This window comes from Xenopus laevis, chromosome 6L, assembly GCF_017654675.1.
Source record: "Xenopus laevis strain J_2021 chromosome 6L, Xenopus_laevis_v10.1, whole genome shotgun sequence".
In the NCBI taxonomy this organism is placed as follows: domain Eukaryota; kingdom Metazoa; phylum Chordata; class Amphibia; order Anura; family Pipidae; genus Xenopus; species Xenopus laevis.
This window is the reverse complement of record NC_054381.1, coordinates 21,534,523-21,606,611: the sequence shown is the minus strand read 5'-3', so window position 1 is coordinate 21,606,611 and position 72,089 is coordinate 21,534,523.

The window sequence follows — 72,089 nt, the reverse complement described above, 5'->3', positions numbered from 1 at the left end:
TCCTCTGAACACCAGTGTATGTGTTTTTTTGTTTTTTTTTAATCCCCTGGCCACCAATATATTATTCTAATACCCTGCCACCAATTTTTTAAAAAAAATATTCTTTGGGGCCCCGATTTTTATAAACTTGTAAGGGGGGCCCTGGCACCAATGTTTTTTTAAAAAAATATTCTTTGGGGCCCCAATTTTTTTTTGTTAACTTGTAAGTGGGGCCCTGGCGCCAATGTTTTTTTTTTAAAAAAAGTCTTTATTTCTGGGGATCAATCTGAAAACAACTGAACTTAAAAAAGTGTTTGGAAGATGAACAACCCCTTTAATCTCAATCAGAAGAAAATGAATAAATCTGCCTCTGAGTGTGTTTCCAAATCTGAATCTTTGCTGGATTTGGCCAATTTCTGGATTCTGTGCATCGTTGACCCTTTAAAAGGGTTCCCATACTAATAACACATAGTACATCTTACTGTATGTTGCACCTGACTTTCATGGATCAGAGATTTCAACCTCAAAACAATACAGGCAGATCTGCTAGAAAATTAGCTGAAGGCATATTCTGACTTTCTTTGTGTGTAGTTAGGATTATATGTCCTACTTCTGTATTTTAATCACATTTCAGTTTTATAATTAGTGGATGACTGCCTGTTAAAAACACGGAGCATGATATCACAATGGGTGGTCCTGCACTAAGAAGAGGTGAAAACTTCTTATAGGAAAAAAATGGGAACAGCACATTTAATCTTACAAAAGGCAACCTTTTGTACCATTGAATATATTTATCTGGAGTAATTATGTACTTGTGGATCCTGAGCAGAGAAGGTAAGAAGACCTCTCAGTTCTGCTTCAGGTAACACAGTCTTTTTAAAATAATATGAAATAAAATGTTTTATTTTTTTTTTCTTTAGATCATTTTCATTTGATGCCTAGGAAGCACTTGAACAGTGGTTTCCGAACTATAGGGCTGGATCCCTAGGGTGGCCCAGAGCAGGGGCTAAAGGCGCTATGAAGGCCAATAAGGTGACATTTTTTGGTGAATCCATATTTGCTCTCCTAGATTTTTATTAATGCCGTGTCTGAGGGTCATTGAAGGTGAGATTTGGGGTGAACTAATACACATTATACTCTATGTTATTGGAAGTACAGGTATGGGACCTGTTATCCAGAATGCTCATTACCCAGGGTTTTCTGGATAATGGATCTTTCTGTAATTTGGATCTTCATACCTTAAGTCTACTAGAAAATCATGTAAACATTAAATAAACCCAATAGGCTGTTATTGCTTTCTATATGGATTAATTATATCTTAGTTTGGATCAAGTATAAGCTACTGTTGTAGTATTACGGAAATCATTTTTAAAAATTTGGATTATTTGGAAAAAATCGAGTCTATGGGAGACAGCCATTCCGTAATTAGGAGCTTTCTGGATAATGGGTTTCCATACTTGTATGGCTAAATTGCTTATTAATTACTACTCATTATTTTCATTTTGAAGCATTGTTCACTGCTACTTTCTCCCTTTTCATGGGATCTGATGTGATGCATAAATATAAGAGCAGAGACACACTTGGAGATTCGGGGAGATTCAGTCGCACAGCGACAAATTGCAGCTTCTTCGGGCGAATAATCTTCCTGAACTACCTTCCCATTGGCTAGAATGGAAATTACCGGCGGGATGGCACTCGGAGCTCTTCGTTTTCCAAAGTTGCCTGACGAGGAAAATTCTATGACTTCGTAAAACAAAGCGATCCGAGTGCCATCCCGCCGGCGATTTAGATTCTAGCTGGCGGGAGGCATTGTGGGGAGATTAGTCGCCCGAAGAAGAGGCGATTTGTCATTGGGCGACAAATCTCCCCCAAATAGCAGTGTGTGCCTCTACCCTAATAGTAGTTTCTGGCTAAATGGGATAAACATGATCGTCATGTGTATTGGCCATCCTGGAACTGGAACGACAAAAGGACTAGATTGCTTCTTATTATACACAATTTCCACTGTGTAATCCTCATTTGCAGCCATGTTGTTATGTAACAAATATTAGAAACGCTCCTACCTCAGCAGGTTTTCATTAATTTAATTAGATAGAATTTGTACACAAATTAGATGTATTACTGTGAAAATAATGAACCTCTCTAATTAGAGTCCCACTATGTTGTGATCCATTACAAAGACTCTATATGCAATTATTTTTATAACGTGTTTTGAATTGTCAAAGCAATATAAGTTTTCCTTTGGAGGGGGTTGGTTAGAATAGTCTCCCCTGCATCTGGTCTTATTTTCACATTTCTCATAGAATGAGGCATATCTCTAGTGCCCACAGGGCTTAGGATCAAGATAAAGTATTGCTTTAATTAAACAAATGTGTTTTCTGTACAAGGACTTGGAAAAAATTTGCAATAACACTGAAATAAGTATCACCGGAGTCAAGTACAAATAACACCATGACTGCATTTAGATTCTGCAATGAAAGAGCCCATTTTAACATTTTTGTCAGGTATTTTAGAGTTCTATTTACTACGAAATTACAGCAGTTGTCAAGGTCCATGTCATTGTTATTTGTAAAAAAAAAAAAACGGTTTTGCAAAGCATTACCAAGGGATTTGTAGACCAGAGTTTCTTGCAGTGAAACATGAACCATTACCCCCTCGGTGTTGGGTGGGAGCTCATTGGGGATGGGTTGCTCTTTCTTGCAGTTACGCATGAACCACCACCCCTCTGTATCAGGAGAAGAAGTAGCTCATGGGAAAGGGGTTGTCCTTCCTTGCAGTTACACGTGAACCACCATCCCTCTGCATCCAGAGAAGAAGTAGCTCATGGGAAAGAGGTTGTCCTTCCTTTGAGTTACACATGAACCACCATCCCTCAGCATCAGGAAAAGAAGTAGCTCATGGGAAAGGGGTTGTCCTTCCTTTGAGTTACACATGAACCACCATCCCTCAGCATCAGGAGAAGAAGTAGCTCATGGGAACGGGGTTGTCCTTCCTTGCAGTTACACATGAACCAACACCCCTCTGCATCAGGAGAAGAAGTAGCTCATGGGAAATAGGTTGTCCTTCCTTGGAGTTACACATGAACCACCATCCCTCAGCATCAGGAGAAGAAGTAGCTCATGGGAAAGGGGTTGTCCTTCTTGCAGTTATACATGAACCACCATCCCTCAGCATTGGTAGAAGAATTAGCTCATGGGGAAAAGTGTTTTCTTCCTTGCAGTTATACATGAACGGCCCACCATCTGCCATAGGTGAAAAAGTAGCTTATGGGGGAAGGGGGTTGTTCTTCCTTGTTGTCACACATGGAGCACCACCACGTGTGTGACGTTGGTTAGAAGGTTGTAGCTTGTGGGAAGGCCCTTACACGTTCGTAGTTCCTGATAAAACTCTGTACCTCAAATAAAAATTGTTTATAAAACAGAAGCTTCACAGATATATCTTAGCTTGACAATCTACGTTGATCGTGGATAAAGCAGTTTTTGCCATTAAAACACAAAAATAATAATTTTCACATTTATTGCAAGCCTTTGATAATGCTACCCTGTTCAGCTCCCATAATGCCCCCTATATATTTTGGTCTGTCCTCATGCTGGTTTCCAGGCAGAGTATTATCCCTGCTATCCACATCATGTAACCAACCAGGATATAATATCCACATCATGTAACCAACCAGGATATAATATCCACATCATATAATCAACAGATGACATTTTCCTGAATTTTCTCTTGCTGTTGATTTCAAATGTGATTAACACTATTATAGATTTCATGCCTAAGTTACCCTTTAGAAAATCCAGGGCAAACACTGAACAGTATAGATCTGAATAAAGATGAAGCAAAAATATCTGATGGAGGGTAACCTCATTTGTTCTGAAATCTAATGTTAAGACAGAGGGCATGTAGGAACAATAGACACAATAATTAGGCTGGAATGTAATTAAATAGCCATATTTTACAGCATGTAGAAATTAGGAAAGGTGTGCTTGGGTTGCACTGCAAAAACCCCATGCGTTATTAGAAAAGATAAGAGAAGTGAAAATTTAAGATGATACAAAATGCTAAAGCCTCTGAACTCTTGCTTTTTGGAGGTGTAGAATAAAGGGTTTTTTTCACTTTAAAAGTGGCCATACACACACAGATCCGCTCGTTTGCAGATTTCGCCAAACAAGTGGATCTCATTGAGGTGGGCGATATCGGGCTGATACGATCAAGAGCCCTAGGGCCCAACAATCAGATCATATTGTAGGCAACAGGGGCAGTCGGGTTGCGGGACAACATCAACAAACAGACAGGATTTTTAACCCTGCCTGACATCTAACTGACTTTCGGCCAGATATCGTTCAGGTAACCTCGCCGGAGGGCCCCGCGCATGGGCCGATAAGCTGACGACTCTGTCTGTCTGCAGCATTTATAGGCCCGTGTTTGGCCACTTTAAGATTCAATAATCATGAAAACAAATGTTTGAAGAATGTAGACTTTTCACACCCTCCCTATTGACATAAACACAAGCGATGTTCTAAATGCTGAGATTATCCACGCAATGGCAAGACACATTCCTTTCAAAACTTTTTAGAAATAAAATCCACCCCTCTCATATAATCCAAAGTCACCCTCTTATACTTTCCCCTGGCAAACTGAGCCACTCCCCAGTCTCACAGTTGGTATAGGAATGGGATCTGTTATCCACAAGGCTTAGAACCTGGGGTTTTCCAGATAATCGAACTTTCTGTAATTTGGATCAACATACTTTAAGGTGGTTATTTATCAAAGTCCGAATTTATCTTAACATGTTCTCCACAAAAACTTCGATTACATCCGCACAGGTTTTTTCCCCGCTTATTTATTATTAGATTTTACCGAAAATGTGGTTTGCGGTAAAAAATCTGATTTTTTCTGATTTTCCACTCTTTTTTCTCGAAAACTCCTTTGTGGTATTGCACAAAACACATTGCACATCAGAAAATCATTGGGACTTCTCCCATTGACTCTGAGCTCTGAGATGCCAGATTTTCTGATTCAGACTTTTCCATCCTTGCGGTATAATCACTCCCCAAAAGTTTGTGATTTTTTAAAAGTCTGATTTTATACAAAAAAAAAAATCTAAATTTTTAGTAAATAACCCCCTAAGTCTAAGTATAGAGAAAAGAGTACCCATAGAGCACAACACGTCTTATGGTCTCATCATGTGATTTATTTCAGGAATGTCCATCGCTACATGTTTCGGCTCAATAGCCTTCGTCAGGTGTATGAGACCATAAGAAGTGTTGTGTCCAACAGGTACTCTTTTCTCTATATTTTCTCTATCCCTGAATAATTTACAGCCCTGATCATATTATTTACATCAGACCATGAGCCTCTGCTACACACCAATATGGGTCTTTGTTAGGTAATTATAATACAATTTATAATACCCTCGAAGGTGATAAGGAAGTTAATGATCGGCTAGCCAGCCTGGCAGACTATGGTAGACTTAGGTAAAGCTAAAAATACATATTAAGCCAGCAACAGCTTCATAAAAGCTAAGGGGTGGGGGTTACCAATTCCATATACAATATACAAAGGGATTATATAAAAATGAATCTTCTGTACCTTCATAAAAGCAAAGTAGGCTCTATTTGTTCAGGTGCTAATGCATTCATCTTTGGTTCTTCAATGTGCAATCAGGGTTCAAATCCACAGAATCACTATGTTTGTGAATAATCCTTTCCCAGTATAATTACTGTAAAGAGCCCTTGCAGCCTTGTGCACACAGTTCAAATTGTATTTATTATAATTGCGTGATGTTTGCTTCTCAAAATGAGCAGAATGTTACTCTTATTTAATGCCACAATCCACCTTAATGCTTATTAAATAAACGCCTTTTTCCGACGCTGTGATGGATGGCGGTTGGAGGTTACGCTTTCTTTGAAAACATCTAAATATTCAGAATTAAATCTACTTCTCTGAATCACATGTCGGCACACACACACACAATACACGCCATGGGCTGTGTTTTCCAAAGACATCCCATAATAATCTCAGCACAATAGGCCCTCCATTTTACTGCAGCAGCAGAGATCCATTCTCCCCAAGGAAACAAAAAAAAACCCAAAACTTCTCTACATTTAAAAACCTGCAGGTAGAAACCACAGCGTCTCCTTATGGGAATTTTGCTTAAATAGCATTTTATTACTTGCAGGTGTTGTTACCATGCTGAATAGCCTAAATGCTGTCTTCTTGGGTATTGTAAACAATTCATAAAAGCAAAACCGACAATAAAATTCTATTTTTTTTTTCCATTTTCTAAATCTGTGCAACGGTGCAGTGTTTCAAGGCAAATCATTGATTTTTTTGTTGACCAGACGTCTAACAGGATTTCTGATGAACAGCACAATAAAATATTACACTAAGGTAAAGTATTTTGCCTTAGATTTGCAGAAGAATTTGTTCTCCCACAGCTCCTCTTCTGTATTGCTGGGATGTCCAAAAGAGGGTTTGCAACCCCTATGGCAGAGACACACGCTGAGATTCGGGGGGAGATTAGTCGCCCAAGACAAATCTCCTCTTCTTCGGCGATTAATCTCCACCAAACTGCTTTCCCGCCGGCTAGAATGTAAATCCCCAGCAGGATGGCACTGGGAATGCTTTGTTTTCCGATGTCACCCAAAATTGCCTTATGAGGAAACTTTGGGTGACTTTGTGAGGCAACTTTGGAAAACGAAGTGCTCCGAGTGCCATCCTGCCGGCAATTTATATTCTAGCCAACGATAAGGCAGTTTGGGGAGATTAGCCACCTGCAGAAGAGGTGATTAGTCTCCAGGCGAATAAATCTCCCCAAATCTGAGGCTGTATCTCTGCCCTTATAGTCATTCACCCTGTCCTTGATAGAGATGTCGCGAACTGTTCGCCGGCGAACTTGTTCGCGCGAACATCGGGTGTTCGCGCTCGCCGGAAGTTCGCGAACGTCGCGCGACGTTCGCCATTTTGGGTTCGCCATTGTTGGCGCTTTTTTTTGCCCTCTCACCCCAGACCAGCAGGTACATGGCAGCCAATCAGGAAGCTCTCCCCTGGACCACTCCCCTTCCCTATAAAAACCGAAGCCCTGCAGCGTTTTTTCACTCTGCCTATGTGTGCTGAAGAGATAGTGTAGGGAGAGAGCTGCTGCCTGTTAGTGATTTCAGGGACAGTTGAAAGTTTGCTGGCTAGTAATCGTTTTGATACTGCTCTGTTATTGGAGGGACAGAAGTCTGCAGGGGTTTGAGGGACATTTAAGCTTAGGTAGCTTTGCTGGCTAGTAATCTACCTTCTACTGCAGTGCTCTGTATGTAGCTGCAGTGGGCAGCTGTCCTGCTTCTGATCTCATCTGCTGACTGCTGCAATAACAGTAGTCCTTGTAAGGACTGCTTTTATTTATTTTTTTGTTGTTTTACTACTACTACTACTACTACTACTACTATAAGAGCCCAGTGCTATTAGTCTAGCAGTGTTGGGGAGTGGGACTGGTGTGCTAATCTGCTGCTCCTAGTAGTTCAGCAGCACCAACTTTAATTTTTTTTTTTTAATATTCATTTTTTTTTTATTTTACTTTTTTTTATTTTACTACCGCTGTAGTAGTGTATAAGTTGACCTTTTAGGCATTATTTGCCCTGTAGGCATTATTTGCACACTGTTTTCTTCAACCCGCCATCGAGCTGTGTGACCTTGTTCACATTCTGTCTAAATATCCATAATATTACCGTCTCCAGAAAAAACACCGGAGTCACTTTTTTCAAGCAGCCATAATATATTTTACGTAATCCGTATCCACCGCTGTAGTAGTGTATACGTTGGCCTTGTAGGCATTATTTGCACACTGTTTTCTTCAACCCGCCATCGAGCTGTGTGACCTTGTTCACATTCTGTCTAAATATCCATAATATTACCGTCTCCAGAAAAAACACCGGAGTCACTTTTTTCAAGCAGCCATAATATATTTTACGTAATCCGTATCCACCGCTGTAGTAGTGTATACGTTGGCCTTGTAGGCATTATTTGCACACTGTTTTCTTCAACCCGCCATCGAGCTGTGTGACCTTGTTCCCATTCTGTCTAAATATCCATAATATTACCGTCTCCAGAAAAAACACCGGAGTCACTTTTTTCAAGCAGCATTCATATATTTTACGTAATCCGTATCCACCGCTGTAGTAGTGTATACGTTGGCCTTGTAGGCATTATTTGCACACTGTTTTCTTCAACCCGCCATCGAGCTGTGTGACCTTGTTCACATTCTGTCTAAATATCCATAATATTACCGTCTCCAGAAAAAACACCGGAGTCACTTTTTTCAAGCAGCCATAATATATTTTACGTAATCCGTATCCACCGCTGTAGTAGTGTATACGTTGGCCTTGTAGGCATTATTTGCACACTGTTTTCTTCAACCCGCCATCGAGCTGTGTGACCTTGTTCCCATTCTGTCTAAATATCCATAATATTACCGTCTCCAGAAAAAACACCGGAGTCACTTTTTTCAAGCAGCATTCATATATTTTACGTAATCCGTATCCACCGCTGTAGTAGTGTATACGTTGACCTTGTAGGCATTATTTGCACACTGTTTTCTTCAACCCGCCATCGAGCTGTGTGAGCTTGTTCACATTTTGTCTAAATATTGATAATATTATCGTCTCTAGAAAAACCACTTGAGTTACTTTTTTTCAAGCAGCATTCATATATTTTACGTAATCCGTATCCACCGATGTAGTAGTGTATACGTTGACTTTGTAGGCATTATTTGCACAGTGTTTTCTTCAACCCGCCATCTAGCTGTGTGTATTATCGTTTCCAGAAAAACCAACTGAGTTTTTGTTGTTGTTGTTGTTTTTTTAAAAATAATGCCAGGCAAAGGCAGGCCGCCACGCAGAGGCCGTGCTAGGGGCCGTGCTGCTATGCAATCCTGTGGCCCTAGCAAATTGCCCAGTTTTAAAAAGCCAATGACCCTGAACTCCCAAAATGCTGAAGAGGTAGTTGACTGGCTTACACAGCACACCCCATCCTCTACCGTTTCTAACTTTACCACAACATCCTCCTCATCCTCCACTGCTATGGCCACCCCACGTAACACTTCCTCCACCACCGGTGCCCCTTCTTCACTGGGGTCAGAGGAGTTATTTTCCCATGAGTTTCTTGAACTGAGTAATGCGCAACCATTATTGCCAGAAGAAGATGAAGGAGATGAGGACCTTACACCAGATTTAATTCTGGCAGAGAACACGATAGAGATGGACATAATGAGTGATGAGGAGGAGGTCCCCGCTGCTGCTTCCTTCTGTGATGTGTCAGAAGAAATTGATGCATCTGAGGAGAATGATGATGAGGAGATTGATGTTTTGTGGGTGCCTAGTAGAAGAGAGCAAGAGGAGGGTAGTTCAGATGGAGAGACGGAGAGTCAGAGAGGCAGTAGGAGAATAAGACTTAGAAGAAGCAGGGAGGACAGCCCGCAGGGATCAGTAGGGCAACAACATGTATCGGCACCTGTGTTCAGCCGGCCAACGCACCCGCCATTGCCGCCAATACCGCCAACTCCGCCAACTTCTACTGTTACCGCCAGATCGCACACTTCCAAAAAGTCAGCAGTGTGGGATTTTTTTAATGTGTGTGCCTCTGACAAAAGCATTGTAATTTGCAATGAGTGCAGTCAGAAACTGAGCCTTGGTAAGCCCAACAGCCACATAGGTACAACTTCTATGCGAAGGCACATGAGCGGCAAGCACAAAGCACTTTGGGAGCAACACCTCAAAGGCAACAGGCAAACTAAAAGCCACACTCCTTCTGGTCCAGCATCTTACTGCTCTACCTCTGCTCTCCTTGACCCGTCTGAACCACCCTCCACTCCGCCTTCCACCTTGACCACCTGTTCCCATTCCCAGTCATCTGCCACCAGCCAAGTTTCTGTGAAGGCCATGTTTGAGCGTAAGAAGCCAATGTCTGACTGTCACCCCCTTGCCCGGCGTCTGACAGCTGGCTTGTCTGCACTCTTAGCCCGCCAGCTTTTACCATACCAGCTGGTGGACTCTGAGGCCTTCCGCAAATTTGTAGCAATTGGGACACCGCAGTGGAAGGTACCCAGCCGCAATTTTTTTTCTAAAAAGGGAATACCACACCTGTACCAACATGTGCAGAGCCAAGTTACCGCATCTCTGTCACTTAGTGTTGGGCCAAAGGTCCATATGACTACTGACGCATGGTCCTCCAAGCATGGTCAGGGCAGGTATGTCACCTACACTGCCCACTGGGTGAACTTGGTAATGGCTGGGAAGCAGGGAATGGGTAGCTCAACAACAACAGTGGAGTTGGTGTCACCGCCACGGATTGCACGCGGTTCTGCCACCACCTCTACTCCTCCATCGCTCTCTACCTCGTCTTCTTCTTCTTCTTACTCTGCTGCTGGGTCCTCCTTCTCCTCCTCCACACCTGTGCACCCCCAGCTCCCCCTAGGCTATTCGACGTGCCAGGTACGCCGTTGTCACGCTGTCTTGGGGATGACGTGCCTGGAAAGCAAAAACCATACCGGATCTGTACTCCTGTCATCTCTGCAGTCACAGGCCGATCGGTGGCTGACCCCACACCAACTGCAGATCGGAAAAGTGGTGTGTGACAATGGAAGCAATCTGTTGGCAGCGTTGAGACTAGGCAATTTAACACATGTGCCCTGCATGGCACATGTGTTAAATTTAATAGTCCAACGTTTTGTCTCCAAGTACCCAGGATTCCAGGACGTTCTCACCCAGTCCAGAAAGGTGTCGGCCCATTTCAGACGTTCCTACACAGCCATGGCACGCCTTGCTGACATTCAGCAGCGCTACAACATGCCAGTCAGGCGTTTGATTTCTGACAGCCAGACTCGCTGGAATTCAACGCTCCTTATGTTGGAACGTCTGCTGCAACAACAAAGGGCCGTCAACGAGTACCTTTTTGAACTGGGTGGTAGGACTGGATCTGCACAGCTGGGGATTTTTTTCCCCCGTTACTGGGTGCTTATGCGCGATGCCTGCAGGCTCATGCGACCTTTTGAAGAGGTGACAAATATGGTCAGTCGCACCGAAGGCACCATCAGCGACCTAATACCCTTCGCTTTATTCCTGGAGCGTGCCGTGCGACGAGTGACAGATGAGGCTGTAGACCAGCGTGACGAGGAGCTGGAAGCGCACGATTTCTGGTCGGAATCACCAGAACGAACCCAGGCACATGCTGCAACGCAGGGAGAGGTGCCAGAAGTGGAGTCAGAGGAGGAAGGTGGCTTTGTGGAGGAGGAGGAGGAGGACCAACAGGAGCAGGCTTCCCAGGGGGCTAGTGGTGACCTTTTGGGGACCCCTGGTCTTGTACGTGGCTGGGGGGAGGAGACCGTGGATGATGCAGTCCTTGATAATGAGGAAGCGGAGATGGATAGCTCTGCATCCAACCTTGTGAGAATGGGGTCTTTCATGCTGTCATGCCTGTTGAAGGACCCCCGTATCAAGAGGCTTAAGGAGAAGGACCTGTACTGGGTCGCAACGCTACTAGACCCTCGGTACAAGCATAAAGTGTCAGAAATGTTACCAACATACCACAAGTCCGAAAAGATGCGGCATTTACAAACCAGCCTGCAAAACATGTTGTACAATGCTTTTAAGGGTGATGTCACTTCAGGAACTCATCAACATTCCAGGGGCAGAGGTGCCAGTAATCCTGCCACGAGCACACCTGCAAGGACAAAGCCCTTTGGCCAGTCTGTAACGTCAGACATGCAAATGTTTTTCTGTCCAAGGCAGCGCCACAACCCTTCTGGATCCACCCTCAAAGAACGCCTCGACCGGCAGGTAGCGGACTACCTGGCATTAACTGCAGATATCGACACTCTGAGGAGCGATGAACCCCTGGACTACTGGGTGCGCAGGCTTGATCTGTGGCCAGAGCTGTCACAATTTGCCATGAACCTCTTGTCTTGCCCAGCCTCAAGTGTGCTCTCAGAAAGGACCTTCAGTGCAGCAGGAGGGATTGTAACTGAGAAGAGAACTCGCCTAGGTCACAAAAGTGTCGATTACCTGACCTTTATTAAAATGAATGAGGGGTGGATCTCGGAGGGTTACTGCACGCCGGAAGACTTGTTCTGACTTCTATGCAGCTGTCCTTCTCTTCAAGCCTCATGACTCCACACACAGCTGTCCTTTAGCGTCCTCCTCCTCCCTCCGCCACCGTTACAAACTAGGGTGCAAACCCTACTGGTTTAATTTTTTCTGGCCTCTGTGCTTCAGTGGCTGCGACCAAAAAAATGCCTATTTTCTGCATTTATATGACATAATTTTTCTGGCCTCTGTGCTTCAGTGGCTGCAACCAAAAAAATTTATATTTTCAGCATTTATATGGCATAATTTTTCTGTCAACTGTGCTTCAGTGGCTGCGACCAAAAAAATGCATATTTTCTGCATTTATATGGCATAATTTTTCTGGCCTCTGTGCTTCAGTGGCTGCAACCAAAAAAATTACTATTTTCAGCATTTATATGGCATAATTTTTCTGGCAACTGTGCTTCAGTGGCTGCGACCAAAAAAAATGCATATTTTCTGCATTTATATGGCATAATTTTTCTGGCCTCTGTGCTTCAGTGGCTGCAACCAAAAAAATTTATATTTTCAGCATTTATATGGCATAATTTTTCTGTCAACTGTGCTTCAGTGGCTGCGACCAAAAAAATGCATATTTTCTGCATTTATATGGCATAATTTTTCTGGCCTCTGTGCTTCAGTGGCTGCAACCAAAAAAATTTATATTTTCAGCATTTATATGGCATAATTTTTCTGGCAACTGTGCTTCAGTGGCTGCGACCAAAAAAATGACTATTTTCAGCATTTATATGGCATATTTTTTCTGGCCTCTGTGCTTCAGTGGCTGTGGCCAAAAAAACTGGGCAAACAATGCCTACAAGGTCAACGACGTTGACCTTGTAGGCATTGTTTGCCCAGTTTTTTTGGCCACAGCCACTGAAGCACAGAGGCCAGAAAAAATATGCCATATAAATGCTGAAAATAGTCATTTTTTGCCATACGTTGACTCAACGTATATGGCAAAAAATGACTATTTTCAGCATTTATGTGGCATATTTTTTCTGGCAACTGTGCTTCAGTGGCTGCAACCAAAAAAACTGGGCAAACAATGTCTACAAGGTCAACGTATGGCGAAAAATTACTATTTTCAGCATTTATATGGCATATTTTTTCTGGCAACTGTGCTTCAGTGGCTGCGTCCAAAAAAACTGGGCAAACAATGTCTACAAGGTCAACGTATGGCGAAAAATGACTATTTTCAGCATTTATATGGCATATTTTTTCTGGCAACTGTGCTTCAGTGGCTGCGTCCAAAAAAACTGGGCAAACAATGCCTACAAGGTCAACGTATGGCAGTTGTTTAAAGAGAACAGTAGATTACTAGCCAGCAAAGCTACCTAAGCTAAAATGTCCCTCAAATCCCTGCAGACTTCTGTCCCTCCAATACAGAGCAGTATCAAGCAGATTACTAGCCAGCAAACTTACTATCATCTGTCCCTGAAATCACTAACAGCTCTCCCCCTACACTATCTCTTCCAAGCACACACAGGCAGATTTTTCAGATACATTTTTGCCCTTGATCCCCCTCTGGCATGCCACTGTCCAGGTCGTTGCACCCTTTAAACAACTTTAAAATCATTTTTCTGGCCAGAAATGTCTTTTCTAGATGTTAAAGTTCGCCTTCCCATTGAAGTCTATGGGGTTCGCGAACCGTTCGCGAACCGCTCGCATTTTTGCGCAAGTTCGCGAATATGTTCGCAAACTTTTTTTCCGACGTTCGCTACATCCCTAGTCCTTGATGCCCCTAATCTTCTTTGTACGTGAAAGAAATTAGTTTCCAGGAAGGAGATTGGATCTATTTGACAGAATATGTGTTTATTGGGATAGAAGAGTGGGAATAACTATTATTAACACATAAGCTTCATTAAGCTTCTTCCCTGAAGGACTCCTATTATAGGACAGCCCTACTGGTTGAATAAGTCTATTTCTCTTGACCCTAGAAGTAGAGGAGGGAGTGTAGACCAGAGCTAGGGGTAGAAGGCCCTAATGAAGAGCCGATTGGGCAAAGGAGATGCTGTAATTGAATAATATCTGTAGTAGGCTTTTTGTTATACAGAATGCTGGGGACCTGGGGTTTTCCAGATAATAGCTCTTTCCATAATTTGGATCTTTATACCTTAAGTCTACAAGAAAATTATTTAAACATTAAATAAACCCAATAGGCTTGTTTTGCTTCCAATAAGGATTAATTATATCTTAGTTGGGATCAAGTACAAGGTACTGTTTTATAATTATAGAGAAAAAGGAAATCACTTATATGGGAGACAGCTTTCTGGATAACGGGTTTCTGGATAACAGATTCCGTACCTTTATATAAATGTATCAGAATCCCTAATTTTGAATCATTAAGTATTTGCAACCTTGCCAATGTGCAGACCTTTAGGTGTACAGCCAAGTTGAGGTCAGCGGCACATGGGGTGTTTTGATCACAATAGATGCGTTTTCTGGCAAGAGCTGCTTCCTTTAACTTGAATCGGAATCACTCTGTCTACATAACATTTTGAGTTATACGGGTATAGGATCTGTTATCCAGAAACCTGTATTCCAGAAAACTTTGAATTATGGGATGGTCATCTCCCATAGACTCCATTTTAATCAAATAATTCAGTTTTTTTAAAAAAAATGATTTCCCTTTTCTCTGTCATATTAAAACAGTAGCTTGTACTTGATCCCAATTAAGAAATAATCAATCCTTTTCAGAAGCAAAACCAGCCTATTGGGTTTAGTTAATGTTTATATGATTTTTTAGAAGACTTAAGGTACGGAGATCCGAATTACGGAAAGACCCTTTATCCGGAAGACCTCAGGTCTCGAGCATTCTGGATAACAGCTCCCCTACCTGTATAGGACAACAAGGGTTTGTTTTGAATGCCATGCTCCCTTTAGAACAGTTATAAATACCTCTAGTTCCTGTGCTTTCCCATTTGATGTCAAGAAAAGGACTTACAGGTATACTGTTATTTTCCCTCAAAATGTGACTGCATCTTTGCAAAGCCATATTTCTTGTTATAAAAGCCGTGTGTTTGCATTAACAGCTCCACTTACATTAGTAATGCCCTTTAATCATATGACTTCACCCTTGTGATAGAATTAATGCACTAAGATAATTTTTTATCTAGTTCTCTACTAATAGAAACCCACTGACAGTCACTGGGAGCCAGCCACTCTCTGAATCACCCAGGCACTCGCTTTCCAATGCACTAACAAATGGCCTTAATAGATTTAATTAGCAGGATGCGAGAGATAGGGGAAAGCAATTTATTACCATTTATTTGCAGAAGGACAACAAATTCAAAATTCGAGTGGTGCAACAGGATTATATATGTGTACTGTATGTACAGTATATGCTATATAGATGGAAAATAGCATAGAGAACATCAAAAAGGACCTGGAGTTTTTTGCTATATTTTTACCACAATGCACTTTTGGAAAAACAATGCATTTTTGGGATGGCATTATTTTCGGAGGTTGGCATAAAAATGATGAGTGTGATTGATTCTTTAGGTGCAAGTCTACTGCCAATATAGGGCACGGATCATTTGGATCCAAGAACCTTTAACCTTTTACTTTTAACAAATGGTGTCAATGCTCAGAACCACTGCAACTATTAAGTTGACTGCAACTTCACTTGTCGTTGGAAATTTATTAAAGATTCTTCTATACAAACAAGCGCCTTGTTTTTATACATATCTGCTCCAAATACCATTTGCCCACCCCCGGTCTGTCTGATAAATTGTGGGCAAGTGCTCCTATTGATGCACAGGAACGTTTGTCTTGTTTGATATCAGAACAAGATATTGGAACATTCCTTCTAAAGGTTAGAGTTGGAGAGGGCCATCAGGTTGAGCTACATAATCACATACTAGCAAGATTCATTGGCAGTCAGCTGCTTTTACACTGTATGAACTGGAGAGGTTTTAGCTCAAAACCAAGAAGGAAGGGCCATTTCAGTGGTAGGCAGTTGGATCCATTCAGAGGATTCATTAAAAATCATATCCCCCAACACTCTCTTGTGTGTCTTACTTAGTTCAATACCTATCATCATGTTTTGATGGCCTCTCTTGGCATTGTAACACAGTCTACCAACAAAGTTATACAGGCTAGTGCAGTCATTCCCAACCAACATGTTGCTCTTCACTCCCATTGCTGTTGCTCCCAGTGACTTCATAGTAAGGGGCCATTTTTAAATTCTTGGCTTAAATTCAACTTTTGGAGACATATTTGCTCCAATAGAGCCTCCTGTAAGCTACCAGTCCACACGAGGCTACCAATAATCCTATCCCAGCCCTTGTTTGGCATCTGCAAGGAAATTTTTCTTGTTTGTGCGGCTCCCCAATAGTTTTTACCTTTGAGTGTGGCTCAAGGGTATAAAATGATTGGTGACCACGGGCTAGTGTAACAAGCTAGGCCCCCTATACCTTATTATATGTTTCATGTCATACCCTTCTATTGTACAGAACTGCATATACATTTTTTAAATACTTATCGACAGTAATGTTCTCTGCTGTTAATTTGGATTTTTTTCTTATTTTTCTGTAAACAGTGACATGCAATTAAGCAAATAAACTTTTAAACTTTTTTAAACCTCTTTAAAAGAAAACATTTACAAGCTGAATATGGACTTTGGGAATTAAAAGGGGGTTTTACAACTTGTCTCCTAGTATAAGAGACCTTTGACTTTCTATACTTTGCAATGGCATTTAAACACCGGGGAAAAACCTGGTGGGCCTTGCCGACCAGACCTGCTGACATGATAATCGCGCTCCCTTACCTCCCCCTGATCACAGCCACAAGAGAAACAAATAAAATACATGCAGGGGGAAGAGGGGCAGCGCCAGCGAGTGGAGGAATCAAAGACTGAGGCAGAGGGTCCCGGGGTTATGTGGGTGCCCCTGAGATAGCAGCCCCAGTCCTACGCTGGGTTTAAAAAAAACTGATGATTAGGGTGCTTATTTTTGAATTCCTCATTTGGTTGCATAAACATCATGTGTACTGCCAAACAGAGCCACTCATAGCCGGCTAGTCCACATAGTGGCTAACAAATAGCCAATCATGGACCTTATCTGGTACCATCCAGAAATGTTTTTCATGTGCTGCTCCCCAATTCCTTTTACATTTGAATGTGGCTCATGGGAACCCTGCCTTTCAGTTTGGACGCATTGCTGCCTACAGATATCAAAATTCCCTTACTATCTGTAAGGAACACCCGATGGCGCTCCTTTCCTCTTTGACGCCACAGGCAAGATGGCGCGCCCAGGGGCCGGGTGAATCACGTTGTGACGTTTTGAGCATTAAAATGTTTGCGTCGTCATGGCGGACACATGTCAAACCGTGCGGCGTCAACGCCCAACGTCAGTACGTGACGCGTGATGTCACCACACCCGTTTCGCTGCGAAAATCTCGAAAATAGATGCCAAAGACTCCTGAACATTGCCGATTATAAGTTCTACTTTGTGTGTTCCTGGGTGCACTATTTAATAATTATTACTGATTCCTGATCCTGACCTCGGCCTGTTTCACTGACTATTGAATTCTTGCTGCCTGAGCTGACCCTTGCCTGGACTTGACTATGCTGAACTTCTTCACCCATGGATACCACGAACTGTGTTTTGTGCCTGCTACTTCCTCCTTGGTCCGTATATCCAAACCAGAGCCTTCGGGCCCAGACATTATCAGATTATTTTGGGGGAAGCTACTGGTTTGTGTCTGGCCAACAGCAAACAAATATACCACACCATAGACTGTTTGCAGTTACCTCTGAAAAATCCCGAAACTATAGGCTGGAGATCCATCTGCTGAAAGATATTGGCTTAATGGGAGTTCATTATATGAAATATATCGCTTTATTGCCTCTCTGTGTCTCTGGAAATATCATTGTAATTGTGTTTCTAGGAACAAGGCCAATAATATTCTCCTCAAACATTCTGCTTTAAAAGGGTGGAGATGCAATAAAAAAAAAACAAGAATTTATTCACAGTGTCTCATGGAACATGATAAAATGAAAAAAGTAACCTTGGAAGGTTGTTTACAATAAGTGACTAATGCCAGTATAAATGTCATTCATGATTTCTACAGAGGTCTTTTAATGTAACTCTGTTACTAGTAATTCATGGAAAAGAGTAAAATTATCATGATAGCTTTCATGAGAGAGCACTGGGAAAGTGAATGAATGGAGTAGGGAGAATCACATCCATAAGGCATGAGGGGAAGAACACAGCCAAGGTCAGTGAGGGTCACCATCTCCAGCCTCTCTCTCTTTTTCTCTGATTGTGAAAAATAACCTTCATTTGCTGGCTGAATGATTATAGTGGGAGAGATAAAGAAAACGTTATCTGTAGCTTTCTTAACACTTTGTTCTACCACCGACAGTATAGCGATATTGCTTGTTGCTTGGAAGCCCTATATGGTGGACAAACAACTCCAGACCCAACGCTCTGAACACTTTCATGGCAACTTCTACTTTTCCTACTGTAAAGTCTAGATCTATTTCTTCTCGGTGCTTGCAAATGTATTGCAAGTAGAAGTTGACAAGTAACAAGTAAAGTTTAGGGCAAGGGCACACACAGCGGATCTCTCTTTCCTCCGGCATGGGCCTGTTTGGAGTCATACTGAGCAGATATCGATGTGACAATGTGAAAGTATGCAATATCCATTTAGTGTAGTTCCTGACGATGGAGCTACAGAGCATCTCCTTTCTTTTGCCTGTCTCCAATGCAGGCTGGGGGAAAGCAGAGGAACCGCTGTGGGTCCCCTTGGCCTTAGTGCACCAGACTGACAGTATGAAGGTCTAGGGTTGCCACTTTTTCTATTTCAATTAATCTTCCTATTAATAGCATTGGCATCAAGAACTATTTTTAGGATAAGGGAAGACTAAAACAGGTGCCAAAATGTTAGGCAACCCCCCGTGTAACATTTGTTTTGCTCCTGGTCTGGAGAGTACCAGTATACAACCCCACCCATCACATTTTGTTGTTGCACTTGTACACAGCTAATCTAATTAACTGCCTCGCAAGGAACAAACATGGAGTAGCTTCAGTTTCAGCCCAAGCTCAAGAAATAACAAAAAACATAGATTTTTTGTAATAAAAACAATAGGAAAAAAGTAAGATTAGTCCAAGTCCCTATTCACTGAACTCATGTTCAACAAGGGAGTATTCAACCCCTTTAATATAAAACTGCCCAATAACATGTAGTATAATAAAGAATCCACTTCCTCCATGGAAAAAGTTCTGAGTAACAGAAAGCCTATGTCTGTAACGATCGCCGCCCGGAGCAGGCCCAGGAGCTCCGGGCGGCGCGTCCATCTTCGCCGGCGTCGCTCCCAAAATGGCGGCGCCCATGGCCGCCACGTGGGTAGCGGCGCCGGGTGATGACGTCAGCGCGCCGACGTCGGCGCAAGTGCGTCAATGACGTCAGAATGGCGCCAAATTTGAAAATAAAAACTCCAACTAGACGCCAGAATGGCGCCCAAGAATAGGATTACTTTCCTGAAGCATATCCTGGGTTTCCTGTGTGCCTTATTGCCTAATATTATTCCTGCCTTGTATCCTGACCCTTTTGCCTGGACTTTGGACTTTGATTGTATTCTGCCTGCCTGTGAACTCTTGCCTGATCCTGACTATTCTCCGTTTAACCCTTTGGATACCGCGACCTTGTTCCCTCAAGAGGGCTTCCTCCTTGATCCAGACAACCTCCCTGGAGGGAGCTCCCGGCTCCCTGACATTATTCTTGGGCCATGGATCCTTCTGAGGAAGCCACACCTCATGTCGGACGAGCGCTCCGCGGACTGGCATCCCGCATGGAGGACTACGAAAACCAGCAAGTTCGCATTGGGCAAGCACTCGATGTCCTGCTGGCTCAAGTGCCTTCTGCGTCCTCTACTGCTCCACCTACTGGGGATCCCCCCATGGCGGCAGCCCCCACGAACACAAGCTACCCGACAGGTGAGCCTCGCATTCCACCTCCCCCTCGTTTCAGTGGGGACCCACAAGCCTGCAGGGGATTTGCCACGCAATGCCAAATTCAATTTGAGTTCCAACCCACACAGTTTCCAAGCGAGCGTTCCAAGGTGGGGTATGTGATGTCTCGATTGGAAGGCAAGCCACTGGAGTGGGCAACGTCTCTTTGGGAGAAGAATTCCCCGCTGACTTTTGATGTTAAAGACTTTCTCCAAGCTTTTCGTATAGTCTTTGATGCTCCAGGTCGGGTTACGAACGCCCCTGCCCGTCTCTTGCAGCTCCGGCAAGGAAGCCGCAGTGTCAATGAGTATGCTATAGACTTCCGAACACTGATGGCGGAGACTTCCTGGTGTGATGACGCTTACAAGGCTGTATACTACCAAGGCCTATCCATTCGCATCAAAGATGATCTCGTCTCCAGAGAGGCTCCTGACACCCTGGAAGGGTTGATCGCTCTATCCATTAAGGTGGACACTCGTCTCAGAGAGCACCAGGTGGAGAGAGAGCGCAGTAGACGATTTTCTCCCATGTTGGCCCCTCGCTTTCAAAGGCCGATTCTGCAAACACCCGCTGTTCCTGTGACCCATGTGTCGATGTCTCCCTTGGAGGAACCCATGCAAGTAGGAAAGACTCGCCTCTCCGAGCAGGAAAGACTCCGAAGACGTATGGCAGGTCTCTGTTTATACTGTGGTGGGCATTCCCATTTTGCCAACGCCTGTCCTGCCAAAGCCAAGAGTTTTGTACCCCGAGGTATGTCTCAGGTTTCTTATGTAGGGGGCATCACTCGAGGTTCTCTGGAGAAGTATCAAGAAAATTCACGCAGGCTTCTCCTTCCTTTGCAGATTCACCTGGCAAGTAAGTCTATCTTCGAAAGGGCCTTCCTCGACTCCGGAGCGGATGGCAATTTCATGGATGCCTTTTTTGCCGAACGCATGAAGATTCCTCTGCTTCCATTGTCTTCTCCCCTGCGAATTACTGCCATAGATGACAAACCCCTGGAGTTTGAATTCGTCACAAAGTTCACGGCGGAACTATCTGTACAAGTTGGGGCGCTGCATCAAGAAAAACTTTCATTCTTCATCATCCCCTGTCCTTCTACTCCAGTGATATTGGGTCTTCCATGGTTACGTCTGCATAACCCCACCATAGACTGGTCCACTGGGCAGATCTCTCGTTGGAGTTTATTTTGCCTGCAACATTGCCTTCCGCCAAAACCCCTCGAGAAGGTGAATGTCTCCTCTGCGGAATTAAAGACTTTGCCCTCCACTTACAAGGGATTTTCCGATGTGTTTTGTAAAAAGTCTGCAGAGTTCCTTCCCCCACATCGCTCCTACGACTGTCCGGTTGAACTCCTGCCTGGAGCTATGCCCCCCAGAGGGCGCACCTACCCTCTCTCTCCTGCAGAGACTACCGCTATGAAGGAGTACATCCAAGAAAATCTCCAGCGGGGGTTTATCCGCCCTTCTACCTCTCCTGCAGGGGCTGGGTTCTTCTTCGTGGAGAAGAAGGACGGAGGCCTTCGGCCTTGTATAGACTATCGGGGTCTGAATAAGATCACCGTGAAAAACAGATACCCTCTGCCCCTGATTGCCGAGCTCTTTGACCAGCTGAAAGGGGCCAAGATTTTCTCCAAGTTGGATCTCCGGGGGGCCTACAACCTCATTCGCATCCGGGAGGGTGACGAATGGAAGACGGCATTCAACACTCGGGATGGGCACTATGAATATCTCGTTATGCCCTTCGGCCTATGCAATGCCCCTGCCGTCTTCCAGGAGTTTGTGAATGATGTGTTCCGAGATCTCCTAGGAAGGTTCGTAGTCGTATACTTGGACGACATCCTGATCTTTTCCAAGGACCTTGAAAGTCATCGCTCCCAGGTGAAGGAGGTACTCTCTCGTCTGAGGAAGAACTCTCTTTTCGCCAAGTTGGAGAAGTGTGTTTTCGAGGTATCCAAGATCCCCTTCCTAGGATACATTATCTCTCCAGAGGGATTTGAGATGGACCCCGTGAAAGTGTCGGCCATCCAGGAGTGGCCTCTCCCACTGAGTACCAAAGCAATCCAGAGATTCATCGGATTTGCTAATTATTATCGACAGTTCATCCGGGGGTTCTCTTCCCGCATTGCACCTATCCTGGCCCTCATCCGAAAAGGGGGTAAACCCAGCCTGTGGCCTCCATCTGCTATAGAAGCCTTTCAGTCCTTGAAAGAGGCCTTCACGTCCGCTCCTGTTCTTCGACATCCCAATCCTGCACTACCCTTCTGCATCGAAGTTGATGCTTCTGAAGTCGGAGCCGGAGCTATCCTGTCTCAGAGACATTCCTCTGATGGAAAATTGCACCCCTGTGCGTTTTTCTCCAAGAAGTTCTCATCCGCAGAGCAGAACTATGACGTCGGGAATCGAGAACTCTTGGCAGTCAAGCTTGCCCTTGAAGAATGGCGTCACCTCCTGGAGGGTTCTGAAATTCCTGTCCAGATTTTCACTGATCACAAGAATCTGGAGTTCATACAGTCCCTCAAGAGGCTAAATCCCAGACAAGCCAGGTGGGCCCTTTTCTTTTCCCGATTTAACTTTGTTTTGACTTATCGCCCAGGTTCCAAAAATCTGAAGGCCGACGCCTTGTCTCGTAGCTTCACTCCGGTGGACCGTGACCCTGAGAGACAGGAACCAATCATTCCACCAGTCAAGATCATTGCCTCTCTGTATCCCCAATTTGCCGACCAGATTCTGGCTGGGCAGTCCTCGGCTCCTCAAGATACTCCGATTGGCATGGCCTTCGTCCCTCCAGAACTTCGCCTGGCCATCCTGCAACAAACCCACTGCTCCAGGCAAGCTGGACATCCTGGTTCGGCTAAGACCCTTGAACTCCTGAGGCGCCTAGTCTGGTGGCCTGATATCCGCAAGGATGTAAAGGACTTTGTGGCTGCTTGTAATGTCTGCGCCACTTCTAAGCCTAGCCATTCCCGCCCCAGTGGGTTGTTACAGCCTTTGCCGGTACCCTCTCGTCCATGGACGCACCTCTCTATGGACTTTATTGTCGAACTTCCTCCCTCCGGTGGGAATACTGTGATCTGGGTTGTTATTGATCGCTTCTCCAAAATGGCCCATTTCATCCCTCTGAAGAAGTTGCCCTCTGCGGTGGAGTTGTCCCAGCTTTTTATCCAGTACATCTTCCGCCTGCATGGTTTCCCGGTGGAGATCGTCTCCGATAGAGGCACCCAGTTTACTGCTAAGTTCTGGCGTTCCTTATGCAAAGACCTGGGAATTGTTCTTCAGTTTTCTTCTGCATACCACCCGCAAACGAATGGGGCAGCTGAACGTGTCAACCAAGCCCTGGAGCAGTTCCTGAGGAACCACGTATCCCTCTGCCAGGATGACTGGTCTGATCTCCTCCCATGGGCGGAATTCGCTCATAATAATGCTTGTCATTCCTCTACAGGAAGGTCTCCGTTCATGTCGGTGTATGGTCAGCATCCTCAAGCTTTTCCCCAAGACTTTGTGCTATCTGACGTCCCGGCTGCCGACGACTCCGCAGCCCATATGTCTGCTATTTGGGCTGCGACCAAGTTGAACCTAGAGAAGAGTGCTCTGGTTCATAAGACTTTCGCGGATCGTCGTCGAAGATCCTCTCCTCTCTACAAGGTGGGTGATAATGTCTGGCTCTCTTCCAGGAATATCCGGTTGAAGATACCATCTCCCAAGTTGGGTCCAAAATTCGTGGGACCATTTCCCATCTTGGAGATAATCAACCCTGTGGCTGTCAGACTCCAGCTTCCACCAGAGATGAGAATCCCCAACGTGTTCCACGTGTCTCTGGTGAAACCCGCCATCACCAACCGGTTCTCTGGCAGTCAGTCTCCTCCTCCTGCCATCTCAGTGGAGGGTCAACTCGAGTACGAGGTGGAGAAAATCCTAGACTCCAGAATCTCCAGAGGGTCCCTTCAGTACCTCATTCAGTGGAAGGGCTTTGGCCCTGAAGAATGCTCCTGGGAAGGACACCGTGATGTTCACGCTCCTCGTCTGGTGAGGGAGTTCCATTCCAAGTTTCCCCAGAAGCCAAGTCCTGGTGGTCCAGAGGCCCCCCGTGAGGGGGGGGTACTGTAACGATCGCCGCCCGGAGCAGGCCCAGGAGCTCCGGGCGGCGCGTCCATCTTCGCCGGCGTCGCTCCCAAAATGGCGGCGCCCATGGCCGCCACGTGGGTAGCGGCGCCGGGTGATGACGTCAGCGCGCCGACGTCGGCGCAAGTGCGTCAATGACGTCAGAATGGCGCCAAATTTGAAAATAAAAACTCCAACTAGACGCCAGAATGGCGCCCAAGAATAGGATTACTTTCCTGAAGCATATCCTGAGTTTCCTGTGTGCCTTATTGCCTAATATTATTCCTGCCTTGTATCCTGACCCTTTTGCCTGGACTTTGGACTTTGATTGTATTCTGCCTGCCTGTGAACTCTTGCCTGATCCTGACTATTCTCCGTTTAACCCTTTGGATACCGCGACCTTGTTCCCTCAAGAGGGCTTCCTCCTTGATCCAGACAACCTCCCTGGAGGGAGCTCCCGGCTCCCTGACAATGTCTGAGACCATTCAGGATAATAATGATAGCCTAGCCATGACTAAAACAGCAAGCTTGAAAGTAGCTGGTTAAAAAATAACGATACACAGAGCTTCCATTACATAAATACAGAAGAAAATACAAAAAAAGAGTGTCTCTGAGACCTCAAAGGCTGGTAGAACAATAACGATAACCTGGTTGATAGTTATTGGTCCCAGAGGAACTGGGAAGATCTAACAAAAGTAGGCAGAGCGTTTTGGCTTCCAGCATGGAGGAATGACTTTTTGCAGATGCTTGTTTGGCTCAAGCAATATTTCAGTCTGGGAGGGGGGGGCTTATAATTATTATTAAGCACTAAATAGCCATCATTGTATCCATTTGTTCCATAAACAATGGAGTGGCTAATCTGCTAACCGACTCCACTAGACATTCTTACCATACATTTTTTAAATGTTCTAAAGAAAATTTTGCATATAATTGTCAGTAGTTCAATTACAAGGGGTTCCATGGCACATCCCCACGTCTGGCAGAGATACTTGTATAAGCAATTTACGGCATTCATTGAACTGGGTTCTGTATTTGAAAATCAATATATTCAGAGTACTAAATGCTATGGAAGATACTGAAATATTTTTAAAACATCATTCCATTTACAGTAGTTAAAGGAAGAACTAATAGTCTGTGTACTTCTGAACTCGTTAAACTAAGATGCTTCAGCAAAGCGTTGGACTGGGGGGTCTGGGGCACACAGGGGCTGCGGCTTCAGGGGCTCCAAAACCCCATGGGCCCCCCGCCCCAGCTGCAAACCCCCCAGCCCAACCACAAACACCTTTGCCTCCACCAGCGCAAATGCAACCACTCTCTGCCCCCCACCAGTGTGTACCTTTTTTCCCTCTTCTTGGGGCCAGGTGGAAGGTCAGGGGGCAGCACATGAGATTTAAGGAGAGGAGCAGGTATGAGTTGGCAGGGCCAACAAGGGCTGGGGCATACAAGGTTTTTTCCTGGCCCAGTTCGATCCCTGGCTACAGCCAGATGGAGCTACTGTTATACAGTTTTTGTAGCTGTAGTCAGACCAGTTAGTTTCATTCTACATATTCATTATGTTTGGTGACATGTAGCACCAGGCACATTGTCACATCTCGAGTGGCTTCCAGACGTCAGGTTCATGTATAGGTCTCCAGGGTCCTTGCATAAGAAAGTTTGACAATTGCTTAAGAAGTAATAAAATAACTGGCAGTGTTAACTGCTAGGATTAAACAAAGGGCCTTTGAAAACAGAAAAAATAGACTAATTGTGCATTGATTCAACTGGGTAGATATTGGTCATTATAAAGAGCTCTTAAGCTGAGGAGCGTGCCACTTACAGCTCTAATAGAAAAACAATGTAGGCACAGAATATTGGCTTCCAACATGGAAAAAAATGACTTTTTGCATATGCTTGCTAGGCTCAAGCAATATTTCAGTCTGGGCACTTTATAATTATCATCAAGCAGTAAATCCCCACTATTGTATCAATTTGTTCAGAATATACTGGTGGGTGGTAATGTGCCAATCCAGATGGGCATTAGTAATGCACTGGCTCCACTAGACAGCCTTACTATATATTTCTTAAATGGTCAAAAGCACAATATATGCCAATGAGGAGAGAAAACATTTGCATATGATTGGAACTCAAGTGTTTCCAATGCCCTGGAAATCTACTTTCTAATTGTCAAGTGCTGAACGCAGTGGAGAAAGCTGAAATAAACAGTTTTAAGGCATTGAAGGACTGTAACAAAGCTCTGATGGTGAATGACATGACCAAAGATATAATAAAGTTATAGTTCAGTCAGCACTCACCAGCATCCAATTTAAGTAATTGTCAGTGCCCGTGTCTCGTGGTCCACTTTCCACTTCAATTACAGCACAGCACAAAAGTATTCTAGATGAAAAATTGCAACATTTGGCTTCTGATCCGGTACATGCAATATTTCTGGCCTTATCTCGGCCCTTTATTAAGCCGAAATAAGATTGATAAAGGGCCGAGATTAGGCCAGAAACGTTGCATGTACCGGATCAGAAGGCAAATGTTGCAATAAAGGCTTTTTATTTAAAATACTTTTGTAGCAGTGCTGTGTTACACATTGGAAGTCTATGATGACCAAAGAACCATTTCTGGGTCAGTCGATCCTAAGAGATTACCAGCAAGTTTATTGCTACTAAATTTGTAATAACGGCCCTGGTGCAACCTGGTGATTTGCCGGCTAGGCTGGTCAACTACTGGCTAGGTGGGAACCCAGGTTCTGGACATAAATGAAGAAGGCTATATCAAATGAATCTGAAAGATAACTGAAGTTTGCTATAGTGAGGAGTTTTATCTTATATGGCGTATTGCACCCGGCTATGGAAAACAACAGTGTAACCCTATGCCATCAGAGAAATAAACTTCCTTTCAGCTGCAGTTGACCTTTAACTGTTCTATGAAGACAATGTAGTAGCATGGGGCAAACTGCCACTATCCAGTAACCCATAGCAACAAGAACAGTTAGCTTCCTACAGTCGATCCTAAGAGATTGGTGAGCAGCATTCAGAAGTCCATGGCCTCTGTCACCCTCAGCTCATCTAAACCAGGATTCACAGATGAGAGTCATGCACATGGAAAATACACTGTATGGAAGACACCCCTCTAGCATGGCTTGGGGGCCCCATTCCTACTGATTGAAGCCCAAGTCATGGAAGGTGTTAGATTGGTGGTGGCCCATGGCGTGGTGAAAACTGGCCTCCTAGAAGATGGCTTGTTTATAAATTCAGTTCACTAGTTGGGAGCTATTGTATTACTTCCCATGGACAGTCACCCTATGCCAGCACTGGTAAAGTCCTTAGTCTTCATGTGTTTTGGAGTATGCATAGTGTGCCCCACTAGAGTGTAAGGTAAAAGTATATGTGCTTAAGCACATGTGCCAAAGCTGTGCTCTACACATAATTATGGTATCCACCTAGGCCAGTAATACCAGCCTTCAGACGTGGGTTGGGATTGGGGGCACAGTCATGATGTCACAGGGTGGGGAAATGGGTGGCAAGGATGGTAAATGTGAGTGGTTGGTGGGGAAATGTGTGGGGTAGAGGCAGGCCCCATAAGGGGTGGTCAGCAGTGGAGAGAACAGGGTAGGGAGGAATTTATAGGGTTTTACAAATTTACCAGCAAGTTTATTGCTACTAAATTTGTAATAACGGCCCTGGTGCAACCTGGTGATTTGCCGGCTAGGCTGGTCAACTACTGGCTAGGTGGGAACCCAGGTTCTGGACATAAATGAAGAAGGCTATATCAAATGAATCTGAAAGATAACTGAAGTTTGCTATAGTGAGGAGTTTTATCTTATATGGCGTATTGCACCCGGCTATGGAAAACAACAGTGTAACCCTATGCCATCAGAGAAATAAACTTCCTTTCAGCTGCAGTTGACCTTTAACTGTTCTATGAAGACAATGTAGTAGCATGGGGCAAACTGCCACTATCCAGTAACCCATAGCAACAAGAACAGTTAGCTTCCTACAGTTAAAATGCTGAAAGAAAATAATGATCAGTTGCTGTAGGTAATGGATTGGGGCAAGTTTTACTCCATGTTAGTAAATGAGCCAAAGTACAAGCATTTCAACTCTAACACTCTTTATTGTGTGTGCTGTAAAATATCCATCCAGCCGATACACTGAAAGGAAACAAAGGGAGTGAGAGACATTCTCTTCACAGGCAACATTTCAGTTTTGTTGTTAGAGACTCCTGAGAGCACTGGGGGAAAACAATTATAAATAATGTATTAATGTTAGAATGTTTTTTTGCATTTAAAATTCATACCTCAGACACCTCGCTCCTGAAAAGGATTTTTTCGCCTTAAGCAAATGTAACAGCTGTCGGAAAATCAAAATAACGAAGCTGCAAATATAAAATCAATTTCCCTTCACTTCAATTAAAATGAAGTACATTTGAGGTGCATGTTCCAGTATCTGGGACTATTGATTTCCCTCTTTTATTTATAATTTTACCATAGTATTAGGTCTCACTGCATGAATTCCATAACTGCTCTGAAACTGGAATAAGCCCCCCGCCACGGGCTGAACAAAACATCTTTTATTAAATGTCGGTCTGCAAAAATTTACAATACAATTCACAGCTTAATAAAAAGGTCTACAGATTTGTGTAGTGAATACTTATAGCATTAGTATAAGGGTAACCAGCGCTAAAGAGATAGTAGAGTAAAGTTTACTTAGGGGTTTTAAGGGACAATGTCACCAAAATAGAGTTTGTATTTCTGCCTGAAAAACAAGTGACTGCCAGTCACAAGTGCCGTCTGGAGCCTCTAGTCTTCTCTTCACTGTTCCCAAGTGGGGATGCCCATGGCTACTGTGTGGTTTCTGTGATGGAATGTCAGCAACAGGCTAGTGACAGACCATGTTGTAGTTTAGCATCAAATTTGAAATATAGAGGACCCAAATTCAGCCCCCACTTATAGGTTTTTCCTAAAAGTTCCATGGAGTGCGATCTAGTGGCTTGTCACTGCCAAACAAAAGCCTCGTTTGGAAAACTGGACTTCCTTAAATCTTAAAAACGTTCTGTAGTCTCAACAAGTATAGAAAACTGCAAAAGTGCAAAAATTGGCTCAGGGTTCAAAGAAAATAGGCAACTTTGCTCTCAATTTTGGCATTTTGAAAGGCTTTTGCTCTTCTAGAATGGAGCACAGGACCACCATCAGAAATCGCAGGGCCCCGTACAACAAAATTTCCTGGGACCCCTGGGCTGTGCCCACCGCAAGCCCCACCTACAGGTCCGCCCTCCCCACCACACAGTAAAAAAAACAAAAAAAATATTGGTGGCTAGGGTTCCCACATGTTAATAAAAAATAAAAAGATATTGGTGGTCAGGGCCCCCCATAAAAAAAAATTTGTGGCCAGGGCCCCCCCATAAAAAAATATTGGTGGCTAGGACCCCAAATGAGAAAAAAAATTGGTGGCCAGGCCCCCCCCCCACATTATAAGAAAATTGGTGTCCAGGGCCCCTTAAACGTCCATGCCTTCCCGAAGTCAGCAGCTATCAGAAAGATGGGGGGGCCCCCTTACCCTCGGGCTGAGGGTCACCCCCTGATGGCTGCCCTGATGGAGCACACAAAAATGTCTTCCTCTGAATATAGTGCTCTCTGCATTCAGAAGGAGCGGCATGTGGGCATCACCTGGAACAACTCCTAACCTGTTGATCATTTCGGCACACAAGCTAGACAGTGCCATTGGAGAGTGCCTGGATTTCTCTACCTGCAGCTAGGGTTGCCACCTGGCCGGTATTTATTTTATTGGCCTGGCCTGTATAAATGATGGTTTATCTCAATGTTATTAATAGGGAAAAAAGTTAAATATATAGGAAGGCCGGTATTTTTTTCCAGAAAAGGTGGCAACCCTACCTGCAGCATACACAGACTATTGCCCATGGGTGTTTGTGGACCCTAAGGACAAGGACACACTAGCGTTTTGAGCACTTCTAGGCTTGAAATGTCTACTTTTGTGTTTTTCATGTAGATCTCTGTAGCTGCACACAGCCAAAAACTGTACTTTTAAATGCACAAACAGGAAGCCACTGATTTCAGTGGAACCACTTCTCTCAGCCTTATTAATATTCTTCAGGCAGAGAGAAGCGGTCAGAACACTAGTGTGCCCTTGCCCCCAATTTGGATCCTTACAGGGCAATAGTACAAGAGTAGGGTAGCCACCTTTTGATTGGCTCCTCACCAGGCTATGCCTTGAAAGGGGGAAGCGGGACCGAGAAGGGGAAGGGATATGACGCAATGGAATAGGGCTATGATGTAAATGGGGGAAGAGCTGGGGTGCTGGCAGTCAGGGGGAGGCAAAGGGGCTGAAAGACATAATGGACAGGATGGAGGGGGAGTAGGGTGTTAAATTGGGGTGGATCAGGGGCAGCCAGAGGCAGAACAAATATTGTTTACGAATTTAACGGCAAGTAGATAGTCAGTAAAATTGTAATGCCGGCACTGGCTGGTATTTTCCTGGCTTGGTGAATTTCCGCCTGGGTGGCAACCCTATACATGGTGTTAATATAGAGGTTAATTTCCCTTCATTTCTCTTACAAAACCAGCAGTTCTGTTGTGCTTTATACATATTAAATTGGGAAATGCATCCCCTAAGTACATTAACAGTATGTATGTGATGCTCATTCAGAGGGAATTAACCTGTAGAAAAAAAAGTCAAACAGATAAAAAAATAATCCATAATGGCAAATTTAAATTCCTATTATTATTACAAATAACATCAGACTTTAAAAGCTTTACTCATTTCAATTCTTTTCAGGGTCTGCTAGCATGTACACACTTATTATGATCTATATCTTTCCTGTAAACACATTTACCAGATTCCAATCTGAACGTGAAGCAAAAAAAAAAAAAAATAGCAGCGTTTCTCCAAGTTGCAGTATTGATGATCCTGGAGAATAAAGATCCTCCGCAAAGGAGACTAAGAAGTTTCCTCATTACCCTGCCAATAAATAGATCATTGGTATGGCAGTACAATATACTGATGAACGTGTGAATAATAGATAAAGCACTTTTCGTAATCTGTCATAAATAGATGAGCCCAAGATGTGCCCTGTATATGGTGAGAGATGCTGACTTATAGAAGTGAGCTCATTAAGTTCATATCAGATCAGTATCAGGAACCAATATTAAAGGGATACTGTCATTGGAAAAAAATGTTTTCAAAATGAATCAGTTAATAGTGCTGATCCAGCAGAATTCTGCACTGAAATCCATTTCTCAAAAGAGCAAACAGATTTTTTTATATTCAATTTTGAAATGTGACATGGGGCTAGACATATTGTCAATTTCCCAGCTGCCCCAAGTCATGTGACTTGTGCTCTGATAAACTTCAAACACTCTTTACTGCTGTACTGCAAGTTGGAGTGATATCACCCCACTCACCCCCCCCAGCAGCCAATCAAAAGAACAATTGGAAGGTAACCAGATAACAGCTCCCTAACACAAGATAACAGCTGCCTGGTAGATCTAAGAACAACACTCAATAGTAAAAACCCATGTCTCACTGAGACACATTCAGTTACATTGAGAAGGAAAAACAGCAGCCTGCCAGAAAGCATTTCTCTCCTAAAGTGCAGGCACAAGTCACATGACCAGGGGCATCTGGGAAATTGACAAAATGTCTAGCCCCATGTCAGATTTCAAAATTGAATATAAAAAAATCTGTTTGCTCTTTTGAGAAATGGATTTCAGTGCAGAATTCTGCTGGAGCAGCACTATTAACTGATGCGTTTTGAAAAAAATATGTTTTCTGATGACAGGATCCCTTTAAGCTTGTGGGAAGATTAACATCTTGTGCAGAAATGTCAACAGTGGTGAATTTGGCAGGGGAAACAGATTATCCAGAGCGTTGCCATTTTGGTGAATCCACTTGCTGTTCTGTTATCCCTATAACTGTTGACAACTGTTGACACTCTGAGTTGCTGAAGTTGACAGTCGGATATTAGTAGTATAAAAATACCAATATCTTAAAAAAATTAAAAAGTGCCCAGAAGAGCATTCTGATCAATATCTTAACACTGCTTTGTGAAGCTTATTGCACATGGGCATCGGATAGTAGTGGTCAAAATCCTCGGGTTTTCCGGATCTTTCTGTTATTTGGATTCATACCTTAAGACTAAAAAAATCATGTAAACATTATATAAACCCAATAGGGTTGTTTTACCTCCACTTATATCTTAGCTGGGATCAAGTACAAGGTACTGTTTTATTATTACAGAGAAAAAGGAAACCATTTTTTAAAATTGGAATTATTTGGATAAAATGAAGTCTATGGGAGGATAAAAGGTTTCTAGATAAAGGGTCCCATCCCTGTAGTTGCTGGTACATTTCTAATTGCCTATTGTTCAGCCCCCATCCCTGCTTGTAGGTGGACCCTCTTCTCTCCTTCCCATAGCTCTCCCTGCCCAACTCAACAAATTTCTTCTGGATCGTTGGTCAATCACTGCTACACCGACATACCATGATCACTCATCCTTTTGCATCACCCCCACCCCTTTTGCATCATTGGCCCACTCCTCAATGTCCCGCCCTCCTGCCACATTAGAGCGGCTGGAAATTTTTCTTAGAAAGGTGTCAACTCTAGTGTTGACTGGTGGTGACCTTATCTCAAGAGATTAAAATCCACCACTAAAATTCTTGCAGAAAAGATACATATGCCTTTAAGCAAATAATAAATCTGCCCCAATATTTAGCCTTGCTCACTGGATATACTTTTCCATTAAGAAATTAATTAATTCACATCTCAATATGGCCACGGCTAAATTTGTCACAGGCAGGTTGTTATGATAATATATATTACTAAGATTGTGTAATGCTGTTAGAGAATAAAATTGTTTGCTGTCACTCGGGTTGCCATTTTATTTTATTTTCCCAATTGATTTAAACATCATAATGACTTATGCATTCGGAATAGTTTATTAAAGATGGCCCACACTGACCTTAAATTACATGGCACACTTTCAGCATTCTCAGGGGAAAGGTGGGATTGTAGACATATTTGTTCAGAGATTTCCCTTTGAACTCGTTCCTTTCCTGCTTTGTGCAGTAACAAAAGGGCCTCTCTTACAAGACACACTTCAAAGTTCTTGCCAAGCAGCAATGGAATTCTTTTTGGGAGGCTCAGATATTATTGGCAAAGCTGTGAACTGAAATAACAATATAAATAAACATCTCCAAAGTTTCCATTATTTTCATGTAGCCAAGGTTAATTTGCAGTCTGCTCATGGGTCAGCACAGATAAGGATCTAACTGTAATTTATATAGCACCAAAATATTTTATGGAGCTCTTTATAGAGATTGTTTATCATTCACAGTGGACACACAACATGTGAGTGACATTGGTAGAAAAAAGTGGCTCGTCTAAATCAGATCTCTACCTAAAATTTGCTCCAAGTGAGAGTTTCTAACACACAATCCCATCAGGTTAAATATGAAATCTAGACTATTGCACTAGAGTGAGATCTGGGTTTGAGAAGGACAGCAGCTATTTCATGATTTGTTCTGTTGGTTCAGGTAATTGGCTAGACAAATTGTTGCCCTTAGGACAGGGGGGTATCCAGGCCTGGACTGGTTATCTCTGGGTTCTGGCAAATGCCAGAGGGGCTGCTGTAAGTTGCCATAGACAGTCACTATTTATTGGGCTGGTGCAGGACTGTTTTGACTGTGTACTTGAAATGCCAGGGCCTGTTTTGAATCCCAGTCCAGACCCAAGGGGTCCCCAACCATATTCAGATGTAAAAAGAGTTGGGAGCCACGCAACCTTGAAATATGTTCCTGGGTGGTGCAAAATAGGTGCTGTGATTGCCCATTTGGTAGCCCCTATGTGGACTGGAAGCCTACAGGAGACTCTGTTTAGCAGTACATCTGTTTTTTATACAACTAAAACTTGCCTCCAAGCCTGGAATTCTACAATAAGCACCTGCTTTGAGGCCACTGGGAGCAACATCCAAGGCAGTAGTGAGGAACATGTTGGGCATCACTGCTTTCAGTGCCTGAATTGCTAAATGGGGAGAACTTACTTGGAAATGGGTGGGTTTTGGGTGATAGATGGCATGTCAGAAAGTAATTGGCTGCAGAGAACTGGGCATAATCTAAAATTTCAATATTATTGATTTTTAAAGGTTGGTAGATAAGCCACCCAGTACTTTTTGACTTAATGTGATCACTCCTTCACCTGTATGGATGTCAACATCTGAACAACTGGCACAATACAAGCTGCAAATGGAACTAGGACTGTAGATCATAAGCCTGGTGCATGACTGGTCTTTCTGAATCCCTTTCAATGGACACCACTGTTATATATATTTTTATGGTCAAACACTGACATAAAGCATTTAACTAAGGGGGTTATTTATTAAAGATCCAGTTGTGTTTTTCCCTAATTTTTTGAGGATAATTTCACTAAAAACTCAAATATTTCGGGATAAAAAACTTTTTAAAATTTTTCGAGATTTATTATGCCCTGAAGCTGCTAAAAGCCCAAATCTGAAAATACTCCAGCTAAGACCTGCCAAGGTCATGTAGAAGTCAATGGCAGAGGTCCCTTTAACCATTTGAAGATGTTTTTAGCTTACATGATTTTCAGTTTTTTTACAGTGGTTTTCGAGGTATTCAAGGTTTTTTTTAGCCTAATCAATTTGAGTATTTGAGTTTTTTCTCCTGATTGCATTCAATAGAGTTTTTTACATTTGGATATTTTAATAAATAAGCAAACAAGTTATGAGTTTATTCGAAGTAGAAAATAATCTCACAAATTTAACCTTTGACAAATAACCCCCTAAACTTCATTGTATCTGTACTTTGTATTTATTTGCATTTACTAGTGTTATGATCCCCAGTTTGTTCTACTAATTTATTGTTCTGCTGTATATTACATAAGTAGCACTGTGTGAATGAAAATATACATACATAGATATACATTAAAAGGGAACACACGTCAAGCTTAAGTCTTTAGTCCTCCACAAGCAGCCTCCATCTAAATCTTCGATATAAAGAAACCTTAGCCATACAGTATCTTAAATAGTTCTGTCCTGTCATCCAGTAGTGTATTTGCATACTGATAGGGGAATGCAATAAAATATTTATGCATATTTGCATAAATATGAACAATAATTTGTATTTTGCTACGTAATATTCTCTACAGTTCTTACAGTGTCTTCATATAGATTTTTTTAACATTTATTTATTAAACAAATAAAGTTCTGTCTTGCATAAAAAAAGGGCATTAACTCAAGGGATGAAAACATAATTCTGCCTCTTTACAGGACCATGGTAAGGCCTCATCTGGAGTATGCAGTGCAGTTTTGGACTCCAGTCCTTAAGAGGGATATAAATGAGCTGGAGAGAGAGCAGAGACTAAGTGCAACTAAATTGGTTAGAGGGAGGGAAGACTTAAATTATGAGGGGAGACTGTCAAGGTTGGGGTTGTTTTCTCTGGAAAAAAGGCTCTTGCGAGGGGACATGATTACACTTTACAAGTACATTAGAGGACATTATAGACAAATAGCAGGGGACCTTTTTACCCATAAAGTGGCTCACCGTACCAGAGGCCACCCCTTTAGACTAGAAGAAAAGAACTTTCATTTGAAGCAACGTATAGAATTTATGTGAAAGTACAGAGGGGTGTGTGTATGGATGTTGGGTTTCATTTGGAGGGGTTGAACTTGATGGACTTTGTCTTTTTTCAACCCGATTTAACAATACAACTATGTTCATATTTCATTTAAATTGTTTAACTAAATTCAAATTTAATTGTGTATCATTGATTATTAAAGATCTGCTTGGAGGTGCTGAATTTTCTGCCACACTTCGCCAGACACAAATTCACTACCAATTTACTAGAATGTGAAGTTGTGTCTCTGTAGCCGAACGCTGGCGAAGATCATTTTATAGTGAACTTTTGCTAACGTTCATTTCTGTCTAGCGAAACTTCATTAATACTCTTACGCTTAGGTCAATTTGAATAGGGCGGGTACATATAAACGTGTCTATATATGTTTTTGTTAAAGATGTTGGTGCAAATGCTTGAATTGGCCGCTTATTATTACAAATGTCCAAGGAATCACAATAAAGATCATAAAAGATCCTCAAATGCCCTAGATATAAGCCCACACTAAAACAAAAAACAAACCTGGCATGCCCCTCAAATGGTTGGGAAAAAAATCTTAATAGTTAGAACTTTTGAATACAATCCTGCTTTAAAATATGAAAAAACACAAGCGTTTTTTCGAACTTTTATGAGTTTCCCCCATACAGGATATGATGTCACTGACATAAAATTGAGGAGGATGTAGCTTCATCTTATCAACTCATCAGGTCTAAGGTGGAGAAGGAAACTATGTGAAAGATGTTTTGTAAAATTCACACTTTAGTGAATTTGCAGAGTAACGCTCATTTGCCTGATCGAAAATAGGGCGCAAAACTGCGATATCGACGACCTCTTTCACTAGTGAATTGTCTTCTACGCCTGTTAGTAAACTGGCGATGTCCCTGTGGATGAGATTTCTGGTGAATTTTCAGCCACTTCACCCTTTAGTAAATCTGCCCCGTTGTCTTAGCAGGAGTTGTGTAAATAGCTACCAATTACCAGCGAATCAGATGCTAATGCCGTTACTGGAAGTGACACTGTTCCAGGGTGAAATGCAAGGAAAACATGTGACACTACTTGCCCCGGATTTACCAAAATAAAGATTTCATAGCTGGATCTTTTTAGGACCCCATAATCCTTTTGGAAAATAATTTGTTGTTGAGATTGCACATCAGCCAGACTGAGATGTCAACTAACCTCGAGTCTTCAGAGAGATAATGATCCAATCCTGTTTCTAATTCTTCTTATAAATAAGGTATATAAGGTCTCGAGAATGTCAGTAGTGGATCAATATCCCCTTAATTGCATGGAGTAAATTGACATCTCTATAGGCCAAGACCATCTGAGATCTCTACACTACATATTAACTCACTCTGCCAATATATATGTTTTAGGTACTCAGACACTCACACAAACTCTATCTCTATTATTCACCCTTTGTGAGAGTCAAAAAGGAATATTTTCTTTTCTGTGCCTAATGGATTCATGCTTTTACCCTTAATTATAGTAAATACAGCAATAATATATCATTGGCTATTGTCAGTTAATTTGATTAGGGTTGAACTCTTGCAATTTGGTAATTACGTCTTCTGTTCTATTTTAAATAGCTCCCAGGAGTCATTAGAGATGCTTTTATTTCCCTTGCGTTGGAAAGTTTATGTGATTAAAAAATAGTTTGGAACACCTGACAAGACTTTGGGGTCACATCATTTCTTTCATTTTCAAATTGCATTAATCAGCAGAGCTGGTTCCCATGAGATCTGCTTTTGTTGACTCAATAAAGTCATCTTTTACGTAGTATTCGTTCGTTATGTAAGATTCATGGCATTAGCGTTCACAGGTGGCATCTTCTTCTTCTTCGGTCAACATCGGGTCTTCTTTTGGCTCTTCGTAAATTTTCGTGACTATTGGCGCATGCACAGTTGACAAAAACCCAAAGACTGCTCCAACTGCGCATGCTCTGATACGGAACTGACTTCCCGATAAAGACAGAAGAGAAGAAGATGGCTGCCATGAACTGTAATCCCTGAATCTGCACCGAGGGGTAAGTAAAAAATGAGGGGCATTTGCCCGGGGTAGCAGCTAGGCTGGGGGGGGAGGGCGGTTAGGTCTATGTAGGGTAGGAGGGTAGGGTATTTTTTACTTCTCCTTTAAAGGGGTAGTCACGTTTAAGTTAAAGGGATCCTGTCATTGGAAAACATGTTTTTTTCAAAATGCATCAGTTAATAGTGATACTCCAGCAGAATTCTACACTGAAATCCATTTCTCAAAAGAGCAAACTGATTTTTTTATATTCAATTTTGAAATCTGACATGGGGCTAGACATTTTGTCAATTTCCCAGCTGCCCCAGGTCATCTGACTTGTGCCTGCACTTTAGGAGAGAAATGCTTTCTGGCAGGCTGCTGTTTTTCCTTCTCAATGTAACTGAATGTGTCTCAGTGGGACATGGGTTTTTACTATTGAGTGTTGTTCTTAGATCTACCAGGCAGTTGTTATCTTGTGTTAGGGAGCTGTTATCTGGTTACCTTCCCATTGTACTTTTGTTTGGCTGCTGGGGGGGGAAGGGAGGGGGTGATATCACTCCAACTTGCAGTACAGCAGTAAACAGTGACTGAAGTTTATCAGAGCACAAGTCACATGACTTGGGGCAGCTGGGAAATTGACAATATGTCTAGCCCCATGTCAGATTTCAAAATTGAATATAAAAAAATCTGTTTGCTCTTTTGAGAAATGGATTTCAGTGCAGAATTCTGCTGGAGCAGCACTATTAACTGATTAATTTTGAAAAAATTTTATAGAATGGCTAATGAATTATTTGCCTTGTTCTACTGATCCTTTCCAGCTTTCAGGGGTGTCCTTGACCCCATCTAAAAAACAAATGCTCTGTACGGCTACAGATTTATTGTTATTACTACTTTTTATCACTCATCTTTCTATTCAGGCCTCTTCTATTCATATTCCAGTCTCTTATTCATGTCAATACACATTTGCTAGGATAATTTATTCCCTAGCATCCCGATTGCTGAAATTGCAAACTGGAGAGCTGCTGAATAAAAAGCAAAATTACTCAAAAACCACAAATAATAAAAAATGAAAACCAAATGCAAATAGTCTCAGAATATCACTCTCTACGTCATACTAAAAGTTAAGTTAAAGGTGAACAACCCCTTTAATTTGGCCACACAGGCTGTCACTTGCAACTGAACTGTGTTATTACAGGTCCAATGAGTGTTTTTATTTTAGTTTGCCAGTGGTAATATGTGATTATGGGAACCTGGGCTGTCTGATGATTCAGTTCATATATGGGGTCATCAAACTGACCCAAAAAGGCTGTGCTTCCATATTCCCATTTGTGGATAAATTGTTCATTAGCTGAACTACCTGTGTGTGACCAATATAATGTAGAAAAATGCATGGAAAATATATGGAGACAATACGCTACATAAACAAGTCGGTGTCCTTAAACTTGGAAGGTAAATGAAAGGTAAAGTAGGGTACACAATTTCCCTTTTTATATCAGCAATAGAATCTTTACAGTTTTTTCTGTGCCACTTAATGGTTCTCATCTTTGCTAATAGTTTGTGTACAATCACCTACGCCTGCGGCCCTGCTCCCAGAACATGCAGAATAGGCTGAAAAACTCAGCAGAAAACAGAACATCCAAGGAAATGGTTATGACAGAGCTACACAGAGGTTGTGTAATGAATCAGAGACCTGTGTGAGCCAAGAGAGAATAAAGGCCACCAGGAATGCCTTTCAGCTCTAGAGGTTATAATTGCAAGTGAAAGCATCACAAATAACACTTACTTTTATAGGCTGATGATATTGTACTGCACAATGGCAGAATTCACCTTTTTGCTTCATAATACTCATTGTACTACACATAAGGTTAAAACATTAAAAAGAAAACATAAACTGTTTATTTATCAGTGTATACTCTATATTACTCTCTGACTGTAAGAGTTTAGTGCAGATAGGTAAAAGTGACTAGACTAAAGGTGGCCATAGATGTGCAGCTATAATCGTACGAATCCTGGATTTGTACGATTTTCGGACCGTGTGTGGAGAGTCACAACATTTTTCGTACCATGGAGATCGGTCGTTTGGTCAAAATAAAAGATTTCTGCCGGCTAACGATGATATCTCTGCAAGTATTGCCTATCTGACAATATCAAAGGGAGCTTCGCACTAGAATTTGTCGATCAATTTCAAATCGAGTTTGGATTATTGCCAATTCGAATTAGTACGTTTTGACCCTTGATAAAACTGCCCCATAATATGCACTTACTAGATTAAAATAAATAACGAGATATAGAACTCTTTTACTGCTTATAATACTCGCTCCCATCTGTAATTTGTCAGAAGCAGTTACATAGTTACATAGTTACATAGTTACATAGTTACATAGTTACATAGTTACATAGTTAAATTGGGTTGAAAAAAGACAAAGTCCATCAAGTTCAACCCCTCCAAATAAAAACCCAGCATCCATACATACACCCCTCCCTACTTTCACATAAATTCTATATACCCATACCTATACTAACTATAGAGTTTAGTATCACAATAGCCTTTGATATTATGTCTGTCCAAAAAATCATCCAAGTCATTCTTATATAGTCATTAACTGAATCAGCATCACAACATCACCCGGCAGTGTATTCCACAACCTCACTGTCCTGACTGTGAAGAACCCCCTACGTTGCTTCAAATGAAAGTTCTTTTCTTCTAGTCTAAAGGGGCGGCCTCTGGTACGGTGATCCACTTTATGGGTAAAAAGGTCCCCTGCCATTTGTCTATAATGTCCTCTAATGTACTTGTAATCATGCCCCCTCGCAAGTGCCTTTTTTCCAGAGAAAACAACCCCAACCTTGACAGTCTCCCCTCATAATTTAAGTCTTCCCTCCCTCTAACCAGTTTAGTTGCACTTAGTCTCTGCACTCTCTCCAGCTCATTTATATCCCTCTTAAGGACTGGAGTCCAAAACTGCACTGCATACTCCAGATGAGGCCTTAGCAGGGACCTATACAGAGGCATAATTATGTTCATCACTTTTAGACACTTTAAGGTGTTTTGATCAGAGCTGCCGATTAGGTTGGCTAGAGAAGGCATTTGTATTGGGCCCAAGAATCATAGAGAAGATATAAAAACTCTGGCATATGGATATTTTACCAAATGGGGTCAAACCCAACTGCCCCTGTGTTTATTCATGTCTCCCACAACATTTTGGGAGCATACCTATTGACGAAGTTCAGAAACAACAGGGTAGACCAACTCAAGTTATGTCATGGATCCTCCAGATAAAGTCCATGGCTTTTTTGGATTGCCAAGGGCCCCTCTCTTTTCTTTTTCATTGATAATCACACAGGGAGTAATAATAGTTCATTCCATTTATGGCACTGTTTTGCTGGTCATACCCCAGTGATCAGTGCATACTCCATTGACAATTGACCAGGTCCCCAGATAGCTCAGTGAGTTAATTAAACATCACTCCTCCCTTAAAAGAGGAGAATACACCTGCAAAGATGTTAGTAGCTGTTGTGAGAAGGCAGAGGGTCCATAAAAACATTTATGAAGGTCTAACTTTTATTTGTCAAGCTGGCCATATAAAAACTGCCAACTCAACCCAGGTCTGAGTTGGTATTCCAAATAGACCCTGACATTTCTAGTTGACAGAGGCCCAAACAGCCCCCACACCAGCCCAATAAATAGCGAATGTCTATGGCATCTTACAACATCCCCTCTGGCATTTGCCATCATTAACAGAATGCCAGTCCGGGCCTTTACTCAACCCTGCCAGGCCAAGTCAGCTGCTAACTGTCTCAAGCATGGAGCCCAAATCATAACTGCTAATTGGCACATTGATGTGATGGAAAGACTGAGAGTTACATATCTGGCCTATGGTCTTGTAGATCTATTGGTTAAGTATTTTTCTGAACATATCGTTTTCATTTAAGGTAAATAAATGATAAATACTGGATTATTTTATTTCCCCTTTTGAACAAAATCGTTTAGCCTTGATTCAATTGCTTGTAATAATGCTTGAGAGATGTTTCAATTAGTAATAAGCTATCGAAAGGAACTCTGTTCAGTGGTGTAACTACTAGGGGATCAGGGGTGTGATTTAACCCAGACCAACACCACTTTGGGGCCTGCCGGAGCCACAATTAAACTTATAGTGGGCAGCAGGGCAGGGGAAAGTTTGCGGTGCTTGATTCTGGAGGGGGCCCAGGTACACATCCACCTGCACCCCAGGCCCAGCCATTACTAGTTACATCACTGACTTTGTTGCTCAAAAATCTTGAACCCTAAATCTATGATTCACCGCCAAAAAAAGTTTGCTGCGTCAAAAAAGTTGCGTGTGTAAATAATCTTGACTTCCATTAACTCTAATGCATTTGGACAAAAAAGTTGTAAAAATTATCGTGCATGTAAAAATTGTTGCGAGTCAAAATCATTTTGACGCCCATTGACTTCAATGTATTTTCCGAATTTTTCGCCGTTTTGTGAATTTTTGGGCGAAGCAAAACAGGACAGATTCACCCTTCACTTCTCCTGACTTGCTCCATTCTCAAAATGAAATCAGGGGTTTATATCCAAAAATCGTCTAGAACTAAGTTTTTGCTGCTGGAGTGTATTCTATGAGCGAGTCATGGCACCTCCCACTAATGGAAGAGATCCACAGCAGTTGGTGGGAACACCCTGTGTAATTAATACTTTAGTAGATCTCTCTCCCTGTGTGTAATAGCACTTTGGTTTCCATTACCTGATAGCAATTAAGATAAGGTCTTGTGTCTTTGTCTCCAGAATGAAGAACATTCCTTTGGCCAAGAACAGCAGGGTTTAATCTACACTTTGCTCATTTCTGTTGGCCTTATTTACATACAGAAACTGATCTGCTCTTGGACTTAAGGTGGCCATAGACACACAGATCGGATCGTACGAATCGAGGATTCATATGATTTTCGGATCGTGTGTGGCGTGTGCCGACATCTTTCGCCCGGCGGAGATCGGTCGTTTGGTCGATCGGTCAGGTTTGATTTTGACCCGACCGATCCCGCCGGAGCTCATGGCACATTGTAATCTGATCGTTCGGCCATACGGCCGAACAATCAGATTACCCCCGATATAGCCATGCCTGTTAATGGCTTATCGGGGAAAGATCCGCTCGTTTGGCAACATCGCCAAACGAGCGGATCTTTGCATCTATGGCCACCTTAAGGGAGCTAGCACACGGGCAGATTCGGGGAGATTTAGTCGCCTGGCGACTAATCGCCTCTTTTGCGGAGCGACAATCTCCCAAACTGCCTTCCCCCTGCCTTCCACCTGCTATAAAATAAAACGGAAGAGCCAATGCACTCACAGAGCTTCCATTTCCGAAGTCGCCAAAAGTTGCCTAACGAGGAAACTTCGGGCGACTTCGTAAATCGAAGCGCATCGAGTGAATTGGCGCTGGTGTTTTCTCATTATAGCAGGGGGAAGGCTGTTCGATGAGATTGTCGCCCCGCAGAAGAGGCAATTAGTCGCCAGGCGACTAAATCTCCCCGAATCTGCCAGTGTGCTAGCTCCCTAAAGGCACATGTTGGGTTTTTGTGCCATAAGCTGGCTATACTTGAACATACCAGCTCGTTTGGCGAGGTCACCAAATGAGTGGATCTAACTCCATTCTTGCTCCTTAGCCAAAGGATGAGATGCAGACGAACAGAATGGATTTTAAAGCCAAAACACATACTGCAAATTGCACCAGTGTCTGAACCCAGGCCGACAGTTAGTGGCTTTGGGTGCAGACACAGAAGAGAGCAGATCAGAAGAGAACAGATATGAGTGGAGGGGTTGTTTCTTGGCTTCTAATTATATGCAGAAAGCCAGTGGGGCATTAACCTAAGAGTTGATACCAATGTTATTAATGGAAATATAAAGATATACAGACATAACAAGTTTTGTGGTTTTTCCCAGAAAAGGTAACAGCAGTAGAAAGAGAAAGTAAATTGTCCCTGGGTCGCTGAGGAATCTCTTTGACCAAAACTATCCCTGATTGAATAGAATATTATACATTACTCAATAGTAAATAATAATTATCAGATATCCAGTCCTTCAGCCATGTAAACTGGTGTTGGTTGTAGTTAAATAACAACTGCATGGGTCATAGCCTGGACATTATGTAATATAACCCTATGTTTGTAACGCCCGCTCTGGCCTTTTCACATAATGTTTTTCTTCTTAAGCAAAGGGAAGAATGCTCTACACATGCCCTAATTTTGTAAAGTGATTTCTCCTCTGCTATCTTGCATGCCCACCTGGGACCCTAGAAGAGACCTTAAGAATGTTGGTTCAAACACCATGACGGCAGCTGCCAAAAGAACAAAGCAAAGGGCTGTTGTTTTTTAAACAGATTTGTAGGAATGGGCAGGCAGGATTATTAACGAGGGCATAATCATACAATTATCCAGCACCAGCAACGTGACCAGAGACCTAGGCCATGACCTCTTACATAGCAGTACATGTCTGTTATGTGTCCAAACCATGACTGTGCTATGGGAATGCCAAAATAAGATTTGTTTGTGCAAATTACTCAAGGAAATGTATGATGATGTATGATGTGAGTGCATTATTCTAGCACAGTTTGCATTTAGTCTTTTTTTTTTTTTTTACATTTTTTGCTTGGCAGTTATCAGGTTTGGAATTTCAGATACTATTTGGGGGCAAGGGCTTCATTAAGAATAAAAAAAAGGGGGTCTGAAAATTAAGCAATAAAAAAAATTAAAATAATAAAATTAAACACCATGCGATCAGTGACCCTGATAACCATTTAGGTTTTTCAGTACTAAAAATGAATGATGAAAATAAGTAGGAAAGAAAAACTAATCATCAGCAACAAGTAGCAGTGGTATAAAGCTATGGGATCTGTTATCCAGAATGCTTGGAACCTGAAATCTCCTGGGATCTGTTAACCAGAATCCAAGATTTCATGGTCTTTTTGTAATTTGGATCACCATAATACTTAAAATATTTAAAAAGAAAAACATGCAAATTGTTTGCTTAAATGGACTCTATTGGAGGTGACCATCACGCATTTCAGAGCTCTCCGCATAATAGGATGCCCTAGCCACCCCACATCCTTGGAGCTAGTGGCCATGCATCTTGATCCCTCCTGAGACCTGCAAAGCAATCCTCACATGTATCATGTTTCCTTGTTGTTTGTCCATTATAAACAAGACAATTAACCTACTTAACTTCTGCTTTATCCGGCTGATCCAGAGCCTTATGACTTTTATCTTATCTTAACAGGGCATGGATGGTTCTTTGAAAAGTTTTGTCTCTGTCTATAAGGTAAAGCCTTTTTACAAGGGAACTTGGATTAAGTTTCCAGGGCCGATCTGCTGGCAGTCTTGTTTCTTTCTCATATCATTTTCCAGGTTTTCTCCACCCACCATCAAACTGTTCTTAATCCTGGAGTTGTAAGGGCAGAGACACACGCTCAGATTCGAGGAGATTAGTTGCCTGGCAACAAATCTCCTCTTCTTCAGGGCGACTAATCTCCTTGAACTGCCTCCCGCCAGTTAGAATGACACTCAGAGCATGAGGCAACTTCAGGCGACTTTGAAAAACGAAGCGCTCCGAGTGCCATCCTGCCGCGATTTACTTTCTAGCCGGCAGGAGGCAGTCCGGGGAGATTAGTTGCCCCATGGACTAATCTCCATGAATCTGAGCATGTGCCCTGACCCTTAGATTCGACCGGGGGTCCCCAACCTTTTTGCCAAATTCAAATGTAGAAAGAGTTGGGGAGTAGTGAAGGGCTAATAAATTTTCCAGGCGCAGGCGTTGATATGACGTACGTCAAAATAATTTTGACACCCACTGACTTCAATGCGTTTTGCAAATTTTTTCGCCATTTCGCAGGAAATTCACGAATTTCCCCTGCGTAGCTAAACAGGACAAATTCGTCCATCACTATTGGGGAGCAACCTAAGCATGAAGAAAAGTTCCTGGATGATGTCAACTATGTGCTATGATTGGCTATTTGGTAGCCTCTATGTGGATTGGCAGCCTACGGGAGGCTCTGTTTAGCGGTACATCTGGTTTTTATACAACCAAAACTTGCCTCCAAGCCTGGAATTCAAAAATAAGCACCTGCTTTGAGGCCAGTGAGAGCAACATCCAAGGGGTTGGGGAGCAACATGTTGCTTGAGAGCCACTGGTTGGGGACCACTGCTTAATATTGTTAGATTCCACTTTGAGGGCATTTCTCCAATGCATCATTTCCACAGGCAACTTAGTTTTGATTTTTCTGTTCCAGTGACACAATTACAAATCTAAATCCTACAAAAAAAGCTACAAAAAAGATATAGAACCACCCAATACAGTATAGTATTCTTACAAAAGGTAAATAACAGAAACTAGTCAAGTAACAGGATTGGTAAACACATCACTCAACCTCCAGCTGTTGGGGACCCCAACCTCTGCAATCATTAGCTATCCCAGTGATGGACAACTCTACCATTCTGGGAGGCATATGAATAAAAACTGGACATCTTTGCCAAACCACAGGGTGCAAGTGGAAGAGTGTGGAACGAGCACTTGTGCTCCAGGGAATATTTCTCTCTGCACCGAGTGCCGAAATCTGAATTACACCCATATTAGGGGGCAGATGATGAAATGCATCTTTCCCTCTCTCTCACATATGACTCACCCCCCGCCCCACTAGACAAATATTCAGCATTTCAGAAAACAGTGGAGTTGTACTGTGAAACATTGCAAATGTCAGATCACAGTTACTCCACAACATTGTTATGAGCATTGTGATTGTGGCTTCATTCATTCAAGGTGAATCTAGGAAAGCACACGCTCATGCCAATCACATCAATTATAAAGGAGTCGGTGCGATGCCTGGGCAATATTATGAACCTGTCGAGAAGGTAATACTCGGCACATGGATATGTTATGCACTGGAGACTGTTGAATGTAGAGCTGGAGAAGCAGAGAGATTGTGGAATGTCAATGGAATGTTCCAAAGGGGCACCAAGATAAGAATAATGATCTGCTGGGACAGTTTGGAATATTTACAGCGTACTACAAGAATACTGGGTAATGTCATATGCACCAGATATTTTAAGAAGGCAGTATATTGTAGTAGTGGGGTGTTTAACAAGCACTTCTGGAATTCCAAATGAGGATCTAGGACTGTCATATGTAAAGGTTAGGGATGTAGCGAACAGTTCGCCTGCGAACTTGTTCGCGCGAACTTCGACCGTTCGCGTCCGCCTAATGTTCGCGAACGTTTGGGAACGTTCGCAATTTGAGGTCGTGACCATTCGACCGCTAAAATCGAACGATTTCCATTCGTTCGAACGATTTCCATTCGTTCGAACGATTAAAATCCCTCGACCGTTCGATTCGAATGAAAATCCTTCGATCGAACGATGAAAATCCTTCAAACGTTCGAATCGAACGAAAAATCCTTCGAACGTTCGAATCGAACGATTTTGCGGGTGTTCGAAGCTCGCGAACGGTTCGCGAACCGTTCACATTTTTTGCCGGTGTTCGCGAACGGCGTTCGCGAACACCAAAACGGCGGTTCGCTACATCCCTAGTAAAGGTAGGGCAACGGAAATTATAGCGATAATTGCAGCTTTTGATGCTAAATTAGATTACCTACCTGTAAAATATTCCTACAGATCTTATAGGGTGATGTAATAAAAACATGACCATCTAGGTCGAGATGTTTCTGACTTCCTTGAAGGTACTTTCCAGATCACATCAGATGCCAATTGTTTTTCTTTCAGAGGAAGAACCCTTGTAGCAGAAATAGTACAGGCAAACAAATGCTTCCTCTTATCAAGTTTGGGTTTGCTTACATCACTGGGGGGGGGGTAGCAGTTATCTTTAGATAATGGCCTATTTACATTGAGCCAGTAAAGAAAGCTGAAATCTGTCTTTCTAAAATGTTATTCAGTGATGCTATTTTAACTGATTCAATAATTATTCCTGTTAAGGGAAGTCTTCGTTGGTGGGTAAAATATTTGTTGCATGAAATGATGTGTTTCATGGCTGAAGACTTCTTGGCTTTGCTTTTTCTATGTGTTGCTTATCTCTCCCACTATGCTAATTATGTATATTAAAGCCTTCCTTTTGCTCTAGTTTTGTAAACAACAGACTACCTGGATGTCCAGATGGCACCCCATTAGCTTTTGAAGATCATTCAGGGCTCTTTGGGAAAAGCTTGATTATAAAAGATCAAACTGCTCCTGTGCTTTGCTATTGAGAATGCAGATGAAAGTCCACCCTAATTAAAAACAGTGTATATCTTTCATTTATCTTCTGTTGAAAAAACTGTAAAATACAAGGGCATTGCTCATTATTTCTCTTCCTATTTGCGTTTAACCCTATAAATTGGTGCCAGCCTTGGCGGAAGTAAAACGGCTAAATCGCCAAACAAAAGCCAGCGGGTTTATGAATTATGACCGACAATAACCATTTAAGGTAATGGGAAAAAATGTTGCATAGAAGTCATTTTCTTAGCTTGAAATCCAATCTGCATTACCTTGATTTCCAGGGTGTTTTGTAGTTCTCTACTGCCTGGTGAAACTCAGATCAATGATACCCTTAGGCTAAGGGCAGACGGGCAGATTCGGGAGATTTAGTCGCCTGGCGACTAATCGCCTCTTCTGCGGGACGACAATCTCCCCGAACTGCCTTCTTCCTGCCTTCTGCCTGCTTGAATGAGAAAACGCCAGCGCAATGCACTCGTGGCGCTTCGATTTCCAAAATCGCCCGAAGTTACCTCAGAAGGAAACCGGGCAATTTCGGAAATCGAATCGCCGTGTGTGCCATGCCGCAGGCGACTTTTCATTATAGCCGTCTCAAGGGAAGGCATCCGGGGAGGTGATATTGTACATTTACTGCACACCTGTCAACAGACTTTACGTAGTGGCAAGTGAGGGTGGCGATATAAGTTGATGGCAGATGGGGTGATTAGTCACACAGCGACTAGGGTTGCCCCATTTTTTACTGGGAAAAAAAAATACAGGCCTTCCTATCTATTTATCTTTTTTCCCTATTAAAGGGATACTGTCATGGGAAATAAAAAATTTTCCAAAATGAATCAGTTAATAGTGCTGCTCCAGCAGAATTCTGCACTGACATCCATTTCTCAAAAGAGTAAACAGATTTTTTTATATTCAATTTTGAAATCTGACATGGGGCTAGACATTTTGTCAATTTCCCAGCTGCCCCTGGTCATGTGACTTGTGCCTGCACTTTAGGAGAGAAATGCTTTCTGTCAGGCTGCTGTTTTTCCTTCTCAATGTAACTGAATGTGTCTCAGTGGGACATGGGATTTTACTATTGAGTGTTGTTCTTAGATCTACCAGGCAGCTGTTATCTTGTGTTAGGGAGCTGCTATCTGGTTACCTTCCCATTGTTCTTTTGTTTGGCTGCTGGGGGGGGGAAAGGGAGGGGATGATATCACTCCAGCTTGCAGTACAGCAGTAAAGAGTGATTGAAGTTTATCAGAGCACAAGTCAGATGACTTGGGGCAGCTGGGAAATTGACAATATGTCTAGCCCCATGTTAAATTTCAAAATGTAATATAAAAAAATATGTTCTCTTTCGAGAAACGGATTTCAGTGCAGAATTCTGCTGGAGCAGCTCTATAAACTGATTAATTTTGAAAAATAAATTTTTTTCCCATGACAGTATCCCTTTAATAACATTGGGATCAAACATCCTTTTTACCGGCCAGGCCAGTAAAATATGCCTGTTGGCAACCCTACCAGCAACAAATCTTCTCTACTGCGGGCGACTAATCTCACGAAATGCCTTCTTGCCGGCAAAAATATGAATCGCCAACGAGATGGCATATGAATTGCTTCAGATTTCCAAAGGTGCCCAAAGTTTCCTTGTGACAGAAATCTGAAGCGATATGTATGCCATCCCACCGACAATTCGTATTCTTGCCGGCCGGAAGGTATTTTGGGGAGATTAGAATCCTGCAGTAGAGAAGAGTTGTAATTATAAGCCAATGGATATGTACATATAACAGCAGGAATTTAAAAAGTATGGTACATGAGTGGAAATGAATTACTCACTTGGGAATAGTGAGGGGTGAATTTGGGGCATTTCTCTTCGCCAATTAATTCGCGAATTTCCAGCGAAATTCGCAAAATGGCGAATAATTCACGAAACGGCGCCGGCATCTCATTTTTGATGCCGGCGTCAACAAAATTGAATAAATAAATTCGCCCATCACTACTTGGGAAGAAACAAGAACACTACGAGGAATACCTCTGAGACAATGCCCAAATTACTCTTCCAAATGAAATGAAAAGCAGCAAGGGGGCAGCATAAATGATACGGCCAATTTGAGCAAGTAATAATCTGTAGCACAATCAACAAGGGGTTAAGGGGGTTCATTTAATCGGATTATTGTTTCTTAAGAACTGCTGGGGAAAAGAATAAATTGAATTGTCAGGAAGGAGAATCTGGGGATGAAATTAATGAAGAGTCTTTGAAACAATTGAAAAAAATCTCATTACATTTGGCATACGGGGAAAAAAAAATCCTATAAATTGTTGTGTATAACAGATCAGGTACCAGGGGCTATCAACTGAAGAGAGGAAAGAAATTTTGATCCATGTTTCCAAAGCTTAGAAAGAACATCCCTTCATGTTCTCAGCAGCTGGACAGAAATGCCAGAATAAAATATGGACGATGCTAGAAATATTACCTTGCTGCGGCTTTGCATGCTGAAATGTTACTTTTTTAAAACTTTTTTACTCTAATCCAGTGATCCCCAACCAGTAGCTCGTGTGCAACATGTTCCAGCCCCTTGGATGTTGCTCCCAGTGGCCTCAAAGCAGGACCGTATTTTTGAATTCCAGGCTTGGAGGCAAGTTTTGGTTGTATAAAAACCAGGTGTACAGCCAAACAGACTCCTGTAGGTTGGCAATCCACATAGGGGCTACCAAATGGCCAATCACAGCCCTTATTTGACACCCCAAAAACATTTTTCAATGCTTGCGTTTCTCCTCAACTTTTACTTTTGAATGTTGTTCACGGGTTCACAATCCCTGCTGTAATCCATAGATTTACTAAAGGGCGAAGTGACTAACTTTAGTGAAAATTCGCCAGCGTGAAGTCATTTTGTTACTTCGCTGATTTACTAACGGGCGCAGGAGTAACTTCGTTAGCGAAGGAGATAGACTCTAGCGGCAATTCGCTCCCTTACGCCTGGTGAAGTTGCGCTCTGGCGAATGGACGTAACTACACAAATTCACTAAGATGTAGATTTTAATGAACGTTACCTCTTGCGCCAGACTTGCCTTCACCACCTCAGACCAGGCGAAGTGCAGTAGCGTATATAGGACTTCCTCAAAAAATAGTTGAAAATTTTTCAAAAAATGCTGGTGATTTTCATTTTTCAGGGTGATAGGCTGCAAAAAATCGTAAATTTTTTCTGGGGTACCCGGCTTCCCCCCTACATTTCCTAACATATGGCACATAAACTATACACTGGGCTCATGTGTAGGGCAATATAACATTTTATTTTATTTCATTAAATTTGCCGGATGCGTGGCTGTATATATATTTCTTTATAACCCTGCACAATATAAGGATGCTAACATGCATAGGTAATATGCACAGCAATTTAGTCATTTCCAGCTACGTAGTATCTATCCATACTGGTAAATCATTGCTTTAATTATGGATCCTAATGTATTAAGAGGCCCATTTACTAACACTCAAATTTCTATTTTTTCCATGAATCTCTAGCAATTTGTGGTTTTTCTATATTTCTGTAAAACCCTAAAAATGTGACATTTATTAAGTATAAAAACCACGAAAAACTCTTATACAAAAATTTGCCAGGTAAAAGTTGTTGCGGTTCTGTAGAAGTCTATGGGAGCTGAGTTTGTCCTATTGGACCATTTTCAATCAATTTGGGCTTTTAGAGGTTTTCTCATTTTTGTTTCATTAGGAATTGTCCAAAAAACCAAAAATTTTAAAAGAATTTAGGGCAGAGACACACGCTGCAATTCTGGGAGATTAGACGTCCGACAACAAATCTCTTCTTCGTCTTCCGAAGTCGCCCGGAGTTGCACTTCTGAGTGCCATCCCGCCGGCGATTTTCATTCTAGCCGGCAGGAAGGCAGTTCGGGGAGATTAGTCGCCCCGAAGAAGAGGAGATTTGTCACCAGGCGACTAATCTCCCCAAATTGCAGCGTGTGTCTCTGCCCTTAGAGATATTCATACTTTTTTTCATTGGGCCTTTTTATATTTGGATCTTTTAATAAATTTCATGACATTGGTGGTGAGTTTAGTCATTGTTTCAAAAACCTCTAAAACCATTAAAATGAGACTGTTAAAAATTAGCCTCTAAGGGGCCCATTTACTAACAACTGAATTTCCGATTTTTTCCATCAATCTCCAAAAATTCCTGGTTTTCCGATTTTTTTTTTTTAAAAAAAAAGCTCCAAAAATTCTAGGTTTATTAAGTGTAAAAACCATGAAACCCATTAATATGAAACTTTGCCAGGTAAAAGTTGTTGAGGTCATATAGAAGTCAATGGGAGCTGTGCTGATCCTATTGGACCGTTTTAAATCAATTCAGACTTTTAGAGGTTTTCGGATTTTTTTCTGCTAGGAATTGCACAACCTTTAGGTTGTTCAAGGTATTCATATTTTGTAGCACATTATTTTCCATTTGTCATTTTTTATTCAGATCTTTTAATAAATGTCATGACATATGCAGTTTATTAAAGTTTGTGGGTTTAGTCGTGGTTTTAAAAATCTCTAAAACCACTAAAATCTACCCTTTGATAAATAAGCCTCCACGTGTGATAGAAGTCATCATATAGGCTGACCATTTCAAAACCAGATCAAAACAGAAACCTTGTTGCTTTAACACCATTTCTGAGTGACGTGAACTTTTTATTGACATTCATAGGGGATTATTTACTAAGCTCCGAATACCTGAAATTCCCCGAAATGCAAAAAATTTGTGATTTTTTTTTATAAAATCTGACTAAAATCACAAATTTTTCGGAAATTATTAAACCCCGAGGGCTAAAAAGCCTGAATATAAAAACACGGCTTCTCAAACCTGTCGAGGTTGCATAAAAGTCAATGGGAACAGTCCCATTGATTTTTGGTTGTGTCGGGGGTTTCGGGCAATTTCATGATGTTTTCGTAGCTTTTGGGTGAAAACTAAGAAAAATTCGGAGGAAAATTCACGAAAAAATCATGAAAATCGGAGCTTTTCCTGCAAATCAAATTTTCGGGAAAATGTAAAATAATGATAAATAAGCGTTAAAAACCCGAGCGGGTTAGATCGGAGTTTGTAGCAGCCGATATTGAGATAAATTCGGACCTTAATAAATAATCCCCATAGAGTCTAAAATTAAATCAATTCCTGACTGCCACATAAATGGGGGCCCCATGTACCTATTTGCCCAAAGCTAGTCAGCAGAGAAAAGGATAAATATAAATAAAATAAACAAAGATATACAGTATGTAATATTGACTTGTAAGAAGTAACTTGCTCATTTTTAAGGGCAACATATGTTCTTTTTATTGTTTGGAACAACAAAAAGTGTTAATTGAAATAGCATGTTGAAGGCACCTAGTTTTACACATTTGCATAGACAACACAGCCTTCTCATTGTAATTCTGGATATCCAGGTGTTTCTGCAGAACTTCCCCCTCCTTCAGTGTATTTAACTGGGATATATATTTACTGTTCAAGGGATTGTGTTGCAGGAACAAAATGTAGACTAAATGCCATGTGCGACACAGTAACAGCAGTACTTAATATGTGCGGTGTGTTTGACAGATATGCAGTGAATATTTATCCTTTTTTTGTCTGCTTGAGAAAGGGGTGTGCAACAAAACCTTGCATCATGAACAAACAGAGACGCGGGGTGGTCCTTGCTTGAACTTAAAGGAACAGTAACCCCAAAAAATGAAAGTATTTTAAAGTAATGAAAATATCATGTAGTGCTGCCCTGCACTGGTAAAACTGATGTGTTTGCTTCAGAAACACTACTATAGTTCATATAAACAAGCTGCTGTGTAGCAATAGCTGAAATAGAAAAAAAAGGCTATATGGCACAGGTTAAACAGTGGATAACAGATAACACCATTATCGTGCATTTCACTGATGTTTTATAGCTTGGGGCTTGGGTCAAGCCATGCTATTTGTATTTTACCTTTTAGTTCTTGGCACCCAGATTTAAGGGAGTGCAGCTCTCTCCCTCTCCCTCTCTCTCTCTCTCTCTCTCTCTCTCTCTCTCTCTCTCTCTCTCTCTCTCTCTCTCTCTCAGCTAATGGAAGCAATGGCTGGCCGTAAAAAAAGTCAGACAATCCTACTGGCACTTCATGGAAATCATCACAGGATTTGACACTCTATCTGCAAGTGGTGGGGTACTATAAGCTGTCGCTTTCAAAGTGATTTTCCTGTACAAAAGGCCACTGAGGGGATTTAAATGGATTTGAAGCTCAACTTCCAAGAATCCATCCAAGGAAACCTACAGTGATGACTATTATCTTATTCCTTGTCTACAAACACAATTCAGTTATGAAGTTCTAACAGCAACAGTATGGGACTTAAGTAATTGTGCAGAAAAAAAAAGCATACAAAAATGGTGCAACTCCCTATGTTATGGTGATAAAACATTACATAAGCTTGTGGCAATAAATCAAAAGTGGGTGGTATACTGTATGAGAAACATTGTGAACCAGAAGAAAAGGGAGTTCAATCTCCTAAAAGCTTTCATTTTTAAATGTTTACATGTTTTTTTTTATAAGGTAGGGACCCAAGTGGCTAATTCCCCTACTATCTGAGAGCATTCTGTTATCTGTTACCTATGCACTGGGGGGAGGGATATGTTCCTATAGGTTCAGCGATAGTCCATAGGCTATATAATAGGAGGGTGTACATTATGGGGCCGATTCATCAAGGGTCGAATATCGAGGGTTAATTAACCCTCGATATTCGACTAGGAACTAAAATACTTCGAATATCGAAGTCGAAGGATTTAGCGCAAATGCTACGATCGAACGATCGAAGGATTTTAATCCAACGATCGAAGGAATATCCTTCGATCATAAAAACTTAGGCAAGCCTATGGGGACCTTCCCCATAGGCTAACATTGACTTCGGTAGCTTTTAGCTGCCGAAGTAGGGGGTCGAAGTTTTTTTAAAGAGGCAGTACTTCGACTATCGAATGGTCGAATAGTCGAATGATTTTTAGTTCGAATCCTTCGATTCGAAGTCGTAGTCGAAGGTCGAAGTAGCCCATTCGATGGTCGAAGTAGCCCAAAAAACACTTCGAAATTCGAAATTTTTTTACTTCGAATCCTTCACTCGAGCTTGATGAATCGGCCCCTAGATATTATATAGCGATGACCAAATCTTTCCCAAAACAAAATGCATTGAAGTCAATGGGTGCTTTGACACAGAGACTTTTTTTTTTTGCATAAAACACATTGGAGTCGATAGTCGTCTTTTCCGTGCAAAATTCACTGAAAAAAAAGTGGCTGTTTTTTCATGCAGAAATTTTTCCACAGTTTATATATTCACCAAAAAGTGAAATGCTGAATTTCATTGAGAATGTCCTGGGCAGTGCCGGGCCAAGTCGACCTGCACATCAAGCCCAGACTAAAGGGTAGGCTACATGAGGTACATGTCTGTTGCCTCCCTACCATTGCGCCATTGGCACCGCTTCTACTGCCTACTCCTAGTTCCATCCCCGGTCCTGGGAAGCCTGGAACAGAAGGTTTGAGTAAGAAGGTGCCCAGTACCCAGTAAATATATAGCGCTGAATAGAAAATTCTTTGTATAGAATGCTCCTAGGAAATTTGAGTTAAGGTGGCCATACACTAGACAATATAAGCTGCCGACAGATTGAGTTGACAACTTATTGCCCAGTGTATGGGGCCTTCCCATGGGCTTTCCCGATCGATATCTGTCTGAAAGTCAGCCTGATGTCAATTGGGCAGGTTTAAAATTCCCGTCGGATCGAGGACTGCATCAATTAGTTGATCTCCCATATTCTCCTCTTTGGGATCCGATCAGCCAGATCTCAAGGGCATATCAGGGAGAGATCCACTCGCCAACCAAGCAGATCTCTATATGTATGGCCAGCTTTAGACAAGCTAAAAAAGACGTTTGTGCTCCATCAAGGGAGTGTAGAGTTGGATAATTCCCCATGTGAAGCTCACCAGGTGTAGGAACTACAATGGTTAGGATGAAGAAAAGGCAGAATTCTTTGGAGCAACCTATGAGACATTTTGGGAGACTAGGAGCAAGTACCTGTGATGTGTGTATTAGCACTGGATAGAAAATTCTTTATACAACATGCTCCTAGGAGATTTGAGTTTACATGGCCATACACTGACCGATATAAGCTGCCAACAGATTAAGTCGACATCTTATTGGTTAATGTATGGGGCCCTTTGATTGATATCTATCTGAAAAGTCGACCCGAAGTCAATTGGACAGGTTTAAAAATTCCATCTGATCGAGGGCCGCATCAGTTAATCGATGTGGTCCTCAATCCGACCACCTGTATTCTCCTCGTTCATATCTGATTGTTGGGCCCTAGGGCCCATGATCGGATCAACCAGATATCACCCACCTCAAGGAGATGTATGCATGGCAAGCTTTAGACAAGTTAAAAGAGATATTTGTGCCCCACCAAGGAAATGTAGAGTGGGGTAGTTCCCCAGGTGACGCTCACCAGGTGTAGGGACTGCAATGGATAGGATGCATAAGGCAGAATTATTTGGAGCAACCTATGAGAAATTTTGGGAGATTGGGAGCAAGTACCTGTGATGTGTGTAATACCCCAATGTAAAGAGTAATTGGAGACAAGGCAAATCAAAGGGTTACTGTAGCCTTAAGGAATACAGGTTCATATTAAAGATAGATACCATATCCAGAAAATGCAAGGTGCCAAGTATTCTAGTAACCCCCCCCTAAAGACAGCTGAACCTATCCTATATCTTTGCTCTCTTTTCCAAACATTTTACTATTCAATGGGTGCTATTTCGTTGCTGTTTATGCTGAATTTATTGTTTATTTGAAAACATTAACCATATCTGCATTTTAATGGCACTTTACAGTTATCATCTGCTTTAATCATTTTGCCTCTGGTGCCGGAAATTATTCAGCATTTGTTGGCAAAAAGACATTCTCATTGTTCCGCAGATAAATGGAAACCTGAATTACTGTGAGCTGTGTACGTTCTGCTTTATAATATGGCGGATAAATAAAGGTTAGTTAAGGTAGAGAGCATGATTGGCTTCTCCTAAAGCTGAAAAAAAGTATAATAGAATATAGGAGACTTTTGATTACAAAAATATACAAATAAATATGGTTGAATTGTGCAGAAAATTGTGGTTAGAGTTCCTATTTTCTGTTCATCCTGCCATTTAGAGGAAAGAAAATCAGACATAATTATAGTTTCTTTTTTTAAAAAAAATTGAAAAAGAAAACATGACTCAGGATTAAAAGTATTTTCGGCTCTGCAATAAGGAGTGTACTTTATATAAGGAGATGAATATGAGCAGAAATGTAACTTAAAAACTGTGTCTCTTATAAAACTTTTTAAATGGTAGGTAGCAACATGGAGGAATTCAATATTTTAATAAAGAGGTATGGACAATACATATATGTTCATTTTTTATCACGGTTTACTGTAAATAAGGCTAGTGCCACACGTGGCTGTTACGTTGCCTGCGTATAAACATTAGTCTAATGGACATACAGTTGCAACAACCTAAAAATAAGTCACCAAACTCACATAAATATAATAATATTGGCAAGGTTTTCTCTCTCCCAAGATAGCGGAGATTATCTAAGAAGCAAATGTCCTGCTAAAGATCCGTTGGGCTAATTACCTACAATATTAGCCAACAATAATACTTCCAACCCCCTTAGGTTTCCTGCTAGACTACCTCTTTGTGGGACAATTAATATGATGAGAAAATGATGACCCCCAAATGTTTTCTTAAAATTAAACATTTTTAAAGGTTTAAACACCCTTAGTTTTTTTTTCTATACAGTTATGGGATCCATTATCCAGAAACCCGTTATCTAGAAAGCTCAGAATTATGGAAAGGCTGTCTCCCATAGACTCCTTTTTATCCAAATAATCCAAACTTTAAAAAATGTTTCCTTTTTTTCTGCAATAATAAAGAAGAGTCTCCTACATAACTATTCCAGGGAGTTATCAAACTACTATTCTTGCACCCTTCAAATATTGTAACTTTCGTCCAACCGCTTTGTTTCCCTTTATCTCTAAACTACTTAAGTGATAGTTTACAAACCAATGACTGTTTTCTATATAACCATGCCTTGCTTGGCCCCCTACCATCAGGTTTGCAGCCACAAAATTTCACAGAAATTGTTTTAACACGACCAGTGGTGTAGCTATATGATGCTGGGCTTCACAGCAAGTTCATTAGTGCCCCCACCATATACAGAGGTTGACCTGTTTTAGCAATATATGTTGACATTGCTCATTAATTAGGGCCTCATGGGGACCCCCTGTACCTCCTGAGCCCCCCTGCAGCTGCAGGGTCTGTTTCTTCTGTAGGTACACCCTGAACAAAACTCACCAATGACCTGTTATCCAAAAAATCCAAAAAAGCTTACTAATAATTACTAATGCTCCTAGATGTCTTGGCAGCTTTTGACATCATTCATATTTCTCTCCTCCAGTCCTAGTTTTATCCCTACCTTTCAAATGATTCTTTCAATGTCTCCTGCAATTGAGTATCTTTGTTGGTGTTCCTCAAGGCTCTATCATAGGTCCCTTATTTGAAAACTCTCTCCCTTGGCCAGCTAATCAGATCATACAGTTTTCAATGTCATGTCTATGTTTATGATAATCTCATACTTAGGGTTGCTACCTTTCCAGTATTGACCCCAACAGTCTGGTTTTCAGAAGGGCTAGCCGGGTCAAAACTGCCTACCTGGTTTTCCAAATTAGGAAAAACAGGCAGGACTCACCTAGATTGGAGTGGCGATCAACCAATCACTGATCTCCATATCACAGTCTGGTCCCATGATGTCACCCGGTGATGCAAAACCTCCCATTCCCTGTCCAGTTTTCCAGTTTTCCAGATGGGGAAAGGTGGCGACCTTTCTTATATTTATTTCATTACAGTCTCTTCTTCTTTGTCTGACATTTGTTATTAGACTTCTGACATCTGGCTTCCTTTTTTATAGACGAGTGCCTGATTGCCCGGCCCTTTTGTGATGTCATCAGTGGAACGGAGCGGCGTGGATCTATAAATGGAAGCCGGAAGTCGGGCTTGTGCGGGTGGAGGAAGGGCGGGTTAGGGTCGGGTGTGGGTCAGGTTTTACCCGACCCTCAAATCACTAGGCCCCACCATATACAAAGGAGCTAGATGACTCAGCTGTACCTCAATTTGAACTTGTTAGTCAGAAGACAGAAAAAGTCCTCTTTCCCTACCTACAATACACACAAACAGCTCAGAAATATGTGTTACTTTACACCACCTTTCCACTGGTTTATATCCCCTTCTCCTTTTAGTTCTATGTACCAGAGCCCCATTCACATTCTATATTGATCTGTATCCGTATGTCATTTGTCTGATGTATATACCCATATACTGTGAAGCCCAGAGGAATATGTTAGTGCTTTATAAGTCTAAATAATAATTATAAAGCTGAAGTAAACATGGAAATTCTACAGCAAACAGCAGCAGGGCCATCTGTTCATGGGCACTGGGTATGTTGTTGCTTTGTATGGGTGATTTTCATATTCATAGTTGCTCTTGAGAGGTGGGTGAGAAGGGAACTATGCCTTGAAACTGACATTTAATATGTTGTAGACATTAATATTCAATGCCATCTGCAATTTGTCTTTTTGTGTTTTTTTTCTCATTAGTCTTCTGTCTAACCCTGAGACATAGCATTTTATCTGCTTGCAAATTGAGGGGTTAATTTTTTAACCTCAAATGTTTCTGTTCTGGCTTTTTGGGGCAAAACTCTTGTGAAAAAAAAAACTTGAATTTTTCGAGATTTATAATACTCGATGCTGCAAAGAGTCGGAATCCAAAAACCGGCTATCTCAGACCTGTCGAGGTTCTGTACAAGTCAATGGGAGAGGCACGTATCCCAATTTGAAGTTATCATGGATGGTGTGCGCTGGGTTTATGCTGAAAATCCGACCTTTTGGCAAAAACTCATGAAAAACAAATGATTTGGGTAGAAAGCTGGAAAATTTTGTATGGTTCGGGTTTTAGCTCAGTTTTATAGAGTTTTTTCATGATCCGATTGAATCAAGTTTTTTTTAATGATTAACAAGCTAAAATGGGGCATGGCAGTTTGGTTGAGCTGTTTTTATTAACATTATAAGATAAATTTGGATTTTAGTAAATAACCCCCTGAGTGTTATTGTCTTTCTCTTCAGGCTCTACCATTTCTACTCTCCACTTCTCTACCAAACTGTTATTCTGACCACTGTCTTCTCACTAGATGGGATTCTTGAAACCAGAAGCAATATAAATTCCACGCCAGAGAGCAATATGAAATAATCATAATTGGTCATGTTCAACATTGTTCATTTTAAAGTTGTCCTCCCTATTTATATTTGTAATATAAACCTCTATATCTGGCATTCAGTACAGACTGCCGTAACTATATCAGACAATGGGCCAGATTCAATTTAGTAAGGAAATGTTTTCTCATGGTTCATCACGTGAAAATGTATGGATGAGACTCAACTCAAGGAGATCCCATTTTTCTCCTAATTCAGTTCCAGTTTTTCCCCATGGACTTCAATAGCGTTTTCGCTTGATAAACAGTGAGATATTGTTTTCTGAACTGAACTGCATCTCAAATTGAATCTTGTCCATTAGTTTTCACGTGATAAACCTTTATCTCTATTGAAAATAAAGCATCACATGAAAGATACAGTGGGCAGAGGTTCTGTAAGCTATTGAGCCAGACAATGGTCCTCTGTGATGATTTACTTGGAGATCAGAGCTTTATCCACCGAATTCATGTCACTTCTTAAAGGAGAAGCAGACTCAAAAGTTAAAAAACCCTACGCCCCTACCCTACATAGACCCCACTCCTTCCTCCCCCCAGCCTAAGTGTTACCCTGGGCAAATGCCCCCTAAGTCTGACCCTTCCGTGCAGATTCGGTCCAGTGGAGTTCACGGGCGCCATCTTCTTCTCTCCAGTAATCTTCGGAATGAGACCAGCAGAGCGGCGCATGTGCAGTTGGAGCAATTTTCCTTTTCTCGGCAACTGCGCATGCGCAGAAACTCTCGAAAATTGCAGAAGAGCTGGTCTCATTCCAAAGATTACCAAAGCGGCTGAAGATGGCGCCCATTAACTCTGATGCCTGAATCTGCACCGAGGGGTAACCAAAAAATTTGGGACATTTGCCCGGGGTAACACTTAGGCTGGGGGGAGGAGGGAGGGGGGTCTATGTAGAGTAGGGGGGTATGAGTTTTTTAACTTTTGGATTTGCTTTTCCTTTAAGGTAAGTGACACAATTGAGAAGAAGCAAATTGAGTGCAATTAAAAGCCAGAGAATAGCAATGCAAAGTGTTTCTGTACATATAAATCCCAGTTCATTATCGAGAAAAAACAATGTCATTCAAAATATCAAAATCCCATTCAAGCGTAAAAAAGAATCTGTTCAAATATATACAGTCTATTCTTATCAGTCATCGCTGTCAGTGCCGGCATGCATCAAATTAAACCAAAAAATGGAAGCTATAATAGTGGGGAACATGTATCCGATGAGAAATGGGAGATTATTTTCAGTGGTGAGAAGCTCTAACTGCTAGTTTATCTATCTATATCCACAGAAATAGAAACAATATACTGTATATTACTATATATATTATTATTCATATACAGGTATGGAATGTGTTACCCAGAATGCTCGGGACCTGGGATTTTCCAGGTACTGGATCTTTCCATAATTTGGATCTCCCTACCTTAAGCTCTGAATTCCTGGAAGGCAGATTTGTCACTTGCAATATAAATGTGGGCGACAAATCTCCCAAAAATGCGTCTCCATTGAAAATAACTGAAATCACCTGCGGTAAAACCAACACAATCTACTGTTTTATTATTACAGAGAAGATGAATTTTGAATTATTTGATTAAAATGGAGTCTATGGCAGATGGCCTTCCAGGAATTCAGAGCTTTCTGAATAACAGGTTTCTGGATAATGTATCCTATACGTGTGTGTGTATAGATATACAGTGTATATATATATATATATATATATATATATATATATATATATATATATATATATATATATAAATAGTGTCCCACAGTACCAGCACTCCAAACGAGGTAATTCCAGTGGAGGTGAAAAAAAATTTTCTTTTACTTTTCAACCAGTTTACGTCTTAATCCGACGTTTCGGTCCCACATGGGGACCTTTCTCAATCCTTGATCCGTTATCCAGAAACCTGTTATTCAGAAAGCTCTGAATTCCTGGAAGGCCATCTCCAATAGACTCCATTTTAATCAAATAATTCAAAATTCATCTTCTCTGTATGTGTGTGTGTGTATATATATATATATATATATATAAAATTTAAACAAACAAGCTGAAATGCCGCTCCTCACCTTTCTTATTGGGTGCACATGGGCAAGGCTTAATTTACATACTAAACAAGTTAGCCCTAGCACTCTCAAGATATAACCCCCTTAAAAAATATTCTTGCACAGCTGAACTGTAACTTTCTGAAAAAAGACACTTTTAGTTACAAAGTTTGTACAAAGTATGCATAAGCTGCCCCGTCAAGGCAGTATCCAAGCGTCAGTCCTATCTAAGTGAAAAAAGTATTATTTTTGGGGGGAGAAACACCATACCTGCTTTTCTCTTAATTTAGCATGATCTCTTCCAAAGGGTTACATATTGAGAGTGCTGGGGCTACCTTGTTTAGTAAGAAAATCAAGCCTTGCCCATGTGCACCCAATAAGAAAGATGAGGAGCTGCATTTCAGCTTGTTTGTTTAAATCTTTTATATTTTGGGGAGGTGGCTCTCTCCTTAAATGCTCACTCTCCCAACCCCTGCCTAATTGTGTCTTTGGAAGAGATCATGCTAAATAAAGAGAAAAGCAGGTATGGTCTTTCTCCCCCCAAAGATAATACTTTTTTCACTTAGATAGGACAGACACTTGGATACTGCCTTGATGGCGCGCGTCAGCTTATCCAGTAATGTAAACTTGTAAGTAGTAAGGTACACTTACCAATATAACAGGGGTAGGGATGTCGCGGACTGTTCTGCGGCGAACTTGTTCGCGCGAACATCGGCTGTTCGCGTCCGCCGCAAGTTCGCGAACGTCGCGCGACGTTCGCCAATAGGCGTTCGCGTCAAAATCGTTCGACCATTCGACCATTCGGTCGCTAAAATCGAACGATTTTCGTTCGATTCGAACGAAAATCGTTCGATCGAACGATTAAAATCCTTCGATCGTTCGAATCGAACGATTTTCGGATGTTCGAAGTTCGCGAACTGTTCGCATTTTTTGCCGGTGTTCGCGAACGGCGTTCGCGAACACATTATCGGCGGTTCGCTACATCCCTAAACAGGGGGTCCAGGTGCTCAAGCCCCAGAACTTCAGCTTGGGGAGGTAATTTCATACGTTTCAATTCAACTTGTAGGTTGCCACAAAAACTGGACTTCACTTCAAAATATGATGCAAATAGAAATGTTTTAATACGCAAAAAGGAACATCTCAGAGGGTGGCCTTACGCGTTTCGTGCCTTGTCAGTGGAACAGTCCAAGGTCCCTATCACATTCACACGCACACAGTAGGATCAATTTACCAGAGACCAGATAACCCTGTATGTTTTCGTAGTGTTGAAGGAAACCTGAATGTGCAGAGGAATCCCATGCAGACACGGGGAGAACATACTGTACAAACTCCTCCCAGTGCCAGAAAGGCAAGCAAATACAAAGGCTAACACATTACTTGCATAATAATTTCCCCAACCAGTAAATACAATTGACTTAATATTAGGGGATTAAGGCTGCTCTTGGCTGTTGACTGAAGATTACATTTTTTGGGGGCACACTGTTTCCAAATCCAGGAAAGAAAAAGATATCGTATTTACAGTAGGAATTCAATTCAATAACAAAATAAGTCTCCAGTGTTATCATATTGCTCCCCACAGAGTGCAGACACCATGTAGAGAGGCTTATTTTATGATTCGTTTCTGTTTACATTGAAATAAAAAGTGAAGAGCAAAGATGTCACTAAATGTAAAATACTGTAGTCAAAAATATCAGCAGCCCTAAAAATAAACGTTGCTGCAATTACTTGTGTGGTAAAACGAATGCAAAAATATGCAGAGAAAGAAGCTTGTGCGCACACAATAAGGGACTTTATTCTTTGATACAGCCAGAAAAGAAAAGAAGAATGGAGCACGGGGGCACGGGTTCTTCTTCACTTTTTCTATATATATGATGTTCGAGGCTTTGCTGAATAAGGCAAATGAAAATAGGGGTGGATGTGTGGGACAGAGGCAATGGGTAGTTCTGGGTCTTTTTTAATTTCTCTGTTATCACCAGGATTTTATTTAAAGAAATTAAATGAATTAATAGGGCTGCTGTCACTTAACTGAACTTAAGCTGGCCATAAATGCAAAGATCAGAGCTAACGAATGATCATACGATCGGACTTTCCCATCTCCCGACCTGCCACTAACCATTCAGATGAAAGTCTTACCAGTCAGATCAAATAAAGTAGTAAAAGAACAGATGAGCCAATGTTCTGCCCCTGACAGCAATCGTACGATAGACAAAGCTAGTGACCGTCTCCCACTGAAAATCGTACGATTGGCAATACACGCAGAGATATTATCGGCAGCCAACAGAAATCTTCTAACTTGTCCGATCGACCAAACGACCGATCTCCGCCGGATGAAATCTCCACACACGGCCCGAATATCGTACGATTGGATCTTTGCGTCTATGGCCAGCTTTAGACTGACTAGTAATTTAGGTTCTCATTACATGGCAGCTCAGAAAATGAGTTTATTTTGCATTAAAATGAATAATCAGTCCTGTAGTATCAGCTTTTATGACTGATGAACCTCATTTTTTGCCTGATGATTTGCGACAAGCCCTATGCTTCTCAACAGATGCCCAGATTCGACTGAGCATGTGCAGTGCCACTGACACTCCTGATTAGTGATGGGCGAAAAAATTCGGCAGGGGAGAATTAGCTGTGAATTTCCGCATTTTGCTGCCGGCGAATAAATTTGCGAAACTGCATCAAAAAAATTTGGGCGCGTGTCAGAACAGTCGCGCATATAAAAATTGTGGCACGTCAAAATTATTTGGACGCCCATTGACTAATGCATTTGGACAAAATAGGTGCACATATAAAAATTCACGGGCGGCGAAATTGAAGCGCGGCAAAATATTTTTGACGCCCATTGACTTCAATTCATTTCCCGCATTTTTCGGCGAGGCGAAACGGGACAAATTCGCCCATCACTACTCCTGATAGAATCAAAGATGGTGAAATCTTTGAAGGCCTGAAACATTACTATACAGCTTCTGAAACTTAAGCTGGTGCAGTAAGTTCAGTAAAATACAGCATTTCTACCCATATTTGTTTTTAGGGGTTAGTTCCCCTTCAATAGAAATTACATTTTTTTGGGACATTGGTGTAATAAAATTTTGATTACATTCTTTAGGACCAAAGGAGAGTGAATGCAGTGTTCCTTCCTATTTAAGTATCTCACTTTCTCCATTTTAGTTGTTTCTATTGTGCAGCATCTTTTTTCTATATGTATTTATCAGTTTCTAGATGAACTCTACAATTATATCAACTGGGAAGGCAGGAAACTTCCATCTGCGGGTCCCCATATGATCCAATCTTAGTCTTGGGGGTCGGCTGATCGGTTTTGTCAGCCATGCCCAACCAAACAATACTTCCAACCAAAATGGGTGAGTTTACAGTGTATGGCCAAAAATGGGATTTCTGTTAAATTTTGTGACATTGGAAAAATTACTAGTTATAAGAAAAAACTGCCCCATTTTGCTTCATTGAAAAATTCCCAAAATTTCACAAAAAACCCACCGAAAAAAACTCGAACATCATGAAGGATATTAAAATCCTCAAATGATTCAAGGGACCTCAGTCATTGACTTCTACTTGACCTTGACTGGTTTTAGATGGTGTGTTTTTGTATTTGAGATATTTCTAGGGTCAGGATATAATAAATCTTGCAACATTTTAGTTTTTTTGTTGGTATGTTTCTGAGTAAAGTGAATCCTACGACCAGGAGGCGGCCCTTATTTTTTTTAAATGGCAATTTTCTATTTAGGATTACCCAATGGCCCTACTGCTAGAAAAGTATATTATTATGAAAATGGTTTTTATTACATGAAGCAGGATTTTACATATGAGCTGTTTTATGCAATATCTTTTTATAGAGACCTACATTGTTTGGGGGGTATAGTTTTCCTTTAAGTGTTAAGAGTCTCCCCCTTGGATCCAGTGATTCACTGTACATACAAACAAACTAAGGGAACATACACCTGTTAGGTTACATGAGCCAAATACTGGACAAAGTTCTGTCTTTTACTTCCACACTGTTTATTTTATTGTAAATCGACTAGGCAAAAGTCCAAATTCCATTCAAGTTAAAAAAAAAATAGAAATTCGAATTTTCAATTATCATGTACTATCCCTTTAGGAATTCAAATTTGACTATTTGCCATCTAAAACCTGCCGAATTGGTGTTTTAGCCTATGGGGGACCTTAATTTGGAGTCTTTGGCGGACATTTGAAAAGAAGGTTTTTTTTTTTAAATGTTTGTTTTTTAAAAAAAAGTTTTTTGTTTTTTTAAATTTAAACGTTCTTTTTTAATTTGTGAATTTATGGGAATTTTTATTAACTCCCATAAACTTTAAATTCGACCCTTGATAAATATGCCCCTAAGGGTCTGGCCACATGGGCAGATTCAGGGAAATTAGTCGCCAGGCGACAAATCTCCTCTTCTTCACGGCAACTAATCTCCCCGATCTGCCTTCCCCTGCCTTCCGCCGGCTTAAATGAAAATCGCCTGGGGGCAGGCACTCGCAGTGCTTCGTCTTCCAAATTTTCCCATAATGGCCTCACAAGGAAACTTCGGTTGACTTCGGAAAACAGATCGCTCCGAGTGCCTGCCCCAGGCGATTTTCATCTTAGCCGGCAGAAGGCAAGGAAAGGCCAAACAGGGATATTAGTTACCACAAGGAAGAGGAGATTTGTTTTGTGGCGACTAATCTCCTCGAATCTGCCCGTGTGGCCAGACCCTAAGATTCGGGAAGATTTAGTCGCCCACTACATATCGCCTCTTCTTCAGGTGACTAATCTCCCCGAAAAGCCTTCATGCCAGCTATAATGTAAATCGCCGGTGGGATGCCTCAATAAGAAACTTCGGGTGACTTTGGAAAACGAAACGTTCCGAATGCCATCCCACCGGCGATTTCGATTCTTGCCGGCCGGAAGTCTCCCCGAATCCCCGAATCTTAACGTGTTCCCTTACCCTTAAACACATTTTATTTTGATCCCCCCACCCCCCATTCTATGTTCCCTTACCCTTAAACACATTTTATTTTGATCCCCCCACCCCCATTCTATGTTAATGACCACTTTAAAATGCATAAACAGAATTTCTCTTTTGTATGGTGCAATGGTGCTCAACTATTTAGAAAGGAATGCCAAAGTGAAATCACAGCAGTGAGTGTTTGCCCTTCATGGCTAATGAGGCAACTTTCCATCATGGAGAGTGTGCTGGAATCCAAGCTTGTCCTATTATATGTAGCAAATAGAGTTTACTGGTATCTGCCCAGTGATCCATCATCTGGAACTGGAAAATGTGTATTAAACATTGTGCAATTGTGCACTGACTGAAAAAAAGTCTAATTAGGGAACAGTTTGCTCCCCTAATTATAAGGATATTCTGACACAGTAATTGTTAGGGAAGGAAAATGGAGGAAATGAACAGTCATGGTCGACTGATTCACAGCAGTCTGTTGGTGTTTATTGTACAGTACTCACCCCCTTTTTAGCATTATCAGAGCATTACTAATGGCGCCATTACGGTTGAGTTCAAAGCCAATGACAGCCTGCATACTACGAGAGAGGGGGGAAAATGACTACTTTAGTGAAGCTTTTAATAAGAGATGAAGTGAAGGCAACGTACGTCCACGTTCTGCCATGCAATTAGGTTACGGAAGACAATGGGAAATATATGGGCAGTGGATTTCTGGTGGATTAGAGACCTTCTCTGTTGACTTGATAGGATTCATGAGAATTCATGAATAAGCCCCAAAGCCTTTAAAGATGGATCTTATTTAACTCTTTATTTATTATCTTTATTTAATATCTGAAAACCATGTGTAGGACAATTTGAGGTCATTAATAATTATATGCGAAATGCAACAAGACACTGAATCAATACAATGCACTGGTCCATCTTTTCTAGTTACGAGTATGTAAATACAGATTGAACATCTATACGTTGCTCCAGTAACAGGCGATATCACCCTGAATTTCCCTTCCAGCTACAGAATGCCCTTTAATGAATAACAATAAGAAAACCTATTTTACATACATTAAGATCAAGGAGAGGCTTCAACATATTTGTCATTGCCTAGAGGTAAGATAGAAAGCTTATCAAAGGTTATATTTTCAAATGCACGCTTTCCATCTGCTTGCGATTTTATTCCCACGTTGAAACGCACGATCAGCGCCTGCTAAAATATGAAAAAACGTGTAAAAAACAGATCTTTATATTTAATCGGGGGGGGGGAGATTGTTAATTAAAGGGGTTGTTCATTAATAGAAAAAGTGCAGCATTTATTATACGCACGAAGACAAAATGATAGTTATTTGTTTTAATTATTATTATAATTATATTGCATCTTAAATGTAATTAAAGCCCAGACTGCAATTAATTGTCAAAGATTTCCTAGCAGGGATAGTAAGCTCCACTGAGTCAGGGACTAATGGGAATGATGTATTATCTCTGTAAACTGCTGTGGAATAAATAAAGATATTATTGTTATTAAGATATTATTGTTAGTAGCGGCATTATTATGTTATTAAGATATTATTGTTAGTAGCGGTATTATTATGTTATTAAGATATTATTGTTAGTAGCGGTATTATTATGTTATTAAGACATTATTGTTACTAGTGGTATTATTAGCATCGACATTGATATTACATCATTCACATCAGTCCCTGCCCCAGTGGAGCTTACATTCTCCCATAACCTGCCTGTCTGTTTGGAGTGTGGGAGGAATCCAAGAATTATCCCACACAAGGAAACAATACAGACCCCTTTCAGAAAGTGCTCTGGTTGGAATTGAACATACTGTATTACTTCAGCGCTACATTTATTTTACTTTTGTTTTATTTCCCCAGCCATCGATAAAGGTAGAGTAGTTCTAGCTCAGCTTGCAGTTTTATCATTTCTTAAAGGGATCCTGTCATCAGAAAACATGTTTTTTCAAAATGCATCAGTTAATAGTGCTACTCCAGCATAATTCTGCACTGAAATCCATTTCTCAAAAGAGCAAACAGATTTTTTTATATTCAATTTTGAAATCTGACATGGGGCTAGACATATTGTCAATTTCCCAGCTCTCCCTGGTCATGTGACTTGTGCCTGCACTTTAGGAGAGAAATGCTTTCTGGCAGGCTGCTGTTTTTCCTTCTCAATGTAACTGAATGTGTCTCAGTGAGACATGGGTTTTTACTATTGAGTGTTGTTCTTAGATCTACCAGGCAGTTGTTATCTTGTGTTAGGGAGCTGCTATCTGGTTACCTTCCCATTGTTCTTTTGTTTGGCTGCTGGGGGGGGGGAAAGCGAGGGGGGTGATATCACTCCAACTTGCAGTACAGCAGTAAAGAGTGACTGAAGTTTATCAGAGCACAAGTCTCATGACTTGGGGCAGCTGGGAAATTGACAATATGTCTAGCCCCATGTCAGATTTCAAAATTGAATATAAAAAAATCTGTTTGCTCTTTTGAGAAAAGGATTTCAGTGCAGAATTCTGCTGGAGCAGCACTATTAGGTGATTCATTTTGAAAAAAACATGTTTTCTGATGACAGTATCCCTTTAAGCAGTAAGTCCGGCAGGCTGGCCACAAGATTCCCTATCACTTGCTATAGGTATCCTGTTGTGTTATAATTATCTAACAACTTCATGGACAGTCTAGGGGCATATCATCATCATCTCAGTGAGGAGGTGACTAGAAAAATGGGTCTGTTAATATAGGGTTTTTGGGATTTTTGTACCAACTTTGCACAGCAGAAATCAAGTCTTTACCAACATTTAAAACAGAAAACAACTGATCCCCTACAACCTCAACTCCATATTTTACTATTGTGACTACCTAGTTCTATGCCATTTCCTACACTTTGTTAAAGGGATTCTGTCGTGATTTGTATGGTATCGTTTTTATTTCTAAATTACACTGTTTACACTGCAAATAATTCTCTACCATATAAAATGTTATTCCTGAAGCAAGTGTATTTTATTAGTAATAGTTTAGGTCCATTTGCCGGGTCATGTGCTTTGAGAAAGATCCAGCACTTCACAATGGAACTGCTTTCAGATAATATATTGTTTCTCCTACTGTGGGGCACATTTACTAAGGGTCGAATTTCGAGGGTTAATTAACCCTCAATATTCGGCCCTTGAAGTAAAATCCTTCTACTTCGAATATCGAAGTAGAAGTATTTACCGCAAATACTTCAATCGATCGATCGAAGTAAAATTTTCTGATCGTAAATCCTTCGAATCGAACGATTCGAAAGATTTTAATCCATTGATCGAACGATTTTTCTTCGATCAGAAATAGCTTAGAAAACTTATGGGGAAGGCCCCCATAGGCTAACATTGTAGCTCGGTAGGTTTAAAGTGGCGAAGTATGTAGTCAAAGTTTTTTTTAAAGAGACAGTACTTAGATTATCGAATGGTCGAATAGTCGAACGTTTTTTTACTTCGAATTGTTCAAATCAAAGTCGTAGTCAAAGGTCGAGGTAGCCTATTCGATGGTCGAAGTATCCAAATAAAAAACTTCGAAATTCTAAGTTTTTTATATTCGAATCCTTCACTTGAGCTTAGTAAATGTGCCCCTGTATGTAACTAAGGGACATAGTGGGACTTTCATTTTTACTATTGAGTGATATTCAAATATCTACCAGGAAGCTGTTATCTGCTATCTGGTACCCTTCCCATTGTTCTGCTGCAGGGCTGCTGGGAGGGGGGGAGGGTGACGTCACTCCAACTCAGTCACATGACTTAAGGCACCTGGGAAACTGATAACATGTCTAGCCCCATGTCAGATATGAAGTAGCTCTTTTGAAGAACAGATTTCAGTCTGCAGGAGCTGCACTATTAACTGTTTTGTTTCCCATGACAGCATACTTGATTTTATATTGATGCTAACTAGGAGGCCTACAATAGAAGCATTTCAGGCCATTCATATGGCTGCTGAGAGCCTACCATTAAAAAAGACCAGTGATGGACCCACATTGCTGCCACATTGGATGATGAACTATCTGGATAATAAACTGGGGTTGCCAATTATAATAGGGGTGCAGTGTTCAGATTTGGAGTGGTTGAGCTGCTTTGGTCACATGGACTGCAGTGTCCACATTATTGCCCCATTAATGCATCAAATCCATAGTTCATAATCAGCAAATATATTTAACACTGGGTGTGGTCTGGTCATAAGCTCTTTTTTTGCTAATTCTTATTATAAATAATTATTTCATATATAGGAATGTCTATCCCTTATAGCGGTATGTGTTCCCCTTTATCTATTGCTCCATCATCTGATAACATCAGCATTAGTAACAGAGCTTCCATTAGTACCCAAGATCATTTATCCTGCCAACCATGGCAAAATCAGTATGAAAAATATAGAATGCGTTTTATTTGCTCTATTACCAGCGAAGTTGCTATGATTTTAAAGAAATTAGATGAAGAGAGACAATAACCAAAAATCCAGCCTCTCTCCAGTGGCCCAGTTGTTTGTTTGTAAAGATGGATCTGTTTACTAGGAAGAAATTCACACAGATATAAAACAGCATTAATGCAATTCATTACCAACAGATGAAGTATCTTATTTCCCTTTTATTATGATAATGACGTTAAAAAAAAAATGACTATTTGTGCCGCATCATTGGTGCATGCTGGATAAACAAACAGAAGCCTCCATGAGGAGTACTCCAGAGGCTTTCTAAAGTAAAAGATTCAGGTGGAACGTTGAAAGAGAAATATGATCACAATCCTTAGAAGACAAAATGAA